This window comes from Dermacentor silvarum, chromosome 3, assembly GCF_013339745.2.
Source record: "Dermacentor silvarum isolate Dsil-2018 chromosome 3, BIME_Dsil_1.4, whole genome shotgun sequence".
In the NCBI taxonomy this organism is placed as follows: Eukaryota; Metazoa; Arthropoda; class Arachnida; order Ixodida; family Ixodidae; genus Dermacentor; species Dermacentor silvarum.
This window is the reverse complement of record NC_051156.1, coordinates 123,184,263-123,256,351: the sequence shown is the minus strand read 5'-3', so window position 1 is coordinate 123,256,351 and position 72,089 is coordinate 123,184,263. Positions and strand designations below refer to the sequence as shown.

Genomic DNA, 72,089 nt, shown 5'->3' with positions numbered 1-72,089 from the left:
GTTCAACGATGATTTGTACTGATTTACAGTGCTGGTCTGTAGTGACTCACTGTTATACTGATTCGCGCGCTGGCTTGTACTGTATTTTCTTTTGCTACTGATTACAGTGAAATTGCAGTCTAGATTACATATTTGTATGTATGCTTTTTTATTTATTATTATTTTATGTATTCATATTGTCAACCCTTTGGTTGGTGTTTTTAAAATAGCATACTCATGAGCAACAATAATTGGCAGGAACTAGAAAACAGTTGGCTAAATCGCAAACATGCAAAGAAGGAAGAGAAGGCACGCACAGTGCATAGTACTAGTAATTAAGCGTAGTAGTTCGCATAATATAGACATAAGCAACTTTCTAAGTTCGAGAATTAATACAACAGTAAGCACGAATACAACAACGTGCAACGCACCATTAGGGGAGAAACATGATATACAAGGATAGGAAAAACATAAAAAAGATATGCTTACAAGTTCATCAGTGTGTCAACTGAACTGTTCTTTGGACTAGTTCTATAAAGTCATCTATGGTATGCTGTTCTACTACAAGACGGTCGAGACCATTCCATTCTCGTATATGCTTCTAGGAAAAAAAGCACCGCATATCCACGAAGTGAATGATGATGAGTGGGCGAAGCACCGGGGGATCATTTGGGTAACCGCGAATCCTCCGTAGGTTTCCCGCTCAAACATGCAAATGAGTGACAACACATGTGTACAGTATATACAATGTTGTTTTATTGGTAGTATATGATATTGAGGTGCGGACTTCGTTTCCCTTCATTAAGACTGCTTTGTGATCAGTGCAGCAGCACGGCGACGCCGGCAAGCGGACCCAGAGGCGGCGAGAGCGCGGGAAGCAGCGGCAAAACGCCGGAAGCGTTCTCTACCTGAGGTTGGTGGCGCCGATGCTCGGTTCAAGCGCGAGCTTCGCGAGCCCTCAGCTCCGGGTCCACTTGCCGGCGTTGCCGTACTGCTGCAGCTTTTCGAGCCCTCAGCTCCGGGTCCGCATGCCGGCGTTGCCGTGCTGCTGCAGCTTCGCGAGCCCTGAGCTCCGCGTCCGCTTGCCGGCGTTGCCGTTTTGCTGCAGCTTCCCGCGCTCTAGACTCCGGGTCTGCTTGTTGTCTGTGTCGCCGTGCTGCATCAGCTTTCCAAACCATCGACTCCGCTTGCAGTTGAGCCGCCACTCTCGCCTTTTCATCCATAGCGGGCGCGCCGTTATCAGAAGCGACCGTTATCATCCGTGGCTGAAGAGAGAAAGAGAGCGTGCGTCGGGAACGAACGCCCTTGTATATATAGGGGCTTTACGCCCTTGTGCACCGCAGCGCCCCTAGCGGACTCCATGCAAACCAGAGCTACGGACGACGAGGGGGGACAAGGCTCGGCCCTAAGGTGCTTCGCCCCTAAATAGAATAGTAAAATGTGTTGTTGCACGAATATTCTTGAAGCGTGAGATCATGAATGTGACCAGTTCGTCTTGTTTTCTTAGTTTCAACGTATCCTGTCTGGTACATTTTAAAGCAGTCGTGTAGTAACATATGTAAAAACTTTAGGCGATGAAGTTTAGCTCGACTTTGGAGTGTAGGTAATCCTGCACGACATAACAATTCTGTCGGGGAATCCAGGTGTCGATAATGGTTAAAGATAAATCTAACTGCTTTCCGCTGCAGGTTTTCAAGCGTGTTCATACCATTACTTGTGAATGGTAACCAGATTATATTAGCATATTCTAGAAGCGGTCGGACAAGTGTGATGTATTCTAAAAGTTTAGTGCCATGGTTAGCGTGTCGTAGCATCCGTTTGAGTAAAAACAATTTCTTTAAAGTTTTCCCGGCTATGATTTTCACGTGATCTGTCCAGCTGAGATCGGGCGAGATTGTAACACCAAGATATTTGTGCTGGCTTACGTAACGGAGCGTGATGTTGTTAAAACCGTGAGAAAAGGCTAAGCTTCTTTTCTTTTTTTGTTAGTGACATCGCGACCATTTTATCCGTATTATTCACCATCTGCCATTAAGAACACAACCTTGCTACTTTGTTCAGTGCATTGTTGAGTTCAATTTCATCACTGCAATCTCTAACCTATTTGTGCAATACGCAGTCGTCTGCAAATAGCCAGATATTTACATTAATATCGCTGATCAGATAATTTATAAACAACAAAAATAATATCGGTGCTAAGACAGATCACTGAGGCACGCCGTATCTTACGTTTAGTTTACCAAAACGTGATCACTGTATTTTACAAACTGCTGACGGCCGGAAAGATAGTTACAAGTACAACGAGTCACTGCCCCATCCCCAAGTTTGTGAACCAGCTGAAAAACTACTTTTCATGGGAAACCCGGTCGAACGCCTTTGAAAAGTCCATAAAAATTATGCCTGTTTGAGAGTGTTCATTAATACCTTGGACAAGGTCATGCGTTGTCTCAACAAGGTGTGTTAGGGTAGATAGGCCCCTCAGAAATCCATGTTGGTTGAAGTGCAACAAACCATTGTCTTCGACAAACTTAGTAATGAATTTTAGGATACTATGTTCGAGAAGTTTACAGCAGGTGCAAGTCAAGGAAATGAAGTTTGATGGGATCATCGTAACAACAAATTTGTGTACTGAGATTATTTTCGTAACTTTCCATTCGGAAGGGATTTGTGAATTGCGGATAGATTTTGTAATATCAGGCGAAGATATTTACTAACTGGATCTGCATACCGTTTGAGAAAAGCGTCCGGTATCCCATCTGGGCCATAGCTCTTTCTTTTCATCGAGGTTTAACAGTAGATACAGTATGCCACTGTCTGTTATTTGCTTTCATGCAGATTCACACACATATGCATATAAAATATGTGTATGCATATATAGATACGTTATCTTGAAGTGAATGTTCGGTATCTACTTGATGTTGCTGTTGTATAATGCTTGTGTTGAAACCTGTTATACTTACATAAAACCTGTTGGCTCAGTATACTGTGGGAAAGGGAGTGCGATATACTGTCAGGCGTCACAAAAATCCTCGGGGCCATTGCATCTGGCAGCCCATTGCAGAGAGTGCAGGTGCTATCCTGTGTTTATGAAACAGGTAGTTTTCAAAAGTACTAATCAGCTCAGGCAAGATTTAGCACAGGCTCCTCATATTGAAAACAGAAATGCTTGCGTCATCCATTCTTCTGTCTTGCTACAGGATAAGGAATTCCCTTATCTTGATAGTTACCGCAGGTGCATATTAAGCTTTAGCTTTCAGGTTTCCTTACGTATAACTATCAGTGTATCGTTGCGATTTTCGCTCCTGCTTTTCTCTGCATGTGCGATCACTTCTATGTGCATATATGTGAAACTTTGTGTGTAAATGCCAAAGTTTTACTCGCTCGTCATGATTCATTGAATCAGAGTGTTAAATTATGCCTCAAAGCATACAATGATAGACACCCGTTCATTAACGAAGTGGCCTCTCCACAAGAACTTCCTTGAACTTCTTACGTTTGTACACAGATTGCTTTTGTTGGGTGAGACGAAGATATGTATGGGCCAAAATAAGTGTGTATGTTGCTAGAAAAATCGGTCCTGTGTTAAGCCCTATTTTTATAAAGTGTAGATAGCGAGACTCGTCATCCTTACTTGACCTTGTGCTTACGTCAGCGGCAGATATATCCCCAATGACGCACTTATACCTGGCAAAGGCGACCCTGATGTATTGCATTTCACACTCACAGTTTCGCAACTACTGACACCGTAAACGATTTAAACAAATAAAGTATTATAAAAAAGCGAACTTTTCTACAATAGTCAACAAACTTGCTGCATTTCTTGACACGTTTTTATTCGGGTATCATGAGCGTTCAGTCGAAACGAATTGGTGCCTCATTAAAGAAAAAAAAAACATTTGTTACCTAATGAATCGTTGTATCCCTGTCCGACGTATATATCCAAACCACAATGCAACTTGATATACCCGGCAACTAAGTAGGCTAATAACAAAAAAAATACACTTGAGCAATTCTGATGTGTAAATGCGAGAGCATTACTTATCGCTGAGTGTGTCGTTGAGTTGAATGTTGCGGCGAAATGTTGCTTAGTTTAGGTCTGCTGCGTGATGTTTCCGAGTGTAATGTTGCTGCTTATGGGGTCACAACAACGCAAGACGGCAAGCCGGCCATATTTCGATCCCTCAGCTGAGTTTTATTTGCGAAGTTCTCATAAAAATAGTATTTCAAACACATTGCGTTGAACGTTTTGTCTCGATGACACCACTCTTCAGCACAATGACACCATTTTGCCGAGCGATGACAGTACTTTTCCGAGCAGCCACCATGACGTTGACACTACATTTCTTCATCGGGTTAGTAAGCGAACTCTACCTCATGTTCTGGAGGAGATGTCGTAGTCATTGTCTGACGACTACTTGAAGCGCGTCCCATCTTATTCGTCGACCAAGGGCTCCGGCTCCGGCGACTGCGGGTCCCCAACAACGCGAAAGGCAGAGTGAGATGTTGCAGCTCGCCGTGCTCGCTCCCCGACCACTGGCTCGTTCTGCCATCTAGTGGATCACCTGCCAGACCCAACCACGTGCACAGACTCAAAGATGTCCATTACTGTCACCTATTGCAATGGCGAAGCAATCCAGCGGTGGCGCAGTGGTTAGTGCGGTCGCTGAGGTGCAGTAGCAGTGGCGGTAGGCCAGAGGATCAAATCCTCATCGCGGCCACTTTTCTTTTTAGTTAGGTAGATGAAGATGACGTAATTTGTGTGTCATTTTTGTGCCACGGCTTTCTTATGACGGTGGGGTCGCACAATGAGCCAAGTAATCCTCTCGCATTAAAAGAAATGTCTATTTCGTGTCAATAAACAGTAACTAAAACCTGCACATTGATTCTCATACAAAACCGCTGCCGCAACATACGCATCTGCACTAATATCAGCAAAGTTTTCTATCTGCAATGTTACTCTTCCCAAGCTACTAAAAGTTAATGGTAAATTCTGGAGTAATATTAATGGAAATAAAACTACAAAGCTGGCCTAATGACACCACCTGGAGACACTATTCCTGACCAAGCTTGCTATGAAGTGCTGGTGAAGTGCTTCTCAGACTTTTCACCGCCCTGACATATGTTACTCCACTTCCTGAAATAAGACCAAAAACTACTCTCAGATAGATCCCATAGTATTTACTTCCTCCGGCATTAAAACAATTATAAATAAATTTGAATTAAGATCGTCATGTGGTGTAGAAGGAATTAATACTAAGGTCTTCCGCAGTAATAATAAATATTGCTCTATCTTTACTAATTATATTTTTTTCTCAGTCACTTAACCGCAGCACCGTGCCTCTAGATTAGAAAATGGGCAAATTTATTCCAATTCATAAATCTTGCGAGACCCATAACCCTTATAATTATAGGCTCATCTCCTTCACATCAGTTCCTTGCGAAATAATGGAGCATATTGTTTGCACCGAGGTTATCACTTACCTCGAATCTAACAATTTATTTACTCCCAGCCAACACAGCTTTCGTAAAATGTCCTACTGTGGCACCCAGCTTCTTTGTTTTACTAAATATTTGCATTTAAACTAGACACATGGTTTCTAATGGATGGCATATTTCTTGATTTTGCTAAAACGGTCGACAAAGTACACCCTACGTTAATGCTATCTAGACTCAGGGCCCTAAATATTGACGAATATGTTTAATTGGATAAAGGTCTTCCTAGCTTCCCGAGTGAAATTAGTAAATCCCAATGAAGGTCATTCAACCTTAACACCCATTAAGTCCGGCGTACTGCATTGGTCAGTACTTGGACCCCTCTATTTCCGATTTACATTAATGACCTGCCTGATAACACCTCATCCAAGCTTTTAACAGCGAACCTGTTCTAAGTCGACCCTTCACCGTCGTATGTCCGGCGGTGTCACGCAAGGGCAGGTTCGGGAACCCACCACCACAGGGCGCGCCAGTCCCGCCACTCCCGCCGGGATCAATCACAGCCTGCGCCGGCCGAGGAGCAGCCCAATCAGAGCGCGCGCCAGGGGAGGGGAGGAGGCGAGGGGTATAAGAACAGGTGTTTCGCCGGCGTGCGCCCTTTCGCACGATGGACTCCGCTCAGCGCGAGCGGCAGCGCCGACGTCGCGCAAGTCCCGAGCTTCAAGAGCGAGAAGCCCAAGCCACGCGCCTGTAGAGGGGCGCCAATAATGACAGAAAATCACCGATAATGACAGGGGAACACAGAAAATCACTTAAGAACACAAATAATCACAGAAAAACGCAGTAAAACACAGGAAATCACCGATAAACACCAACTGAGGCACAGGAAAACACAGTAAAACACAGAAAATCACTTAAAAACGACTACCAACGTCGATGACCATGAGCAACCGTCGTGCATATGGAAGCTGCACTACGCTGCACACGCTAGCACAACGCGAAAGACGAAGCACGTAACTGACACACTAATACAACGCGCAAGACAAAGCACGTAACTGAATCGTCACCGAGTCAAATCAGCGCGTACAGCGCGTCGTAATTGCAGCCTCCGCGATCAACTTCAGAAACATTTTCAGAGCTAATTGCAGAGGCCACGCTCCGCTGTGCTGAGTACGGTGAACGCCACCTAGGTGGCGTTGGTAGTGCTTCTTGATGCCAGCGTCCCTTCGAATGCTGGCATCGAGGCGTCGCAGTGCTGAGACCACCGAAGCGTTCACTGTCGGTGCGCGTTAGTGTCATAATGCAGTACTTCTCTTTTCTGCTCGTAGGCGGCGGCACCGCCCCGAGCAAGAGCGCGGGTACACGGAGGAGTGTTAGATATATAAGGCGCGTCTGTGTAGCTCTCTGCAAATGCGTTTGTGGCGCAAACAAGAACATTAAAACTCAGAGAAACACAGGACGACCAGAGCTCGGCTGTTTCAAGCAGATTTCACTTCGTGGAACTGGGTTAGATTTTTTCTCTTTGCAGATGACTGCGTAATATATCGTAAAATTACTAATGACTCCGACGTGTTCTTCCTTCTGGATGACTTCAACACAATGCTTAACTGGACTTGTCAATGGCAAATGGAACTTGACGTTAAAATGTAAATACATGCCAATCTCCAGAGGGATTAAGTTTGCCAGGCCTACTTACTTCATAACCTTCCTTACACAACATAAGAAGCTGCAAGTACCTTGGCATCCATATCCATAACCTGTCCTGGAAACAAGACATCAATTTACAATGTCAAAATCTAATCGCACGCTAAGGTACTTCAGCAGAAACTTGCCACTTGCATTATACTTTTGCCTAACACAACATATGTTCGTAAGTTGTGGCGTGGAGCAGAGACAAAGGTGGCCTAGAACACGGGGCTTATAATCGGAAGGTCAGAAGTTCGCATCCTCGTCCGGTCCATTACATTTTCAGACTTGTAGTGGCTGCTCAAACTGGCAAAAGAAAAAAGTCAGGAGCTAGTGGGGCCATACTAGTCAGGTAATACCAAATTAGGAAGGCCCACTTAGCTTCAAAAAGACACTCCCTAATCATAACAGTAATTGGCCTCGCTGGGCCCGTATGACACTCGCATGACACTCTCAATTAACCCATTGCCCTCAGTCCCCAGTGGCTACGGAGCACCTGACTAAGGCAGCGGTCAGACATGCTACGTGGCAGGGGAAGCTAACAATCTCTGGATCCGAAAGGCCGCCACTGGAAACTGAACCTGGCAATGTTTAACACGCGAAACCGCTCGAGTGAGGCTAGCTTAGTAGGCACACAATCTAGCTCGAGGCTTTATTAACCAAGCTGGAAATACGTACAACGATCAAACAGACGATTCAGCACTGAAGTAAGGTGTGAGACTGGGCTAGTTGGTATCTATTGATACGACCAGTGTAAGAACAGACACGAAACACAAAATGAGGCGACGAGGACAAGCGCAGACTTCCAACTGGCGTTTATTACAAAGAAACATGAATATTTAACCTCACGCACGTGATCACAACCACACATACTTGTGCAAGTAATCAAGGCTGCCACACGTCCGCAAGAAAAACTATTCATTTACACGTGGGGAGCCGCCTTGGGCCTTGTATTTTCTTGCGGACGTGTGTCAGTTTTGATTACTTGCACAAGTATGTGTGGTTGTGATCACGTGCGCAAGGTTATATATTCATGTTTCTTTGTAATAAACGCCAGTTGGAAATCGGCGCTTTCCTCGTCGCCTCTTTTTGTGTTTCGTATCTGTTATTGCACAAGTCGTATCAATCAAGATTCCCTACTGGTCCGCGATATACCGGAGCACCAGCGAAGACCCCGACAACAGTATGCCCCACCACACAAACTACTTTATGTGAAGGAGGCACAGATATATAGAAGAATACAGACGCATACCTACCCACATTTAGAAAGATACCATAAACTAAACCCAACCTTGTATAATAACTCTAGCCCGTGATGCGGGCCTGGCCTTCATTACCTCACGTAACATCGGAGTGTGCCGAAAGACCTCATGCTATTTACTAATGCACCTTTGGTACTCACCTTTCCGAGTGAGCTCCCAGGGAGCCCTGGGTGGCCATCCTCGCTCTTGCTGACCTCGAGGCCCAGAAGGGCCTCCTGGATCAAGTTGGGCGGGTCGCGGTGGCCACTGGAGTCTTGGAATAGGGACCCATCCTGAACCACTCTGTTCCTTTTTTTTTCATCAATACATGTTTATTCCTCCTCCTTAGCAGGGCTCTAGGAATTATCAGGCATCCAAAAGCCTTAGATGGCTCATGGGTCGAAGAATCAGATGTCCAGTGTTATGGCACCAAAATGCATGGTACCCCCGTGTGTTGTTGCCACCAACAAACCTCGTGGGTTCGAGTGCCTTAATTAACTCTACCTTAACTTAGAGATAATTAAGGCACTCGAACCAACAAACTTTGGTGGGATTCGAACCTACGATCACTGGTGTTAATTAAGGCAAAATTAATTAAGATAGAGTTAGGGCACTCGAACCCACGACCTTTGGTGGGAGAAAACAATAGGAAGTAACAACGCATTCGAATGAAAATGTCAAGTAATTTAATGAATGTCTCGTGAGCGCGCAGGGTTTCGCTTTATCCTCTTTAGCCTATGACTGTCAACTTTTTGGCTTAGTGAGGATCGAACTGATGAGGCTTGTACAATGCTAACGGCTTCGTCCTCAGCTACAGAGGTCTTCCAGATAAGAGAGAATACGGGGTAGTATTTCTAATCCATAAGAACATAGCAGGCAACATTCATGAATTCTACAGCATTAGTGAGAGCAGTCATAATTGTGTTGTGACACCACGTGACACGTATCGTGTGCGCGGTGCTCACACAAAAATGTGAACTGATCCCGAAGACAGTCTAAAGAATCGGGAAGCGCACAGTGCACTGGTTCTCCAAGAGGCATCACATGACGTCGTCAGGTGACATCATCACTTGACGTAGACATCATCGCGTGACGTCACGTTTGACATGATGATGTCATCAGATTAAGTCATCAGGCGATATCGTCACGTAACGATGCTGTTATTCTCGTATATGCGTGTTACAATCCGAAGCTATCATGTCTGCAGCTTCTTTGTAAGTCGGACTTTACGAATTCTCCTTTGAAATTCACGCAGAAACTCCTCTGGGAGTTGTCTAAGTATGCGTAAGCATTGTGCCACTTGTTCATTTCCACGCAGCCTGGTGTCAATATCATGTGATATGACATTTGATCCGGCCAGTACAAACGACAGCGCTGCGGCGACACGAACTGGTGCGGACGGCGGCGCAAGGTGCATTAATAACGCAAGCAAAGTACTGCAGGTGAAGGCGACAGTTACGCTGGCGACGTTTCGATCATCATAAGCCGTCATCGCTCTTTAGCGTCTTGTCCATCCGTCACTATGAACCACTATGAACTGGGATCAAAGTATTCCGGCGGCGGCACGGACCGATAAAACGTACTTTGGCACGTCCGCGCGGAGCGCATCTTCAAAGCAATCCGTGAAGCAGACAGAGAGTGCCAACTGCTGATAGCTCCTCGAGCTGTGTTTTCACTGCTCCGCATTGAACAGAGACGAGTGGGCCCATATCTTGAAAGCGATCGTATTACAGGAAGGACGCACGGACTGACGGAGTTTTCTGGTTGGGTAAGCATAGAAAGGCTCACGAATTTAAAATTCAATTCGTTCAATAAGATTAAGACATTCGCGCTTGGCGGAGGGCCTATAGATGAATGAGCATGTATACTGCACTTCCGCGCACATACGTACTTACGTATGTCGCTTGGGGTGGGGGCGCTTGCCTAGCGTCGTCTAACGTCAATCGTGCTAGTGTAATGTCAGCAGCAGCGTTGCTGTACATCCACTTTCATAGGGTGGAACAGATGCGGACTTTCTTTTCTTTCTCTCTCACCTTATCATCTTTACTATATTCATTTCACTTCTCACTTCCGAATTTCTGGGCGGCAAGGGTTAGCCTTGTGTTCTAGCCACTGTACCTTGTGTAGTTATCCAACCTTGGGTATTTCATATTAGGTTATAGTATAGCTATGTAGAGCTGGTGTCTTCAATTCCTTTGGGTATCGTAGCGTCCCCTTGTTGGGTTCGGTGGTGGGTGGTTGGCGTAGCTGCCGAAATTATATTTACATTTATGGATTTTCATCGTTTCCCTGACTTCCTGATCGGCCTCTTTCCAACATAGGGCACACTGGAAGTCACCGGTGATGTTGCTGGAGATCTCATTGAACATAACACTCTATGGGGCGACTCTCGTTCAGGGCGCTTAATTGAAAAATTTTCTCTTCGTCACAGGTGCGAGCTTGCTAAACAAAAAAAAACAGCCCACATTCTATAGCGTCGGAAGCAAAATTCATACTCACCTATAGATTTAAGTGTTGTATCAAGTACACTCATGCCATATCTCGAGTGGAGAGCCAAGAAAAACCCTTACAGGAGTGACCACTTCCCAATCGTTTTAAGATAAACAAAAGGGGATGAAAGCTCTCCCCATGTTCTCCAGTGGAAAGTTGACTCTGCCGACTGGAAACAATACAGAGAGCTCACGTACCTAACCTGGGATATGACATCCATAAACTTAACATCGACAACGCAGTGGCATATTTTACAGCATTTATTGTGTATGTAGCGTCCATATGCATCCCAGAAACACAAGGATGGCATTCCAAGCGACATTCCCTGGCGGAGTGATTATTTCAGGGAAGCGCAAAGAAAGCAAAATAAGGTTTGGGGTCGCCATCGTGTGACTCTCCAACCACAGAAAATCTAATAAACTTTAAGTAAACAAAGACTGAGGGTAGAAGGACACAACGCTGTGCCAAAAGTCAAAGCTGGCAAAAATACATACACAGATGAAAGAAAAGCCTGGAATAGAGTTAACAAATTAAACGAGGGGCAAACCCATCTTCTAACATTAGCATATACCCAGGGAAATACTCTTGATGACCAGGCTGATTTTATAGGTACCCACTTCAAGTACATGTCCAGTACACAGATACATTTCTACAATACCAGCAGCAAGCAGAGCCATTGCCTCTAGTTCGGAAAATAACAAAGAATGAATCATACAACCGTCCATTTAACATGGCGGAGTTTCAGGCCTCACTGAGTTTTAACAAGTTGGTACCAGGAAGAGACAGAATACCTTACGATATGATCAACCAATTACACCCTCTGAAACCATTTCATCGCATTTAACTTCATATTCTGTGGTGGCTACGTCCTGGCTGCCTCGAAAGAGGCAATAATAGTTCCTATTCTCAAAGGTGGCAAGGACCAGACTTCAGTCAGCAGTTATAGGCCTATAGCTCTAACAAGTTGCCTATGCAACCTATCTGAGAAAATGACTAACTGGCACCTGATTAATTTTCTTGAAAGCAACAAAACACTAGATCCTGTTCAGTGCAGTTTCAGGGAAGGTAGATCCACAACAGATCACCTTGTCTGCATCGGGACAAATATCTGTGATGCCTTTGTGCATAAACAGTTTTTCTTGTCGGTCCTTTAGACATGGAGAAAGCATATGACACCACATGGAGTTTTGGAATGATTCTTGACCTGAATGGGTATCCGAGGCAACTTGGTGAACATAATTCAAAGTTGTTTCAAACCATTCCGTGTTCAAGTTGGTTGAGTTGGAGCTGCATTGATCTGTGCCACACCATCTTGCACAGCCTTGCACTCATTGTAGTTAAGCATTTTCATTTACAGATTTTGTCTGCACAGATGCGGGTGACATGTATTGATCTGCTCACAAGCTTTTAGTACCACCAGGCAGTGCATTCATTTCGTGGCACAGTACTTCAGCTACCGGTATTACTCGTAGACGTCAGCATTTTGCATGCATTTGCATTCTGTTCCCATGAGCATGTAACACAGCTTATTTTGCCCGTGATTATAAATCAGTGTCGGTAACTTTTTCGGGACAAAGTCATCGTCACGGCCCAAAACATAATTTTTTATAGCGAGACATTGCTAAGTGATAGTAACATGTTTGGAACTTTTAATTACTTCAAGTCGTCTTAATTTCTGACCAGAATCCAAGTCCTCTTCTTCCAACATTACACACTGTTACAATATTTTTTTAAACTATAGCTTTAATTTAAATCCTGTGGTGGCAAGCCAAAAGTCGCAGTGTGAAAAGTAAAAAAAATCGATTTTGCAATATGTTGCCTAGAAGGATGGGTATAATGCCAAGGTCGTTAATAAGCTCTTCAGTGTGTCTTCAGATGTAGCGACAAATAGGGGCCCATATATGGAGGGCCTTGGGATGAAATGGAAGCAAAGCATTGAACTTAGTCAAAGTCCCTTGAGGAATTTTGCTGGGTCAATTTACTGGTTATATAGGTCAACAAAATGCCACTAAGACTCAAAAAAAAGGAAAAGTTGTATCTGGGCGACTAAAACTTTGCTGAATTTTGCTACTTTTTCGCTAAGTTACCAACAGTGTTATAGATGGATCAGTTGCGAGTATGCAAAGGAAAACTCACAGGCAGTGAAGGCAGTACATTAGCATGCAGCATAATGTCTGTCTGTCCACTGGAAACAGCGGATCACAATACCTATTATATGTGCAGTGCAGTTACTATGTGATAACTTCCAACACGTGTCATATCCCTTCCTTTTCTCCCTAACACCCCCAATCGAGGTGCACCGTGAAATTTCTAATCACAAGTTGCACAAGTGGCTCATCTAGACAATATTTATGCAAGCTACAGTAAAGATATAATCAAAATTATTTGCCCACTGGTCTACATTATTTAGCCTTTAAGCCAACGGTTTTCATAACACACTTTACATCTAGCTATGCTTTAACTTCTCAGTAAACTTGTGAAAAAACTTACTGAATGTTGCCTTTCAAACAACCTTGAAAAGTTTTTCTTACCGAAGAGACAGTTCTGTTCTTGTCGTAGACATTCAACCAACACCGTTGCGATTGCTCTTGCTGACAGAATTAAGATCAATATTGATACTTGAAAGGTAGTGGGCCAGTTTTTATTGATTTCATTAAAGCTTTAAACTCAACCCCAATACTCTGCAGAAGGTCACTTTTTATAGTATTATCGGTGTACCCATTACAACAAATACAGAGATTACCATAGGAAACAAATTATCTACCCTATCGGGAGTAATTTTCCACACTAATAAACACGATATAGTATTGAAATTTTGCAAGGTTGACTTCTCGAACCCCTTTTGTTGTCGATTTATATTAATTATCTGCCCAACTCTAACTTCTTTGAATGAATGATTTATCATATGCAGATGAAATCACTTCTCATTATGACACTAGAGAACTGACAAATAACTTTTGTTTTAAGAATGATAAAAATTGTTCATAGTGCAAAACAAGCACGGCAATGGCAGATTCCACTAAAATGAATGTTTTTTTTTCTTCAAGCAATAAGAATAAAACTAGCATTTTTCCAATGCATGTATGCCCATGGATCAGTGAATCTTGCCGTTTGTTAGTAATTCAACATTTACATCATTTTTCTTTTTAAAAGGCTACCTATCCATATTAAGATAAGTTTGGTCTTCCTTCAATTCATTCACCATGATTATGCTTTACACCTCTTTACCTAGCCACATTATTACAACATATCACTGCAAGATAGATATTGTTACGGGGAGTATTTAATTACCAGTAAACGGCTAGCGCTTGTCTAGTCAAGACTGCACAGAGCGCACAGAGCGCACAGGTTCCAGCAGGTTTCAGTCTGACAGAAGAGCCTCTGACCCAGCCCCACTACAACGTCTTTGTCTTTGCCATGGCTCGTGACATTATCCCCGGCCGATGAAGCACTGTCCCGGTGCTTGTTGTGGTCAAAATGGGTTATCACAGTTGTAGTGTTTGAGGCGGGAAACATGTACAATGTCACTTCGTGGGGCGGCAGTCGATGAGGTGGATGCCATGGGAGATATCTCATAGGTGACAGGAGTCACCTGGCGCAGCACGCGGTAGGGCCTGACGTACCTCGACATTAACTTTTCACAAAGGCCGACACGACGAGATGGGAGCCAGAGGAGGACGAGAGAGCCCGGTGGAAAATCAGTATCCCGGTGTCGACGATCGTAAGTGGCCTTCTGTGCGGTCTGCGATGACGAGAGTCGAGCGCGGGCGACTGTGCGCGTGACGAGTGCACGCGTGATGGCATCTTGCGCAAAGGAAGTCGTGGACGGGGAGGCTGGATCAGAAGGGAGCAAGGTGTCAAAGGGTAGTAAGGGATGACGTCCAAAGAGAAGATAGAAGGGTGAGTAGCCGGCAGTTTCATGACGCGATGAGTTGTATGCAAATGTGACGAACGGAAGCGCAACGTCCCAATCGTGGTGGTCATCAGAAACGTACATGGAAAGCATGTCGGTCAGTGTACGGTTTAGGCGTTCGGTGAGTCCATTGGTTTGAGGGTGATATGAGGTCGTGAAGTTGTGGTGAGTAGCACATGATCGAAGTAGATCGTCAACCACACGAGAGAGGAAGCAGCGACCGCGATCTGTGAGCAGGTGACGTGGAGCACCATGTTGGAGGATGACGTCATACAGTAGGAAGTCGGCTACGTCTGTGGCGCAGCTGGTTGGCAACGCTCGAGTAATTGCATATCGAGTGGTATACTCCGTAGCGACTGCAATCCATTTGTTGCCTTTCGTGGAAATTGGAAAGGGTCCGAGCAAGTCCAGGCCCACTCGATAAAACGGCTCGGTTGGAACGTCAATTGGCTGAAGTAGACCAGCAGGTTGGGTCGCAGGTTTCTTGCGACGCTGACACAGGTCACAAGATGTTACGTAGCGGCGAACGGACCGATAAAGGCCCTTCCAGAAAAACTGTCGTCGTATGCGATCATAAGTTCTCGAGACGCCTAAGTGCCCGGAAGTGGGGGCGTCATGAAACTGGACGAGGACGTCCCTGCGCAGATGATGCGGGACAACGAGCAGGAGTTCTGCGCCGTCGGGGTGCATGTTGCGGCGGTAAAGAACGTTATCCTGAAGCAAGAACATGTTGAGTGAAGGGTCGATGGTGCCGGATTGCAGACGGTCAATAATAGAGAGCAACGATGGATCTCTACGTTGTTCGTCGGCCACATGGATGAAGTCTGTTATCGCCAAGACACAGGTGTCGGAGTCTGTTTCAGTGGAGTCGGGTGGTTCAACGGGATGGCGGGAGAGGCAGTCGGCGTCGTTGTGTAACTTGCCAGATTTGTACACTACCGAGAACGTGTACTCCTGTAACCGTAATGCCCAACGGCCGAGCCTTCCTGTGGGGTCTTTAAGTGTCGAGAGCCAGCAGAGCGCATGGTGGTCTGTTATGACCACGAACGGCCATCCGTATAGGTACGGACGGAATTTCGCGACAGCCCAGACGAGAGCTAGGCACTCCCGCTCAGTAATGGTGTAATTCTTCTCCGACGGTGACAGAAGACGACTAGCATACGCGATCACACGGTTGACTTCGTTCTGTGTTTGGGCGAGGATAGCACCAATGCCATGGCCGCTTGCGTCAGTGCGAAGTTCTGTTCTAGCAGCCGGGTCAAAATGAGCCAGCACAGGTGGTGAAGTGAGGGCAGAAATCAACGACGCAAAGGAAGTCGCTTGTTCTGCGCCCCAAGAAAAGGCCGCATCCTTTTTGAGTAGGTCCATGAGGGGTCGAGCAATGTCCGCGAAGTTGAGAACAAAGCGGCGAAAGTAAGAGCAGAGCCCAAGAAAGCTGCGTCTGCGTACATTAACAATGACCTCTACCAGGCCATACACAAAATAATCCGTCTTACATTTATGTCTTTTTATGCCATAGCATTTTGTTTGACGCATTTAATCTGCGATTCATTGCTGGAAGGGAAACTCTGAATAGTTTAGTGAACTAAATATTACTTTTATTGTACAATACTATAACCTGTTATTATAAGCCATAGCAACTAAGGGCAACAGTTTGGCTAGATAATTTGAAGCTGCAGAGGTTGCTCTCTGCACATATGAAATGTGTCATCTGTCACTTTTCAGAAGCTCTATCTGGAAATAAAATATAGATAATGTGTTTCAATGCAACACTTATCCCTAAACATTCTTTTTCATTCTACTTCCGAGATGCTTGTTTTCTGACTATTGCAAATTTTATTTGGACAGCAACTGCTTGAGTGCTGCTAATATCACATATTTAATGTAACTATTACCGAGATTGCAGTATTATGCTTTTGAACTTGTCTTCGTATGTTACTCCACAGTACTGCGTAATATTGTCACGGGGCCACGAGAGGGAGAAAGAAGACGATCACCAACAAGACGAAAGACATGACATAGTGGGGCTAACCTACGTTCCGCCATACTGGTTGTACCGGCGATATCTTCTGCAGAGTAAACACGGTCCCATTTAACCTTATATCTTCGCCCGTTTCAATATCTATGAAACCCCTATAAAACAGCTATTGTTACTGCTTTCATTTAATTTCATTGCTCACCTTTTGAGGATTCTTTCGCAGTATAGGATGCAGTGCAGCAAGTATGTGTGGGCAAGCTGCTTTTGTGACTCCATATGATGTCTAGTCAGATGAACGTTACCTTAACTATGGAAAAGCAAACATGAACATTGCTATGTATAGGGTACATCTCAAGACCAGAGGGTTTCTGTTTGGATCTCATTCACCACAGAGCTTTTTCAGTGTTTATCATTAATTTATTGGGAGCATGTGTGTGCCCATATATCAAATTGTGGTGTGTGGTTATTTACCCTCTTAAGCAACATATAAGGAAACACCAAAATTGCAATCAAAAGGCCGTAGTTGCTAAACATACTTGCCCCGCATAAAAAAATACTCACTGTGACTAAGTGTTTGAGAAGAGAGCTACCAGCTAAATAATAAGATGTCACATTCAAATTCATGCACTACGACTAATTGTTGCTTGAAAACAATTTTTGCAATTCCTCTCATGTTGCTCACGACTGCATCTGCATGAGCGCGTACAAATGTATATAATTTTACTTGAAGTGTCAAGCAGTACGCAAAGGTGGAGCTGCCTTTTTTCTTTTTTCAGATGCGACATGTTTTTTACACCTCAAGTGTATCCCAACTTACTGTCCATGAAGCTTTGTTTTGCATGTATGGGTTTCGATAGAAGCTTCCCAGTGTCGTGCATTGAGCACACTTTCTTTTCCTTCTATCCGAAATAAACATATGTTTACACTACCACCTAGTTACTCCGTGGGTCCGAGTTTTGTTTTCTTCGCTGACATGCCTAGTCTATACATGGGGCCAGGTTTCAGTCGTGGAATTCCAATGTGCATAAGATCATGTCTGCAAAGCAGTATATCCTTTTCAAACATTCCTTTTTCTCTTTTTACAGCATACCACTTTGTTTGACATGATCCTGTCTGGTTTCTGCCGAAGCTCCTGGCCCACACTGCAAAAAGCACATTTACTTTCTTTGCGGGACCGCTGATAATAAAGAATAAATGCAGTGGCTGTGGCATCCTATTGCAGAGTGCAAGCTCGCAGCTGCAATGCCCAGCCCTGGTGGCTGCATTTGAATGAGGCAAAATGCAAAAGCATTCATGTACGTGCATTTAGGCGTATGTTAAAGAACCCCAGGTGGTCAAAATGAGTCCAGAGCCTTCAAATAAAGCATCTTTCATAGCCCTGAGTCTTACTTTGGGGCGTCAAAACCCATGTATCAATGGGTTTGATTATTAGTTATAAACACAAGGAGCGAATGAAAAGAAAGGGGAAATTAATTTTTTTCTTGCAATGCAGAATTCTGTAATTTCATTATCAATAAGGAAAAAGGGAAATGTAATTCGAAGAAAGGACAACTTGCCGCCAAAGGTAGCCAAACATACAGCCTCCGTGTGACACAGGCGACGTCCACCCAATTGAGCTAGCTGTCTTCCCTCCACCCACTTTCTTGGGCATTTGTCCTAGAAGTGTTTGCCAGCACCATTATTGACCATGGTGGCATATTTCAAACTTCATTTACAATGGCAGGCTTTAGATGGAATGTGATCTTAGAAATAACACTTGTGTGCAGTATTTCTGTGTTGCATGTATTTTTGTGATTCCGCTGTTATTTGCATTATTTTTATCTGAGAATGGCATTGTATTAAACTGCACATTTCGCTGGTCTACCGAGCCACACACACAAGTGCCAAGTGTGCTTACGCAGGTTGGTTTATGCTATTATGTTGAATGCTGCAAGTAAAGGTTAAATAAAATTTTTTGGAGGTGTGTTATCACGCCCTCGTTAGCTTGGAGAAGTCTCAAATGACTGAAATTGCAAGGTGCCACAAATGTGCTACTCAATAGAAGTGGCAGCGCACACCTGAAACACAAAAAGCAGAGAGCTATACATTTTAGTTTTAGTGGTGGTCCAGTCAGCTCAGGATTTGGAGCAGTTCTGTAGCAGATTAGGAGCAGCCACACCAACCTTTTGGAGCAGTTTTCGAGCAGTGAAATTGGCCTTCTTGGAATACTTGGTGCAGCAGTACAGCAATAATGTGTAGCCATTTGGTGCAGCTTCTTATTACTGTGCAATCAGTGAATGCCGCAGAAGTAAACTAAGCTTCTCGTCTTCTCACGGTTGGTATACCACCATGTGGTATGATGCACACTTGCATTTGGTTAGGCAAGAAATTTTTGTTACATGTGATTACAATAAAATATAATTGTTACATAAATTACATAAAGTGTTGTAGGCTAACGAGAACAAAGCTACGATGCTTGGTGTAAGAAAGACAAAAATTAAGAGTATGCTAGAATAATTTGAGCCGGCAGGCATGCAACAAAGAGTGATGGCAAATGTTATATGTGCATTCCAAATATCAGATGTGCTTCGATATGCTTTACTGCACAACACAAAATGTGTAATGTGTAAAATAATGATGCTCAAAGCTTGACAAGAGACCAATGTGTGTCTATGAATGGCGTCCAGAACGAGATGCCGCCATACAATGTGTCACAAAGATGGAAACTGGAAACGGTAGCATCCCATACATTCAGTTTCGTTACTGGGCAGTTTGTCAGCTTTCCGAGTGTCATTCTAACTCTGCAAACAGATACGAGTCGATTCGGCAACAAATCATTACTTTAGTCACTGACACCTTACCGATGAAGCAGTGCTGATTCGGCCCAACGACCAGGGCAGTGTGCCTGTGATGAAAATTCGCTGTTGACCAATGTGATACAGCCCACAAGCCGCTGCGGCAATCTTGCCACTGATATACTCGTATGAGCGACTAATTGGCGACCGATTCAGAGATCATGTGCATGTGTTTTTGATGGCCATTAAGTGTCGTTCAGGACCGCGGGCAACCAGCCAGCAACTAACAGTGTGCGCAGAAGTTTGTTTCTGTGCTTAAGATCACGTGTTGACAGAAAGTTCTGAACTGTGTGCGCGAATGTGTAAATCTGTGAGCATGAACCAGCTATCCGATACGATCTGCGTGCCTTCCAAACGCTAATAGGGCCTACCTTTCCCACATACTATCAAGCTTTCTTTAATCGCCGCTTTTGTTGCAGTTCTACCAATCAGTTCCTCGTTTCAGCACCCAGAATTCCAGAATTTCTTTAGTGATTATTATTATTATTTTCTACCAAAACAGACCAAGCGCTGTGGAAAGGCTTTGTGCAACACACCGACTTTGGCCAAGTCTTTCACCAAATATTCTAAAAATGTGGCAGAAATTTGATTCGTATACGTATATCAGTATTCATACACCCCTACTGAAAATGTTCCTTTGCCCTGAAAGCAGGCAAAAATACCATACTTTGGCACAAATGGCACTTGAGTGGGTGCAGCCAGGTGCAGGCAAGTAGAACTGCAGCAAAAATGGCACAAATGGTGTAGTTGTAAGACCACTGCAGCTATTACCTTAGTGCAGCAGGTGCTGCATGTGAGGCAGCTACTCTAGAATTACAAGCCCAGCCATGAAGATATCTAATTTTCTACACAAATGAAAAATATTTATTGCACTATCAGTGAAATACAGTGTCATATGAACTAAACCTGATATGACAGGTTGCTTGTGGCTGCACTGAGTGACCAATGTGCAAACACCTTTGCTCTGAACAAAGTGACAGTAATGTTCAAAAGTAAACTGTCCATGGAACACAAGATGATGGGCTACTCACTGCAGTTAGCAAAGACATTAACAGCTTAAATATATTTATCGTTTGCAAATACCTTAATGGCAAATTTTAACTGCTACGAAAAATTTTAAGCTGCAGCCAGAGAGAGAATGGTTTTCTTTGTCGTCGTTATTCGTGCTGCCTGTTACCATGTGTCACAAGTTGTATCATGCTATACTGCAGGTTTCACAACTGTAACAACTGTGACAAGAACTGTGACAAGAACTGTGACAAGAACTGCGACAACTTTTGAAGAAGAAAAACTCTGATGCTTAACCATTCTTTTTATTACCAATAGCCCAGACGATTTGTGGTGTTCTGAAAGTAGTATAACACGGAAAGCATGCCCATTTTGTAAAACTTGCTATGAAACTAAACTCATCTTGTGCACTGTGTATTGCATACTATTTAAGAAAACTGTACACAAAGACCACCACAAGCTGGGCACAAGACGAATGACTATTATTGGTATCCTTCAAACAGTCAATTAGAGAACGTAAATTGCAGCACGTGAAGCATTGGGGTAATGAATCTCAACGCAAGGCCTCCAGAGTGAGCTTGGCCTGCTCCATCTCGTGGCACAATGAGTAGAACTGAGCGAGGTTCATCTCAACGTGTACGTCCTGTCCATTTGCTAGTGCCAAACGAAGCTGCACAAAGCTGCCTCGCGGCTCATGAGACGAGCTGGCCACTGTGACTCCGAAACGCCACTCCACGTCTCGTAGCTGCCAGGGCCGCACCTGCCAAAACAAAAGCATTTGTCACTACAGCAACACTTTCGCTGCCTAAACACCAGTGTTTGCTGTAAGCATGTAAGTACAAAGGTTTCCAAATAGATGACTTCTATAGCGCTGAATGTTGACTGGCAAAGAAGTGCCTGTGAACGCACTTCTATTTGCTTTAATCAAACAATACATCATGACATAAAACCTGTACACATATGGATACATTAATGTTTTCCTCTGCACATAAAAAAAACTGTATCCAGCTTACCGCAGATCTGTTCTTGCACAAATTTAGCTGCAAAATAGCATTTCATGGTCTGGATCATTCAATAGAACACCTGACAGTGCTACTTGCCTGGCTATTGGGGAAACAATGCCAAGTTGCTCTGATCAAGGCCTCTCAGCGTAAGCAGTGTCCCAAATATGGTGGCTATGATGTATTATAGTCGCTTCTATCATTTTCTGTATGATAAAGCATGGCTTCCAAGATTTATTTCTGCTACTCATTGGCAGTGTTGCCATTTTACAAATTCATCACTAGATTTAGCGAGTTTCTTGTCTGTTTAGTGACCAATTTTTCATGTTAGCGACCGGCGACCATTTCTAACAACGTGAAAACAATTGGCAACATCTTAACAACTTTGAAGTTAGGAATATTGCTTAAAAGATAGTCTTCTAGAATGCACTTTATTATATAAAAGCTACATGTGAGTGGCCGAAATTGGCTCTATGACACGTAGGTTGAGCGACCATGACAACGAAACGGTTACCTTCACATGATTCACAGTGTGCTCACAAAATGCACAATTTGTTTTTTTTAGGGGACCGATATAAATGGGTCTAACGCTCAAGGTTCTGCACTTTCACTAAATATGTTTGTTTGGTGGACATTTGCAAACTTTGTTGCGAGATTCAAAACACATTTGTTGCTTATCGCATGGGTTTTGGACAAATCAGTGCTGCAACAAGCCTTCAGGTAAACCAAGGAGCGGAAGCATAGTATTTGACCTGCATAAAGGTCACGTAATTGTCATTGCTTTGTTAATACGCGACCTAGTGCATCTTGCAGAATTTTGCCATCCTTTCAGGACTGCCGAGAAATAGAAACTTTTCAGGGATAATGTGGATCAAGTGGCTTTGCATTCTAGGAAAATCAGATTGCTTGTAGTATTCATTTGAATCGTGTTGCTTTTGGAACCACACAAAATAATGAATTTCAGCTGCCATTGTCCACTATTATGTAAGTATAGTAATAAAATAAAAGCCCACTACACACTACTCGTAAATGAACTGCTTATTCTTCACTCGCACGGACCCTAGACAAACAACCGACATTTCGGTAATGTATTTACACCATGCTAGCATGTATTATAGAGTTTCAAAATGCATACATTAACTGAAGTTTACTCGGAAGTATTAGCAACAATTTTAGTGACCTTGCAGTAAAATTTAGCAGAAATTTAGCAACTTTTATTGTCTCACTTTAGCGACACGCTTCAGACAATCATGGCAACACTGCTCATTGGGTGGTATGATGTCGACAATCCCAGGGTTGCGGGTGAAGGGAAATTTGCTCTGTCTACGTGTTCAGTGAACTTTCATGTTGTAGGGTGAGCACTGATGCACCTGTATAAACAGTGTGGTGCTAAGTGTGGTTTAGCCCAAAACTAAGCGTCTGTGCAACCAGAACCATCCACACTGGCAAATGTGCAATAGTAAATGTTGCTTCTAGTTTGTCTTTCTGTTTGCCTTTCGTTCGAGTGCAATGGCATGCCACTGCAGCAGAGAAGAAACCTCTGCAGCTCTTCTCAGGCTAATATCTTAAAACCACCACTTACCTCCTTCAAGCACAGAAACCTGTTTCTATAATAAAGCCCAGAATAATTGAAATATCATGGTAAGAGAGAAAACATTACTGAATGAAAAGCAAAAATATTAAATTATGGGGTTTTGCGTGCCAAAACCACTATCTGATTACAAGGCACGCCATAGTGGGGGACTCCGGAAATTTGGACCACCTGGGGTTCTTTAACATGCACCTAAATATAAGTACACGGGTGTTTTCGCATTTCGCCCCCATCGAAATGCGGCCGCCGTGGCCGGGATACGATCTCGCGACCTCGTGCTCAGCAGCCCAACACCATAGCCACTGAGCAACCACGGCGGGTACTGAATGAAAAGAACAAGATTTCTTTACAGAGACTATAGACATCTTGGCAGTGAACACTTATACCCATCTTACTGTAATATGCGATTCACTAAACTCCCAATAACACTGCCCCGACCAGGTTATATGTTCCTCAAATATATTTCCCTGCCTTTCCTCTCTTCTATTTCTCTCTCTCTCTCTCAAATATATCAAGCAACAAATACTCTGCATGCTCATCTTGGTCACAGCTCTTTCCTACATCAACTCCTGCACCACCTTCACATTCAAATGCAAGTGCCACCAGTATAGTCAGCAAAAAATCTGTGTGCCATGAGCGTCAGGACAGGGCCATAAAATTTACTGATGCCTGAAAATAGGAGCAACAAGGCTTGGTGAAGACTTCTGAAAGGTAACAGAGATGACACTGGGCGAAAGAACAAAAATAACAAGACAGTTATTAGTTTTAACCACCACGCAGGAAAGCATTAAAGGGATCCTGTAACATTTTTCAAGCTAGTCATAGAACGATATCAATTATGTCACGAATCTCCTGCCGCACAAATTTTTCAAATGCTTCAAGCACAAACGTTAGATGTAGCTATCGGACCAATTAGCTGCTTTCTGCCTGCTTTCATTTTCACTAGCACGCTGGAAGCTACACAGTACACACAGACGGCAAGGGGCGCAAGAGAGTATTGCCCCGCTGGCCCCGCCCAAAAGTTGAATGCAAGACAGCTCATGGTAGCAACGCGTGGCAGCTGCAGTATCTACGCTACGCTTTTCATCTCGGAGGCCACACACAGCAGGGCAAAGATGAAGTGTTTTTTCTGTCTTTTTGAGATCACAGACATACAGGGAAACCTCGATTATTCGTCCCATGGTCATGCGACGACCCGCATTTTACGACGAATTGGTTTGGTCAAGGCAAAACCCCCATAGAAATAATGTATTAATAACCTCGATCATACGACGCAATTTTACACCGACCCGCTTCATAGGGCGCCTCTCTGGTACCGTCCGGGAAAACAAAAGTTCTAAGCAGATGCATTCTGGCACGTAAGCACACTGCAGCCGGCTGATAACGGGTGTGCAATACCGTATTTACCCGAATGTAACACGACCGCGATTGTAACGAGAAGGGCGACTTTCCAGTCACGTGAAGTAAAGAAAATAAAAGCAATAATGCAATGCAAGATGAACGGAAAACTAAATGGTACTTTAGTTAAGGAATCGCAATTCGGAAATGTTCTCTTCACCCATCATGGTCGTCTGAAGAGGAGACAGAGCTTTCCTTAGGCGGTCTTCTCGGGCACTCACTCTCGTATATAGTTTCACTTTCGCGAAGTTTCGCGTAACTCGGCACTGAAAGCGTCCCCAACAAGTGTTTCTGGTGCTGTCCTAAGCTTGCTAGCAGCACCAAGATACTTCCAGGGGTTAAGTGTTGCGACAAGCCGAGTCTCGCGAAAGCGAAACTTTCTCCAAAAGTGATCGCCTGAGAATTGCCATCGAGCTTGTTTAAGGTTTAAGTACTACTTCTTAAAAGACCGCACGATCATTTCATTCGGTGTCAGTACCAAGCCAATTCATGTTGCACAGAGCTTTCCCGACTGGCCTTGCACTTAAAGTGGGCGTGCCGCTGGTCCCGCCATCTGCAAATCGTCGACGTCGAGACACCAAGCCGCGGCGGACTTTCCCAGCTTCTCGGACATCAAAATTGCTCATCTCTCGAAGCGACCGTCATACCGAATGCACTGCGTTGCCATAACATCATGAATGAAAGGAGTTGAACTGCAAAATGCCATAGAGCACTGCAGCATCGTAACCAGCCACAAGCACAGCAAAAAGTGTCGATTCCAACCAAAAATACAGTGAACTGAATACAGAAATACAGTATTGGGTACGTAGTGGAAAGAGCAGAGGGCTGGGCGCACAGGCAGCGTGAAGCCAAGAGCGAAGACTCCCACTAGGGGCGCTGTGTGCTCTTCCCGAAGAGACTGTGCCGGTTGGAGCCCGCGCATGCCCGCATAGCTGCAAGTTCTTTACCGCATCGTTTTTGGTGCTACAATCCAGCGTGCTTTTTGTGCTTTTGCAAGTGAAGCTACTGAAAGTGCCGAGTGTGACCGTTTCTCTGCTCGATGCTGCCCTGCTGTCGCTTTTTAGATAATGGAAGAGAAGAATAAAAAAAAGCGATATGCATTGCTATGCGCCCGGATGCAAGAGCGGGTATCCTGGTTTTTGGGAAGTAAATGGGAGCATGTTGTGTCTTTTTGGAGTGCCTATAGACAATGACCGGTGGAAACATTGGGAGAGGAATCTTCACTGCAAAGATAAGCCACTCTCCGAGACTTCAACTGTGTGTGAGAGGCACATTGAAGCGCATTTTATTTTGCATGACTATGTTCACTTCATCAACGGCGAGGAAGTAAGGATTCCTCGAGGCAGACCAGCGCTGACTGACGACGCGGTGCCCACACTTCTGTCCAATTTGCCATCCTACCTCTCAAAGGAAATGCGTCAGAGAAGACCAGAGAGAAAGTGCGTTGCAGTGTGCCCAGCTGCACGCACGAAGAAGGTGCGTTTGTCTCATCACGACGTTCATGATTCATCATCCCAAGATGACTGTGCAGATGGCAACGACAGCCTGGATGTGACAGTGCCCCAGCATGATATTCAAACAATGGTAGACAGTGTGGATATTAGAAAATAAATTTTTGGTGCATTTTTGTTGCAGGATGATCCGAGACATCATTCAAATGATGACATCCAGATTTCGAAACCAAGCCCTGAGGCCAGAATCTGCTTTTGTGGAAAAGCTTCTTTCGTTTTTGACATACCTGACCAAATGGCAGCTGCATGCAGGTGGTCGGCTTCCTGTCCGCATCTGTTGCTGTTGGCCTGAGAGTCACAGTTGCAAGTGTTCTATCGTTGCTGACAAAGAATGTTAGCTACAAGTACTTAATGACCTCAAAGCTGAGTCAGGACCCAGTTAAAGATCTCTTTGGTATAGCACGGCAGTCAAGCGGTTGCAATAACCATCCAACACCCCAACAGTTTCTCATTACTGTGTCTTGTTTAAGTTTTTAAGGGCTTGCCAGATCTGTTGCTAATGGGAATGCTGAGCCTGGTGTTCTTACAGCCCTCCTTTAGCCAGACATGATGGAAGGTCCAAAGCCTGGCAAAACTGACATAATCCAAAGCTTTCTTGATGATAACATTCCCACTGCAGGGCATCAAAAGCAGGGCCCTGTGTCAGACCATGTCTCGTGTTCAAGTAAAAAGTGACGACTGGCTCATTTTTGATATTTGTGGTTATGTTGCCAAAAAGTTTGTTGAAATTGGAGCGTGACGAATGCCAAAAATTGCTTCTCGCAAAGAAGGAAGATGTTCATTGTCTTGCTGTTGCTCAGTACACCAGGCTGCGAGACAATGGTGGCCTACTGTACCCAACCGGATGGCTTTTCAGGTTTATTCGAAGAATAGCAAACCTTTTCACAGCCACATTCAATACACAGGAGCTGCATCATGAGAGTGTTATGGATGTTATTTCTCTTGTTAAAAGAAACCACCAAAAGCGGACAGGGTGCGCCAGCCATGCAGAATCTTTGACGGTGAAGGTTGTAGCTTTTTATGTTACCATACGGCTGCACTTTTTTATGACGTCCGTAAACCGTTCCAAAGGTAAGAGTCGGGAGACCTCAAGATATGTGAAGTTGAGCCGCTCTAACGAAATTGGTATTGTGTACTCTCTACCACGGAACTCTTCTGTTGCAGTACGTTTCTTGAAAATGCCTCCCCCCTACCCACTGATACTGCGATTGAAGTAAACTGTCTGCAGGAGGCTCATGCTTCTGAAATGCACAAGTTCATCGCTTGCTCAAATCATAATGATAGAAGAATGAAACAGTATGCATGCTTTCAGCACAAATATATTTTCTATGTTTTGAACGGGACTTGTGACTGGTGCAGTTGGGTAAAAAAAAAGTGAAATTTTGATGCTAAATGTGCACTCTGCTGCTGCAGCACGATGTGTGTGCATCACGATAATAGACATTGCAGGTACGTACCGGGCCAAGCCATCCCATGCTAGAGATCTTACGGTTGCTTTCATAAAACCATATTAACATATTTGGCATGAGGAAAATGAACACAGCATTCTGAAACTCTGTGCCGCCACACTCGCTTGCTGTATTCTGCCGCAGACTCCCTCAGCCAGTCCTTGGGAAGTGAGTGCGTGCGCCATCTGGTGAGCTTCTACACAATATGCCTCGTGCCTAGGCTGCCGCTTCTTCCACTACCCAATATTTTCTAGTGCACTGTACCAAAAACAAGTCCTGACTTCGGTCGACTTGTCTATAGATTGGATCGAGACGTAAAGTTACAGGTTGCCAATGTAACACTGAAAACCGCGGGATTTAGAATGGTCAATTTTGTCGTTATTCGAGTGAAACGCGAGGGTCGAGTTCAAACAATGAAATCATGAAATAAACTCTTGTTACAATTGAATACAGTAATTTTTAAATAATTTAATCTACCTTCCTTGGAAGCAGTGCAGGTTCATGCCGCGGGCTTATTCAGGTGGTCTGTACCCGTTTTTTTGCAAGACTGGGCGTCACTGCCTATATTCTTAGTTTTTCGATTATACGACGCCCAGATTGTAAGACGGTTTTGCGTGCTCCCCTCAAATTCGTATAATTGGGTTCCACTGTAAATATATTTTTTCATTTTTTTAAACTCAAATGAGCAATAACTGTATTGCAAAGAATGTTCTCCCATTGAAATCAGTCAATAGGTGTTGTAGGTCCAGCTGCCTGTGATGGCCGCTGCACGATGACATTGCTTAAGCGAGAGCAAACAATATTTTACTGCTTTTGACAGGAGATTCTAAATTTCCTGCTGCATGCAGTGCACTAATATTCGGCTCACATGTTCACAGGAACTTTGTGATGAACTTTGAAGGTGCATACCGAAGATCAGCAACAATTTTTACTATGTTCAGAAAGTGTTTCAGGGTGCCTTAAAGAAGTACCGACAGAAAACATTTGTATCCTGTATTTATTTTTATTTTTGCATGATTAGATGCCCACCCCATGACCGACTGACGAGCCTTGACGCTGACCCCTTAAGCCGGTGGACAGAGCGCAGAGAACGGCCAGGGCTCCTGGACTCAGGACGCCACCCAACTAGGGCGAAGACTCTTTCGTGCTCATTTCTTTATTAGAGTTTATTCCTCCTCCATCTATTAAAAAAAAACACACTATTAGAATCCCCTTTGATATGTCGTCACTCCGTCAACGATTCCGCATGATACGTTGCAACTTTGACATATTATTATATGAAAATATCCAGTGTACCGCCTATAAGTGAACAAAAAATCTAAAAGAAAAACGGCAACAGCGCTGGATACCATAGCTGCGCACTTCCAACCACCACCAACGTGCACTTTTGACACGCCATGGCCTTTGGTACTGTGGTCCTGGCAGAAATTTCAGACACCTTACAGTGTGCCGTTCAATATTTGGACTTTGCCTGCACGATGATGTGCCAATGTGGCCACGGAATTGAGCAAAAGGAGCGATATATTGGTTTGAATAATTCCCTGGCACCTCCTTGAAACCAAAACTAGCGAAGCCTAGTCGATCCAGTAGTCGCTGACCATGCCCAAACCGCAGGGCAAGCCAAGCCAAGCAGCTACACATTGAAGGGCTGCACATGTTTGCATCAGCTGCATTAGCTGGTTGTTGTGCGAGTTTCGAGCATCTAATGTTTGTCCATTGACGTGTTAAATAGTGACAATATATCAAGCAACAAATACTCTGCATGCTCATCTTGGGCACAGCTCTTTCCTTCATCAACTCCTGCACCACCTTCACATTCAAATGCAAGTGCCACCACTATAGTCAGCAAAAAAATGTGTGTGCCATGGGCGTCAGGACAGGGCCATAAAATTTACTGATGCCTGGAAATAGGAGCAACAAGGCTTGGTGAAGACTTCTGAAAGGTAACAGAGATGACACTGGGTGAAAGAACAAAAATAACAAGACAGTTATTTGCTTTAACCACCACGCAGCATTAAAGGGATCCTGTAACATTTTTCAAGCTAGTCGTAGAACGACATCAATTAAATTATGTCACGAATCTCCTGCTGCACAAGTTTTTCAAATGCTTCAAGCACAAACGTCAGATGTAGTTATTGGACAAATTAGCTGCTTTCTGCCTCCTTTCATTTCCACTAGCACGCAGTGTTGCCAGGTCCGACGAGGCAGCGTAGCCAAAAGCTAGAGAAGTTGTAGCCCAAATGTAGCCATACAGAAAAAAAGTGCAAAATATTTCGTAGCCAAATATAGCCATTTTTATTTGCAATTTTATTTGTGTATACATTTTCACATTCGACTACGGCAATCCTTTTTTGCACAACCCGTCATAACAAAATGTCCGTGCCGCCGTGATGGTCGGCCCTTTACATCAACAACAGCGACATCATGCTTGCACAGAACACTTTTTGGTTGGCCCCGGAAGCTCTTAAGTTCCAGAGAATCGCTGCAGAGGGCGAATCAGTGCCTTTATTTTATGACAGATAGTACTAAGTTATTATTTTTAGTTATTTACAGTAATATTAACTACGAACTCTGCTATTTAGCTGTCGTGAACACAAACAAATGTTCAGCGTCATCGATCTCACGTTATCTCTGCCTACGGCGTAGAAGTTCAGCTCTCCAGCGATCTGTGACAGCGACGTGCACACGGCTTCTTTTTTGATGCGCTAAAACAAGTCTTTCGCGCTATGATATCTCGCGTTATTTGTCTCATTGTCCTATCTTGTTTTCTCGTTTTTTTTTTCATTTAGCTTGGCTCGGATTAGCTGGGGCACACACTACCTATATAGTGTCAATTTAAATAACCTGGCCGCCATCTTAGGTCTCTAACACGCCAAGAACATGCGTTAAGAAAAGGAACAGGCAACAGATGCCACTCACTGTCTGAATCAGTGTAAGCGGAGCTTTAAAAGATTACTGCACAAACCGGCACACTAGTGTAAGAAGCGCGCAGTCGTTTTCGGCGACGAGCACGTCCCGAACTAACTCGCTCAAAATGGTAAAAGCCGCGACAGTGCACAAAGAGAAATGGTAAACAACAAATTGATAACAGTGGTAATGCTGTGAAAACCGGTTACTGTCAAAAAGCAAACCATGTTGATGGCTAATAAAGTTTTAGAATAGGGGCCTCTAAATTTGGGGCCCCAAAGAGCTTTGCAGGTGCTATCGTTGGGGCATGCAAGAATGAAGAGTTTTGGAATAGGCGTTTTGCGTTTGCGGATAGCATGTTGCGTTTGCAGCGTCACTACGGCGTCAAGGAAAAAAAAGCTGTTATAAATATTAAAATAAAATATATCATTTTATGATAAGAAAAGTAATTTAGACTGCGTTTTTTCGTGTTTAATTACAATTTAGAACTTATTCGATTAGCAGCATGCAACTTGTTGCGCTTAGTTTTGAGTAAACAACCTTACGCACCATCACCCAGCCAAGTCAATCTGTGATAGGCCTACGAGCCATGAAATCGACAATTGAATTCATAATCAGTGGCGTATAATTAATCAATCTTGATTACACATGTTGAGAGAAAGCGATAACCACAATCACTTCTACGAACTTCACGCGTTACCACGAATCGAGCCCAATATTGTGCTAGGTTGGAGCCGTCGCTTCGATGGGCGCCGCCATGTTTGGTGACGAAAGCTTTTGGGGTAGCTTTTGGGGCTCCCGCTAAATTGATGAAATAGCGTGCCCGACGCAAAACCCAAACACAGTTACCGTCTTGCGGATGCGCAGTGGCTTCGACGCTATTTCTTTGGGGTCCCAATACGTTTGAGGACCGTATTCTAAAACTCTAATAATTGCTGGGGTTTTACGTGCCAAAACCACGATATGATTGGGAGGCATGACGCAGTGGGGGACTCCGGATTAATTTTGGCCACCTCGGTTTCTTTAACGTACACCTAAGTACACGGGTGTCCCTGCATTTCGCCTTGATCGAAATGCGGCCGCCATGGCCGGGAATCAAACCCGCGTCATCAAGCCAGCAGAATGACACCTCACAAGCTAAGCTAACATGGTGGGTGAAGTTTACGTGACGTGGTGCACTGATGTCATCGTGGTGAACATGTTTCGATATTGGCAGAAAGTAACGTCATTGCATCCATGACATTACGGGCAAACCATCTAGAAGTAAAAGCACCAGAACCCTCCTTTGGCTCGGGGTCTTGCTCCCATTCTTTATACGTTGTCGCATACTTGGCCCACTTCCCCACATTTGGATTATCCACTCTGAGGCGGATCCGATCTTACGTCCAACCTATTGAAATGAATCTCAAATCTAAGCACGAAGAAAAATTCATCTAGCAAGAAAGTGAAAATGGCAGTAAAGCTTCGCCCCAGAAACGTGGAGTAGGTCGAAAGCTGTGCCCGTCGCGATACGTCATCCGGAAGACATGGCCATGAACACACTGTAGCGTATCATCCACCCGTGCTTCCCTTCTTTCATGTTGGCTCCATGATCGCCCGACGACCCCGACCCTATGTTATTGCTCTCCCTTCCTGAGCATAGCCATGTTAGTACAGTGTACTGTGAAAAATCCACTACGCCCAGGTTCATCCCGATTCCCGGAGATCGGGTGCCTAACGGCCAAGCAGGGTGTAAGTTTAGTGCATCACGGATCAAAGCCACCGGCTCAGACAACAGCGCAGAGAGGGAAGGAAAGGCGGGGGTCATTTCGCGCACGCACGCACGCTCAGCCACGCGGCCGGCTCAGCCAGCTACAACACAGCCTTCGAGATTTGCTTCTACCCGATCAGAGCCACCTCTGGAGCGTGGATTAGGGCGCCACTTATAGCCCAAACACAGCCAAGTGGCAGATTTTCAGTAGCCCAAATATAGCCACATAGCCAACTCGTCCAAGTCGACGCCAAAAATTTTTTCCCGTAGCCCAATTTGGCTATCTATGGCCAAACCTAGCAGCACTGCTAGCACGCTGGAAGCTGCGAGTTTCACGCATGTAATGTTTATCCATTTACGTGTTAAATAGTGACAGGGCCTCGGCAACTTCTTCAAGCAATCTCAAGTGGGGCCAACTCCACCCGTGACCTCTATCGCAGCTCAGTCAAGGTCTGTTATGTTGTCAGGAAATGAAGATTCAGTGCATGCACTGACTGTACTTTTGTCTATTTGAAGATACAGCCTGAAAATAGTGGAAATATGTACTGAACAGGTCACAGGCAAGCATACGTGCGCGAAGCAACGCATTTACAAACTTGGGCCATATTCCCAGACAATCACTTTTGAAGATATTACATTCAGTTGCGTAGCACTGGACATGTCGACGGGCAAAAGTGATCCTGGCACTGTGATAAGATCACGTGTGATAAGATAGCGTGCTTTGCACTGTGCCAACAGTGCCATCACTTGTAGACGTCAACGTGTCTGGCGCTAGTCACGTGAAAGTGAATGTATTCCCAAAAGTGATAATCCAAGAATACACCTTTTTCGGCCACTAGTGGAATAAGTCACTCCATTCTCTGCCAAATCCGATACTTCAGACTACCGATTATTCCGACTGCTGGGCAGTCACCGTCAATTCCTCATTTGCTGTCATCGACTATAATGACTATAAATCCTTAAGAGGCTGAGCCATGCATAGTGTCGGTTTAATATTTAACAGCACGTTCACCTGATTTTAAGAGGATGTTCACGTAATATGTTTCCTGGGCATTAAGTTTTTCTCACGGTTCCGTGGAAAACGTGTAAGAGGGGTTCTACTGTGTACCCAATATTAAAAAAATCGAATAGCCAACAACTGATTTTCAGGACGCCCCATTTTCCGGACATGCTCGATAATTCGTAGACGTTCAGGGCACCGCCAGGTACCCCATAGTCAATGTATAAGAACGTCTGAAATTTCGGATGCAACAAACTAGCTGTCTGAATTTCTGGACTTTTAACCATGACCGCAGGTTTGAAATGTCATTAATCGAAGCCACTGCCGCTCTCACACGTAGATCCGCTGGCAGTCGTAGCCACCACCACAGTAATGCTAGGCCTAGCTACTTGCTACCAAGCTTCTTGCTGTTCGTTGCCATGTTTTTCATTAAAACAATTCGCCGCTGTTAGCAATGGCGTTTACTCCACTTTTATAATCCTCGCCAATGGCTTTGAAGCTCGGAAAGCATGACGCGTTGCAGAACCCTTTCCGTACCACGCCCATTGGGCATGGTTAGCTCTCTATCGATGGTATGAAACGCCGCTTTTGAGACCTTCCGCGCCGCTCACGGACACACTGTGCCATCGAACATGAAAGAGGTGAAACTATATTTTTGTTTTCTTAGCACTTCGCTTTTTTCCTGTCAAGCGGTGATTTTTAAATGCGCTCCGAAGTTTCGCGATCGTCAAAGCAGAATGCAAAAAACGTCTGGCTCCGAAAATGAAGCGCATGCTTCGGGAGGTCTCAGATATCGCAATTCCACTGCCTCTGGGGCTGATCTTATCGATACATCGAATAGCAGCAAGTCAGAGGATGCTCACTTTTTATCGGACTTAGAGTCTGAAAGCGACGACGACGCAAACCAGCCCGGAACATCAGCGGCCGCAGCACGGCATGCCCAACTGTAGTGCTTGCAGTACACTTTTGTAGCGAAACAACTGCTCAATGAAAATTTTTATTTTTTCGGAGATAGTGCTTAATAGACGGCAATACATTTTGCATATCTCAATTTTCATAAGATTTTTTTCTTGGTAGATACAAGTGTGTCTTTACAAACTTTGTTCATTTTATTGCACGATCTTGATTTTAACAATTTATATCTTTTTATGACATACATCTCGTTATTAAAACATTTATGCGTGAAAAGTGCATTCATGTTGCTTTCTGTTTATGTATTACATTAAATATTGAGTACAGTAGTTCCTTTAGAAAAAACATACTGTGGAAACATACAAAAAACACCTATTTTCCCCATGGTAGAAAAATGATACAATGCAAGTTTCCGAAAGTCAGTTTCGCCTCAACACAGCAGTGTTACGCGGTGAGGTATATGCAAAGTACTGTGGTGAAGCATACCACGAGTGGGAAGGGGCAATTGTCACGGATCCTGGTATGTATTCCTTAATTATACATGCGTGCACCCGCCGTCTCCTATCACAGTATGAGCACCTATAGGAGGGTTTCACAGGGCGGCGCCCCCAAGATGGCGCTAGCGTCGAAACGACTGCTCCGCCATCATTCAGGTCACCTGGCAACTGGACGAACGTATGCGTGGGGAAAGCGAGATACAATAGTACAGGAGTTGTGGTAGGGCTTCAGTAAAAATGATAAACTGTGCCGTGTTTGGTTGCAACAACCACACCAAAAACAAGCTTGCAGATCAGAACGCCTCCGATGTCGGCTTTTTCTGCATCCCGTGTTTGGTTGCAACAACCACACCAAAAAGAAGCCCGCAGATCAGAATGCCTCCGACGTCGGCTTTTTCTGCATCCCAAAAGTCATCGTCAATCAATGCAAGCATACGAAAGAGGTCACAGAGCCATGAAGAGTGGCGTGGCTCCGGCATATCAATCGGACAGACTTGGGCAACTCTGCAACCCAATACCACGTGAGCGGTAAACGTTTCATTTCCGGTATGTTTTCGAGCAATACCAAAGCAGTTGGCTTTTGCTTTAAGCTGCCGGGCAACGCTATAGTTTTTGCAGCGTGTTAAACACCTTTGTTTACGCAGCTGGAGACGGGCGCGCACTACGTCGCAGGCTGCTGTTCAAGAAACAGTGGGTTAAACGCATTAGCAGTAAAGTAATAACTACAACTTGAACAGTTCGATAACTCACTATCGCTTATGTGGCAAATACTTTATTTTTGTTAAATTTGCAGAACATATGCAAGATTTGACGGAGCGGTTTTGCTCTAGGTAGGTGCTGTGTAAAGCTGCGTCGTGTTACTGACTGTTTATGCATCGGTAGACAAGCGCGGGCCACGTCGCTGGTTGGATGAGAAAGTAGTCCGCTAAGCATATTAGCAGTGACATCGCTACTGGTTGCATTTCGCAGGACACCCTTCGTATGCAATGGCCGAAACTGATCTGGACGACGACGCGGCGGCCATCTCCGAGGTCCCTCACTCGTGGCTGTTGCACCTATCCACTTGTGACATTTGTGGGCCTCCATCGATTTGTAGGCCTTTAGTTCATCCCTGGTCGCGAAACTTGTGCCGTGAACGAGGTAGTCTTTTATGTCTGTGAACTCCACACGCGGAAGAAGGTTCACGTTGCACAAGGCTTCGTTGCCGTCGTAGTCATATGGGTCGATGCCGCCACAAAGATGAATCTTATGATGTGGGGCAGACATTTGTTCGGTGCCCGATGATGTGGCATAATGCGCACTGTACCGCATTCGGCCTGTAGAAAGCCACTGATGTGACTACCCGTCTCACTAGCGCGACGCGCGAGAGCTTTGAGCCTCGTACTGTGATCAGGACACATTCACTCTTACAGAGGCATCGTGTTCTGAGAAGTTCTGCATCCCTGACAGTGATGCAAGTGGTAATTTTGTCCGGGATTTTATTGGCAATCCTCGCACTACTCCAGGTGCGTTTCCTGGCTCACTGGCTTTGTAAGCTGTGGCTCGGTGCCGTTGTGAATGACTGTCTGCAAAGCAAGGATTTTCACGAGCATGGATTCTCCCTTTGTGGAGGTGCTTATGAATTTCTGGGTGTGCCTGATGTGGATGTCAAGGTCTTTCGTTTCTGATGGAGTGAGTGCTGCAGCCGTGACTATATCGTTTGTGAGGTGAAATGCTGACGCGGTAGCTAGGTTGATGTGGTTTCCGAGACGGAGGACAATGTTCTGTGATTCTTGCATGCATTTGACCGAAGTGGCCAATGTGAATGGGGTTCCGGATTATTCGGTGTCGCCCACAAGCTCGTCTGTGTCCATGGTGTGCACTAACTGACCGGGCCTACTGAGCCGGGGCGTCGGTTGACCTAGTGGCCCTTTCGAAAGCAGTGATCAGAGATGTGGCCTGGCCAGATTATGGTGCAGATTGTCGAGGTACTCACTCAGGTGATGCTTTGGCTGGCTCGATGTCCGCTCCACAATTTTAGGTGGGGGCTCTTAGTTTTGTCCGATTAACTTCAATGAAATTGCACAGAGCCATAGAGCCATAGTCGCCGGGGTCTCGAGGCCAGCCGTGCTGCACGCGGTGCTTCGGGGGCCTTCGGCTGGGGCCAGCGGTTTGGGCCACAGTGCATGACGTAGAGCGGCAGTTAGGCACGTCTGACCTAGACAAGCACGCGTGGTGTTCTTCACTTTGACGAGGACACTGACACCGAGGTGCATATCGACACAAGCAACATCGGTCTAGGAGCAGTACTTGTTCAACACCAGGAAGGTGTAGGGTGAGTGATCGCTTACGCCAGTCGCACTTTTTCATGTGCCAAAATCAAATACTCCACCTCCGAGATAGTGTCGAACAGTTGTGCGGGCCATCATGAAATTTCGGCCTTATCTCTACGGTCGCCATCTCAATGTAGTGACAGACCACCATTCCTAGTGTTGGTTGGCCAACTTAATAGACCCATCCAGACGACTTCCACAATGGAGTCTGCGTCTGCAGGAGTTTGACGTTACCACCGTCTACAAATCGGGACACAAACATGAAGATGCGGACATGTCGCATGCTCCTGTCAAACCTTGCAATAATGACATGGATGAAGACGGCAGATTCCTTGAGGCCCTCAGCACATCTGACCTGATCTTACGGCAGCGCGAGGACTCCGAAATATGCCCTCTCATCGATCACCTAGAAGGCAAGAATGTTACAATACCTCGACACCTTTCTTGCAGTCTCTCGACCTTCTGCCTTCGAAAGGGTATCCTGTACAAGACAAACTCGAGTGCCAGCGGCAAACAGTATCTGCTGGTCGTACCTGTCGACCTCCGTGGTGACATTCTCCTTGCCTGCCATGATGAGCCCACATCTGGACACTTGGGTTTTTCATTTACTCTTACCACAATACCCAGACTTGCTGCCACGGTCAAGCGTTAAGTGCAAAGCTGCCATGAGTGTCAACGCAGAATATCTCCGTCGATAAAGCCAGGGGTGTTACTCCAACCCATTGCACCACCTAGCGTGCCATTCGATCAAATTGGCACGGATCTGCTAGGACCCTTTCCCTTGTCAGCCAGCGGAAACAAGTGGATTATAGTCGCCACAGACTAACACGCTACACCAAGACGAAAGCTGTACATCGTGCCACGGCCTACGATCACATAGTCCTCAGATATGGTGCCCCATTATACGTGATTACTGACAGAGGAACTGCCTTTACAGCCCAATTGATAGAGGACATGTTCAAGCTGAGCTGCATGCTGCATGACCAACAGACTGACAGAACGGTTAAATAAAACCGTTGCTGACATGCTGTTTATGTATGTAGACAGCGCAGCATAAAACTTAGGATCAGGTCCTGCAATACATTGCATTTGCGTACAACACCGAAATCCAGGAAACCACACGATTCATGCCATTCCGTCTTGTCGACAGGCGTGAGGTCCAGACCACGCTAGATGCAATGCTTCCACAGGACATCGACGCTTCCTTAACTTCCGATGCCGAGCAAATTACTCAACGCACAGAGGAAGCTCGCCAGCTCGCACGCACACAAATCATGAAGCAACAGGGCACAGACGCACAGCGCTACAACCAAGTCTGGGTGTGGACTCCGATCCGTCACCAGGGATTGTCTGGGAAGCTGCTTAGTCGACACTGGACCTTACAAAGTGCTACACCGCATTGGTGAAATTAACTACGAGGTCATTCCGGACAGTACCGTACCGCCTCGGAGTCGGCAGCACCACTCGGAGATAGTCCATGTTCGCCTCAAACCGTATTTTGTGCGTTAAGTCGGCACAGTCCTGATCTCACGTGACTTTCACTTTGCAAAATGCCCAATACTGTGCAGCGCTTAATGTGTGCACACTGCTCCGTTATTCTGTGATTTCTAGTTTAGCAAGCATTGGGTCAATGATTTCTTTTGGCAAGGGAATAATGCCACAAGGTGTCACGAGCCTGCGTTAAGAAACGAGTTACGATGACTGGGACGTGCGTGCTCTGCAAGATGCGGGCACTGAAAAGAAGGAAGTGAAAACTGACGACTTGGGTTTTAGAGGATTGACGCCAACTTCTCCAGCTGTCTGTCTTGCCAATGCCGTGCCTAACGCCGTGCTCAAGTGTCATTTCATGACAATATAACACAGGAAATAAACAGCAAATTGTTATGCTTTAGGCCTGAATAAAAATAACAGACAGAAATATCCACTAAAGTGCTTGCCAAAACAGGTACCTGCGGTGCAGCAGCATAAGATGCCAGCCAGCGATCAGCCAGGGTGGCCGCACGTGCACTGTCCAGACCGAGGCCCTCCAGGCTCTGGCGTAGCTGAGGAGCGTCTAAGCCACGTCGCGAGGCCTCGGACAGCAGGAGGGACAGGGTCTCGCTGCCAGGCCTACTGCTTGCCTGCAGTGTTCAATGCATGCGTGGTTATAATACTGACACGTGTACATGTTTATCTTTTACCGGCGACCGCTTTTTACCGGCTAACAAATGTTAAACATTATCGTTAGGCACAGGACACGCCTGCATGTATCGGAAGTTTCTGGAACGTTATCGATGCTTCTATCGGTTGTCTCTTGTCACCGACGCTTATGTAATCTGATTGTATGAGCGACGCGAATTGTCTAGTACTTTCTGGAAGACATGGGCACCAGGGATTAATCTGGAACCTTCGATGATTCATGTATAAAAGCCGACGCGTTTCGCCGCTGATCAGATTTCAACAATTGCCGACTGTGTTTGCCGCTATCGTTGTCCTTCGAGTGCAACTTGGTTTTGTGGGCACAATAAAAAGTCCGTTTCGTCATTCACAGTTTTGCGACTGTTTTCTTCACTGTCACTACTACATGACAATACTATGCCACTGTTGTTGCATGAAACATCTGCATCACTTCTAGTCTATAATGAGCGATAGAAATATTGGGAACCCTAGGGGCTCGATTTTCCATTTGTTACAACCACACGATGTCAATAGACAATAAAGCCAGGGAGGACAGGGAAGACTAACTTTTCTTTTGAACTGAAGTGTAGAAATAATAAGTATGCTAACGGACACAAATACAACTTGCCGCAGGTGAACGCCAGACCAACATCTTACACAATATGCTTATGATGCTCTACCATGGAGCTACCGCAGCAGTGACCCTCCCGTCTGCTTTATAAAATCTTTCACCACTGCTACGCAGTTCGATAAGTCGAATTACAATGCAGCCTTGACCAGAGGTACTTTCTGTCCACATAAGACGCCTCACTAGCCTCCATCTCCCAACCTGCGGCCCATAAGAACTGCTTGAGGAAGGCCGCATAACTGCAGCCCCAGCCAACCTTTGCGTAACTACAAAGTTCTATTGCTGCCACTGGTAATGGAAGGGAACGGACTTAGAAAACAGTATAACTAAAGGAAGTGGGGAAATGGAAAAGTAGCACAGCAGCAAAATGCACAGAGACCTGCATTTTTCCTTTAATAAAGTTATAAAAAATGATTTAGCATGTAGTACCACTGTGGTGTTCTGGTCGAGATTTCACAGCAAGATCACATTTTATGGCTGTGATAACATCTGCTGTCGTTACGGCGCCAGGGGACGTTACAGTTTTAGGAGAATAAATACAATGCACATGACCCGACTTGGTCCACCCAACTGCGAGCGTTTTTGTCAGTCCGTCGGCCAACATGTCCTGGGACTGGGCAGTTATCACGATGACATGGAAATTTCAATAAAACACTTAGTAAAGTTACTTGCTCGATTTCAAGAAAGAAATGTGGATTTGCCTTAATTTCTGGCCCTTGCAGTGAGTGATGCTTAATAAATCATAGTGGCTATGTCACCTCTGATGCCTGCAGTATGACAAAGCATAGCTTTTGAGAATGGGTTCCTTTATTAATTTGGGGTTGCAACGTGGACACCAAGAGGCCTAAGACAAAAGAAAATTCACCCTTTTTTCTACAAACAAGGCAAGTATCTGTGTCAAATGCTACATTGAAGAACCTCGACCAAAAAATGAATGCCACCTTTCTGCAAAATGTGAGAAAGAACACGGCAGCAGCAAATGTGGAATATTCTTTTTAAAAATTATTTTAAGGGAGGAACGCAGGTATGCAGTTAGCATGCACAGACACTGCACAATAGGTAGTGCTCAAATTGAGTGTAAAAGAATGAGCACTGATTGAGGTAGGCCTCTTCAGTAAAACCATATTTTCTAAGCATAAGAACATACTATGCTAAAGTGGCATAAATCACTATGTCTCAGTGAGTATGGCATTCTGCTGTTGCATGCGAGGTACCAGGTTCAGTTCCTAACCATGGCAGTTGCATTCCGATTGGGATAAAACAACAGTGCACTTGTTTTAGAAGCACAATAAATGGAAAGTAAATGAGCAACCCGAAATCAGTTAACAAAGGTCAAAATTTCATGCATTTAGCAGAAAAGGGTTGATTATTAGCGGAGGTGCTGAAACACCAGCGCCAGTATGCCCAAGTGACATCGAGAAGTTTAAAGCATTTTCTTCTGTGAGCCATTTTGGTTCTGCAAATGTTCCTGAAGTTGGCTAAGCGTAGTTTTCAGTTTTTCAACAATGCAATGTGGTCTATTTCTACTGATAAATGACTCAACAGAAGAGCAGAGAGGCCATCAAAATATGTGGTGTGACGGCCAGCTAGCACAGAAATTTTAGGGCAGTGACAACACTTGCTTCTTGTTTTTGCGTCTTCTAAAACCAAGCCATTTCACACAATAAACGTAGGCGTTTTGCCAGTGTAGGAGCAAAATTTACTATTTGTTATAGATCAAGAACACAGGATCAGAGGCTGGATGAGAAGTGTTTATTGAATCGCTCACATATTCTTTCCCATTATTATTGAAGGTGTCATTATTTAGACGGTCAGGAAAACCATCTCAGCTGCATATCACACTTGAGTATATTCCCAGTACCACTCCTGATGCTGCTGCGTTGACTGCCAGTGCTATGCTCTCGCTAAGCTTGGGCAGTACTCATATTTCGTCCACATACAACGGAATCACGGAATCTCTTCTAGAACACTGCGTGCACACGAATTGCTTGCTTGGCAGAATGTCACGTTACCAGAAAGAAACACTAAATATTTCATGGGTGACCTCCATTTGCCGATATTACCAGGCAACCATTTAAATCTCTCCTCGAACAGTTTTTATTTATCAAAGATCTTCCCTTTTCACTTTTGACTTTTGACATAATGGAGCTGTAGTGACTGGTGCTTATACGACAAGTCATTGCACACTTTGAAGGTCTTCTTGCACTCACATGATCATAGCTGCATACAATTTGTTTGCACAGCAAGTTGCGCAATGATGCGAGTAATATTGCTCCTCCTCCATTTTTTCTGGTGCCCTTTTCCCCCAACCCTCATGCAAGGTAGCAAACCAGAGACTGGCCTTTCCTCTTTCCCTATCTCTTTGGCTCTTGGGCAAAAACTTCACACAGAAGTGAACGAGATCCAGAAGTGCTTTGAGCAGTGTAACAAACTTAGGCAGGCAAGCGTGCCTGATGGGGGGGTGTGCAAATAGTTTCCGAGACTGGATTGAATACAAACCGAATACATAGTGCCAGATGCGAATTTAATTACATTTGTGTTCAAGCAACGTTGACTCTTGCTGTGTGGATTCCAATCTGACGTGTTGGTTTCTAACCGGTAGCGTTCCAATTAAACATGCAGTGTCATTGATGACCTTTGCGCTTCACATCTGCGTTAAGCCACTGTGGCCTCTGAAAGGCAGTTTCGGTGTTTCATTTCATGTTCGAAACATTCGAAAGCTTCTGTCATTATACTGCACATTTATAGAGCAACTTATTAAAAGCACGAGGAGAGTATTAGGAACAACTAAGCAGTTTGTTCACAAACTCAGTGTTCTTCGCAGCATACGCAATCATGCATTATCATGCAAAGTAGATAAAGGTAATCCTGTGGGCCAATTAAAGTTTGTGTATACCTTTGCAACCAAACCAGAAATGTATGTCGTCAACGGCGATGGCCGGGCAAAAGAAAAAACAAAAAAACTAATTCCAATGGTTGCAGTGGATGGTGCCACTATTGTATCAAATATGTTGCAATGAAATGCGTTTGGTTTAATCCATTCAGAGGACACAGATGGCTGCATCTATAAAGTACCCAACAATACCCACGGTTGAATGCCATGTGTAAACATCACATTGCTAGTGATCGTGTTTAGCCTGAAAAGGCTGGCTGTCTGGGCAATGCAGCGTGCCCTAGTATAATATGTGTCCACTCTGGATTGGATGAAAGTAATCGCATTTCTGCTTCAATTTCATTCCTGATCATGTACAGTCGACGACACGGAAGTATTGAAACACTATCAGAAGAGAGATTTAGAATTTTCGAATAGCGACTATTTAATATGAGGACCAAATCAAATAGGACACTATTAAATGTGTTATTTGAACGTTCGGAATATTCGCACACCCCTACGTGATCGTATCCTCATTTTTTATATTACGGAGCTGGGTGCAACCCATTGCTGTAAATTTAGTGTCCAACAGACTTTCCTTTAAAAGCAAGTGCACTTTTGAGCATTAACACAATTTCCAGGAAACTTGTAGCCACTGAAGCATTTTTTGTTCTTTTATAGCATTCTAGCTTCTCTTTTAGCTGAATTTACACATTACCTATGGAGCCTGTCGTGTAAAGAATGCCTTGCGAAACCTGGTTCATAATACCATGGAACAGGGCCAGAACACCCATGTTCTGGCAGTCTCTTAAATCTACGCAAACCTAATTGAGTTTTCCAGGGTTAGGAGATCCCGAGCTCACTTGTCAAGCCAACATTGAAGGTAAGCGTAGGAGATATCTTGAACCATAGAAGAAAGCCATGAAAACTGTGCTCTGGTTGATGGTGGGCAACGATTCACTTCTGTGGAGAACTGAACCGATACCTTCTAATTAAAACACAACCCATGCAACCCACCTTCCTAGGCACAACTAGTAGGGGTGTAGCCCAATGACTGTGCTCTACATTATAGGACATCAACTCCCTCCCGGTCCAGTAATTCCTTTTTAACTTGTGGCAACGCATAGTGAACTACACTAGCATTACATACCAATCCAATCTGATTTATAACAACCAATTGTGTCCAAGTGTTGGCATCCTCAAGCCCAACTCAAGTTGATTTAATACGAGCAGCAAGATATGGCAGAGTGCGTCGTGTGTACATCAACTTGCATGCAACCTCGAACCTTTAGAGAAGTTGGGTTTACATGACTAAGTGCACAACCATTGCAGAATGCTTGGTATTTGGAACACTACTTCAAAATTCACTTTACAGTGTTAGACTGCTAAGCCCTTCTTACTGGTATGCCAGTTTACTACAAAAGATGCATGTCCTATGTCTTATTGCTAACAGCTCTGCCTGTGAATGCCTTCAGTCCATACAATGTGTGTTTTGTCCAATTCATTTTAGTAACGTGACCCTGCTTGGAATTTTTGAAACGCAAGTTTCTGAAAACATTTGCAAGGCTTAGCAAAATGCTCATTGACAGACTTGAAATGTTTGCCTTGTTCTTCGTGTGAAAGTTCCTCTTTCTGCAAATTCAGTGGTTTGTAGGCAGCAGCTTCCATTGTCGTCACTACTGTGATCTTATTCATTGGTTTCCACTTAAGTGGTTTGTTGTTCTGCTAGTTGAGGTGCCATTGAGATGGGAATATTTCCTTAATTTAATTCTTGGCAGTCTTTATTGTGGTGGTGATGTTGAGGAGACAACTCTATGTCACCTCATCGTATGGTTGAGACAGCAGATGGCATCAGACATCGTTGCTGTGAAGGGCCAATACTAATCAATTTTGAGAGCTCTCCCTGAAGAAACTGCTGAACTTGCATGTTGCTGCCAGCTTGCTGAGCTTGAGAACATTCCCAATCATTTTTCTTCATCCTGGATCCCCAAGATTGCAAGTTGTATCGTTATGTAACCATGGATATCTTCAGCACATAGTGCTTGCGTACCACTCTGGTTGTATTATTGGCATATATGCAGTGGTGCGAAGACTCAAGAACACATGCACCTTCTTTGAGTTATCACTGCTGATAGCACTTGCAAAAACCTTAAATCTTCTGATGCAGACTTTCATACTGCCATTGTTCTGGCAAAGCTTGGCAAGCCTTCCAAGTGCTGTTGCAACCATGCTGTGGTTCACCAAAGTTGCTATGCTGTCTGGTGATGTCGCCGTGATGGGTCGTTCATACTTAATAACAGTTGAAATCTTTTCATTCCTCACTGTCGTCACTAAAGATTTTGTAGATCAAGAACACAGGATCAAAGGGCAGAAAAGAAGTGCTTGTATAAGTGCTTGCAGTTATATAGCCTCGAGCAGACTGGCCCATGGGAACTGGGCTACAAAAGCAGAAAGAGGGCTGCCATGCTGCTTTCGTTTACATTATGTGGTGATAGTGGTGTCCCAGGAAACGTCACTGCAGACATAAATGGATTACAAGGTGGCTGCAGGATAGAGAGAGAGAGGCACAATGCATTAATAAATGAGAGCAGCAGTCCAGGATGCCGCCGGGCACCCTTTTCGTCGCTTCAGCGATGAAGGTGGCTGGGCACCGCTATGCCTGCACTGACCTAGCAGGAGTCAAACAAAGCAGTCATAAGGAGTAGGTTGGTAGATGTTAAGGCGGGAGCACAGAAAGGAGGGCAGGACCACTATTAAGCCATTGGTTACTTACAACCAGTGTCTATAAGTGCCGACCTGCCCGTTTTCCCTGAAGGTGAGTGTTGTGGAGCATGTAAATCACTGAAGGCGGCTGTTCGCATGCTATGCCACTGACACTGTTGCAGGATTGTGCTAGTTCTTTTGTCATGCAGACAAAAATATGTATCAGTGAGCCAAGCTTCAACCGTTTTTAAAAAATGGCAGTCGTTGCAGTCTATGTCTGCTCAAAGAGTCACGGGCCTCCGACAGCAACTGCTGCTCCTGTTGAACTAAGTGTGTGCTGGGCTTTGCTGGCGAGGCAGACATCTGCATTACAAGTTTAAAGTTAGAAGGGAAAGCAATGTTTATTTAATTTATATTTTTGCGACATTTGTGAACAAGATTGCACTAGACACATAGGGTTGTGACTCGTCCAGCTTGCCAGTGATGGGCGAGCTTAACTTGGCAATGGGCCAACCAAACGTAACCGACCCTTCTTCTCGGTTTACTTGTGCTCACAAAAATGACAGACTACACTTGCAACAGTTGCCTGGGCTGCGATTATAACTGATTCGAGAGGTCATGAGACTCAATGCCTTGCACATAATCGGATCTCTAAGCTACAACGAATGTCTTCTCGAAAAGTAAGACCTCAGGCACTTAACCATTTCAGACGCTACGTACACTACTGTGTACACCAAGATAATGCATCAAAGCAAAAGCACTGATGAAAGTAATGATATTTAAAATGTGTCGCACATAGTAGTATCTTCAAAGACTTATGATTGGAATTGTGCTGCAATTATGGATAACATGTACAAAATGTTTAGGTAAAATGAGTGGGAAGGTAGACAGTTGGGCATTTTTGCTCGGTGTCAATATGTTGTTGCATGTAGCGGGTTCATATCTATCATTGTATTTCGCAATGTCATGCATCAGGCATAATTTTCAAGTGACTGAATAAGTGCGTTTCAAGCTACCAGGTAGGTAAACACAATCTCAACAGGTGTGAGAAGACGAGTATGGAAATGGTTCAGGAGAAAAGTCGGAAGTTCCGCACCTAAAAGGGGTCTATGAAGATAGGCAGGCTAGGAGGGACAGGGGGAAGATATCAGCACGCAGCTACAATGGTGCGTAGTTTAGCAAGTGTGGGGTGTGTAATATAGAGAACTTCCCTATGAAAGTTGGCACAGGTGTTCGCAAGAAACACTACGGCAGAACTGAGAGCGATGCCAGTATCGGTGTGGCAGAAATAGCGAGTGCTGATGAAATGCTGATAGTAAGTGAATATGAGCCATGTGGCAACGTGATTGCACATTAGGGTTCATGTTGTCGGGGAATGGTGTGATCCAGAGAAGTGTCACCCAGGATGATGAAAGTGTCGTGACGTTGCAAGAGAGAAGTAGAGAACGGAAAGCCGAACTGGCCAGTAGGTAGTATCCAAGTGGTGGTGGTGGTGATGATGAATGACGAATTTGGTGTCTTGTGGCGCAAGGGCCAAGTATGGCCAAAGAGCGTCAGGCTAGTGTTACTGACCGAGTAGTGGTGCTTAGGAGTTCTTGGTTGCGATACTGAGTCGGGAATACTTCTGTAGTGTTGTGGATACCCAATCAGGCTGCCCAAAGAAATTTTCATTGCTTTGAGTGCAAGGGTGTTGAGAGTGTGAGATTAGGGATCCTGTCGGCAAAGGAATAATAATAAGTGAGCTGGTAGCAACAGCTAAGTAGACCTGCTGTAGTAGCTTAGTGGCTGTGGCATTGTGCTGCTTAGCATGAGGTCACAGTTTCAGTCCGTCTTGGCGGCCACATTCCCATTTTGGCAAAACACAAAAAATACTTGTGTACTTACATTAAGCGCACATGAAAGAATTACGCATGGTCAAAATTAATGAGGAGTCCCCTGCTACAGTGAGCCTCATCATCAGACTATGGTTCTGGCACCTGAAACTCCTGAATGAATTTTTTAAAGCAAAGTGGGAGAACCATGTGCCAAAGCCAAAGTTCAGGTTCATTAGGCCCCTAACATGGCTTGTGATGCTGTTCATGAGGAGTAGAACTAGTTCATCACGTCGGAGAATGTGCCAGACCATCGAAGAGGCTTCGCCATCAAATTAGAAGCAGAGGTCAAGAGCTTTCAGGGAGTTGACTATAGGGCTGGGGCGACAATCCAGCAATAGCATTATGGGAGGGGTTTGCAACCAAGGATGGGGGGCAATTATGAGAGCACATATAGACAGACAGACAGACAGAAACTTTATTTACATCATTAAGATGATGATGGGGACGTAGACAAAAAGCCTTTCACAGGCTTGACGAGGGTCTACGCCCCCTACAAAAAACTTGGCTTATACGAGCATAGATAATAACTGTAAAGTGGCCAATAATGCAGCAACAACAAAACTAAAAAAAGAAAAAAAAGGCATCTTACAACTTGCTCTCAAAGGTTGATTTACACGCGAAAGCAAACAAAAACAAAAATCACTCTTCTATAGGGCATTGCATGAATTTAGTAGAGAGGGTAGTCGATAAATCATTTGTCGACCATAATTCGTCCGTGTTTTTGGTATAAACCAATCACCAGCGGCTCGGGAATCGTATGTGTACGTTTTATGTTTTAAATTGGATAGCTTAACAAGAAAGGCATTTTGCCTAATGCTAAATTTATATCTTTTAAGCAGCACATTATTGTACAATTCTGTTATGGGTATTATGTTAAGTGCTTCAAAAATAGGTTTGGAGGGGGAATCGAACGCAGCACTGGCAATGTTGCGTACAGCCCGTTTTTGGATTGTGTGTAGTTTGTTAGTGTTGGAAAAAGAAGTCGTGCCCCATACCAGATAACAATAGTTAAGGACAGAGTAAAACAATGTAAACCGCCGATGGATACAGTTGGGCTATATAGCCCAACTGTTTGGGTGGCTGCTGAAGTAGAAGCAAGGGCTACCTTGTACATCTGATAAACCAAGGTAGGACTAGATGGTGATGTCACCAGCAATGATATCATGCAGAATGGAGGTGAGCAGTAACAAAAATGCGCTGAATAATGCACATGGCGAGGTTGAAGAGAGGAGAGAGCTGAGCGTCTTGATATGCTGCATTGATATGCAGATATACGCATGATGGTAGGGCATAAGCAAATCATAGGAAGAAGAGTCCGCGTAGGAAGGAGTGAACATAGTTGTGCATGCGAGCACCACAGCCCAGGTGAGCAAGTTCCTTAACACGGCATTGTGTGTCATGTTATTGAAGGCTTTCGTCAAATTAAAAGCTGGCGTACTAATATGGTGAGAAATTGTGTAGCACACAGTTCAGAAAGAATATACTATTGGCATTGTAAAAAGGTATCCAGTGCAGAGAGATCTTCACACGTGCATGGATGCATCCTCCGAGAATTGCTCAATCCGGTGAAGTATTTAAACATTAAATGAAATTGTAAGCTATTAAGCGCTGAAACAACACAGTGGGTTATGAAGGATGCTGCAGAGGAAGGATCGGATTAATTAATACTACCTGGGGTTCCCTAAGTTGCACCTAAATATAAGTACACAAGCATTTTTTGTATTTGAAAGTTCTAAGTGTCCCATGAACTTACTGACACAGGATGCGAGAGAGGTAGGTCAAAGAGATGGAGGCGCAGGTGACTTCCCTGGTTTGGGTATGAAAATGATATCAGCATGCTTCTATGCAGGAGGAAGGTCTCCAGTAGTCCAATCAAACAGAGCAGAAAAACCGTAATACAAATCAGCAAGAATGAGGTGATGATTGCATGCCTTAACTAGATGTGGAGAGGTATTCCTCTGGAGTGCTGAAACAAGTTAATTGAAGTGGTCTGAAAGACTGTAACTGATTGAGGGAGGTAATGTGTAATTGGCACAAGTTGGTTTATCGTATGGTGCATTGTAGGTTATGCAAATATCTTGATAGGGAGCATCAGCTGTGTTGTAGGAGTTCAGTATCTTACAGCAAGACTGCCTGTGGCTAGCTGTGCATGCAGTGGCCCGATTAGAAAGAGAGTGAAAGAGAGGCCATGCAGTGTTGATGGGTGGCTATGCGATCGCAAGTCTGGAACCAACTCTCGCACCTAAGTGTGGTCGAATATACAGCTACTTCTTTAAGTACTTAAATTTGAACATGTAGATGGCAGTAACTTCTGTTGCAGTACATTGTTTCAGAAGGCCTCGACTAGCACCATTCCAAAGATGGAGGAGATGTACATCGGGTGGGGCATCACCCCACTTCTGCAGTGCGGAGGCAGCAGCTAGGGACAGCCTGACCAACTTGCCTTGCCCAGAACCACTTTGTAATACACGTGGTGTGTGTATGCCCTGGTCTGTGATGCAGTGATAAGTGTGTGCTCATTTGTCATGGTGTAGAAAGCAATGCTTGGAACCAGAATGCTTCATTTCTTGCAAGACTGACGTGGCATATGAGGTGCCCTTATTCTGCGGCTGCTTGTGTGGGGCAAAACAGGGAAGTGCACCAACAATCGCTACTGTGACCATACAAATTTTAGCCAGTTACCAAGACCGAAATTCGCAAGATATTTGAGAGGAACTTAACAGGAAGGGATTGTCATGCATACGGACATCAATCATTCCTTGCAAAAAAGAGGTTTCACATCTTAGAGATGATAGCAGATATTTGTACTCACGGGTGGTTTTAGTTTAGTTTTCCAGCCCTGTTACTATGTGTTTAGCCTGCTCGCTGGTATGAATATTGTGGCTGCCGTAACAAACATCCCTTGTTAGCCAGCACTGCGTCCCATGTAATCTAGCAGATGTCTTGTTCTATTTTTGCACTGTTTATTCACCATGCTAAGTTGCCAACCAGCTCATATGTGCCACCTGCTGGAAATTTTGACAATCCTGGGGGTCACCACATTTTGCAGTAAGATACTATGAATGAAACACATTTTGGATCATGTTTTCTTGAATAGGGTTACTCCGGTGGGTGAGAGAGTACGAGTCGTCAAAAGGAATGATCAAGACAACTACTGAGAAGAATGCTTTTTGGGGGTGTTATTTTAATAGCGCGAGGCTTTGTGTGGGGCGTTGAAGTCATCTATGATAAGGTGGGAAAAGAAGGGAGTAGGGTGCAAGCCAAAGTAATCACCTAGGGTGGTGCTAGGGGTGCGAGTGGGGCACAAGAGGGAAAAGGGGAGGCAGAAATAAGGGAAATGGCAAGTTAGGAGGGAGTGTACACTACCTTGACTGCCGTAATATCCTTAGATACATATGTGAGATGAGTAGGGTAATAGCCAAAAAGGTTTTCTCCAGAGATATAAATTGAACGGGTTCTTCAAGAAAAGTGCTGTCTGGTGGCAAAGTGTGTAATGCAATGTACGGCGGGAGGAGCCCTCACTTGCACCCAAACCTCCAGTAGTTCCACTACCACATTATTAAATGCGATTTCCTAGTCGAGACCACAAATTAAATGTCAACTGATTGGTCCTTAGATACAGTGTGGTTGTGGAGTAAGCACTGAGGGCGACGGGTTGGGAGATGTCTCTGTGGTACTAGCTGGAGCAATGTCCATGGCAGGAGACGGTTGGGATGGGGCAAGGGGGAAGGAGAGTTGATGACTGCTGTGCGAGGACAGTTGGTACAGAGGAGGGAAGCATGGTAGTCGCATTTTGCTTTATGGGGGGTCCAGGGGCCATTAGCTGGGTGATGGGGTGGGGGCAGGGAGGGCTGAAGAACCACTGCCTGGTTGATTTGCCTGAGGGGGAATTCTGCGGCAGCCTGTGGGGTAGAGGCAACCTGGCTTGTTGGTCCACTGGGTGAATGCCGGGGGGTTTCAGAGGGGCTATGGGGCACACTCCAGCTCCTAGTGAGGCTGATACTTAAGGCTCAGCAGTGTCGCAGTCGAGACAGAGGATTTAGCGATGGATACCGCCAGTTTAAGCGGTAAGTTCAGGATGGTGAAAGGATCCACTGCCAGAAGCTTTGCATTTAAGAATGGGTGTGGCAGGTGAGAAGTGTGATGATTCCCTTGGGAAAAATACGATTGAGGCTACAGCGCAGGTCTGCATTGTCTAATTGGGACAGAAGCCTAGCGAGGAGTGAAGTTTACTGGGTGGAATGTCGATGAGGTGCAAGCCTTGTGATGGCCGGTATATTAGTTTTCCAGAGTGTGCAGATGATGTGCTGGTAGAGTGAGTATGCTGGCTCATTGCCGTACTGACAAGTGGTCCTACATTGAGTGTCGTTATTGTAGGTGGGAGCCACTGTAGAGGCCTGGCCTGTGCTGTACTCATACTTATTCCTACATATAGTTAGGCCAATAGAGCCAGCGATGAGGTGGGGCCTAGGAAGGCTGCGGTAGGAAAGTCGACAGTCAAGAGCCTTGAGTGAACAGTGGTGCCTGGCTCTCCAAGCACATGGCACTTGGGGAGGCCCAGGCAAGGGGTGGCAGGCGACGTCTCGATGTTTTCGGAGTGCATCGACGGCACGTATATCCTCTTTGGCTGCTGTGGGGTCATCAGCTAGAAACTGACAGTGACAGTCAATAGAGAGAAAGTAATGGACAAATACAGCACCAGGAAGGCCAATTCCTGCTCTTTTGAGGAAGTGTTTTTATGAAGCTCAGTGGGCCTTTCTAATTCAGTCGTCCCTGCACTAGCAAAGCAGTTTTTTTAAAAGACGATAGTTTTTCTTGGGCTCCCTAAACGCGAAAAGCATTGTCTATCACTCGATTCAACCGCTCAGACAAAACCAACCAAGCTACTAGCACTGGTGGCCCGGGGTCATACACGTCAACATTATACAGCGCAAAGAAAACCTCAGGCCTATTTTAGGCAAAATATATGTACGTAACCATGATCCGCAGCGTTCATTTAATTAAGAATACACATTGGACTAGTATTTACGTTAGTAAATGAAAAATCAACGCGTCAGAAATGGTGTTGAAGAGACATTACGCGTTAAAAACCAAGCCGACTGGCCGACTGAAGCCGCTGCTCTGTAGCTGGCTTTAAACCAACAGTAATAAAAGGTCGCAACAGATGGCGCGAGAGCAAGGTGAACGTGGGAAATTTGAATTGAATTCAGCAAAACCTCTATTGCATCCATCATCGGAGGAGTGAGAGGGGATGGGAAGAGTGTGAGGGGTGGGAGGGGGAGAAGAGAGGCTGTTACATATCAGGGGCGGCAGAAGACTATCGTCTTTCGTCATTTGCAGCGAAGCAAGCAGATATGCGGCCAATTTTTTAGAGAGATTCAGGTAACATTCCATGCCTGAAAAACGTAGCGACTTGGATGAGCATTCAAACTGAAGATATTGAGTAGAGGAACCCGATGTTCTACCTCTACTCTGAGCCGCTTCCTTAATTTTCTGTTTAACCCCTTATACGGCAATTTTTTATCCACCACAATTTTCCCAATTTTTCCATGACTTATTCATTGTGAAGAGCCTTTAGTATTATAATATCAGGACTTCATTTGTTATTTTCTGTTATCTTTTACTGTCAATTATATTTTTTCATGTTTACGAGTTGCAGATAAGGAAGGCCACAAACACTGCATATGAAGCATGATATTGCATGGTACAGAAGTCACGCATGCTTTTGTTATTCTTCATACAATGTGTCATTGCTGGTGCAGCGTGGAAAAGAAATCGCAGAAGCACCAACGACAAGGTGTTTTTGTCAAGCCACATCCATGTGAGAGAGGTTACCAAAGATTCTATAGTTCTCCCCCAATTTGTAGTTACTAAGTTGAAGCTCACAACACAACCACCTGGAACTTTCCAGGTTTAATTGTTTACTTGAGGTGAATAATAGTCTGAAAACACTACAATTCCATCATTGAAAAGGCCATCATCGCTGCAGCTTCCTCACTTCAGTGCCACCTCCAAGGTAGCCGGACGCGTGCTTTGTTACCGCCAAAGTGCACCCTCAGAATATTAGTTTTCTGGGAAGCTGGTGCCATTTAATAGTACAGCATTGACACCAAAATGATCAAATGACTGCCACTTGTCCTTGGTACGCAGTAGAAAAAAATAAATCCGTTAATAAGTGAGACCCTTCTTTTGCATATTTTGGAGGAAACACCTACGTCAGCGACACTCATTCTTGGCATGGAAAATGTAGCCAGGTAGCCCCAAGTGGTCAAAACAAAACACTGTCAAACAGAAATAATAATAACGAAGAGGTCGAACTTTTATATCTACATTGGGGTGACTACAGTATCAATTAATTTGTTTGATATATATTTTGTACGGTTAAACTGATGTAAAATGGTTTTGTTGAGTAATACTTGAGCTCACTTGTGTTTGCCGTTAAAGCAACCAATATTTCTGGTACCCAATTTGTTAAGTGCAATGAAAAGCTTACTGGTCAGAGTGTCCGATCATACAGTGGCAATGTGCATAACGACGTAAAACATTCTTTATTAGAAACTTTCGATCTGCAGTGAGGATGTAGTCATATGCTGGACACACGATGGAAACAGTGATAGGTGAGCGTGATTGACTACACACCAGCATTGGTGAAAAGCACACAAGTGCAACCGTAGTGGTGAGAAATTAATATTTTGTTTATCAAGTCAACATTCCAGCACTTCAAGTTTTCTGGAGTGTCGAATTATTTCTACAATATTAGCTACATGCTTTTTGTGGTTTTCTGTACAATTGCTCTGGTCATATACATGGCAAGGCTTTTTAACGCAATAGCTTTAAGGGCCCCATGTCGCAGAAGATCCAGTGTTGGCAGGCTGTCCATCAAAGAAAATTTTCGTATATATTAAGGTAAATGTATATGACACGCCTTGATATGTGACATGCGGTATATGTGGGTTATATTGCCACACCATTCTATCACTAAAGTTGCTCATAGCTTGTCTTACATTCTTGACAAAGTTATTCCTTGGAATTTCGAGAATGACAGCCCACAAAGAAATGCCATGAAACAAAACACTGAAAGCGCATGCCATTTATGTTAAATCTTCTCAGACTGAAATATTAAAAGTGCAAAACAATAACAAGATCAGCCCCCTCAAAGGCAGCGTTTCTACGAGAAAGCTCACCTTTGTGCATAGCGTTCGCCGCCAGCGTTTCCCGGTAAATATTACGGTTACATAAGCTGCAGTTGCCAGGAAGCGTGAGAAGCAGTCAGGGACTTTTTAATACTATCGTGTTCCACTCTTAAAGGCGAAGCTTAAGCATCCTCCATTTCGTTTTGGCCAAGCCAAGCTCAGTGCTAGGATATGCTAGTAGTGCCATTATTAGGATCTATTTGATTCAACCAAGTTTCTTTGCACCTTCTGCACCTAGGCCTTCAATTGTCGGAGGTACAGTGGCACACCGTGCACCCTCGTTCTCGACTGCATGGGGTGCAGTGTGCCCTTGAACATTGAAGCAAGTGGTGGAGCCTGCCGCACCACAACTGGCATAGCCTGCACCTTTTTTGAATTGAACAAACCTATTGCAGTGTTGGTTGATGGCATTTTGTATCTCACAGGGAAACCAGAGCTCGGGGCATTCACACCTAAACTCGTACGTGTACAAAAGTTCTCATGTGCACCACCATGCAATGAAAGGACACTATTGCTCTGCTGCTCCTCTTGTTGCTACGAAGGCACTGCCGCACCTTGGCGTGAAGTTTTTTACTTGATAATCTGCACTGAGTAAAGCACAAATGCATATGTAATATAAAGACTGCTCTCTTAAACAATAAGAATGCAGCACTTGATAACAGCAGATTTGCCTACAGTAGTCTCACTGACTACGTCTCGAGTACAAAGGTTTCGTGCCACTTATAGATTTTTTCGAATTTCTGTGTCACTGTACAATTATAATTACAACTTAAATAACAAACAGTATGCTCGTTTCTGTCATTATAAATCATGGTCTTTTCATTTATACAAATATCCCATGACACATTCTAGGTAGATGTTGGTCCCTTTAAGGCGGAATGCATAAACAATTATGAAACTCAGAAGTAAATTACATCACATGCCTCTTTTCATATAAAGCATTTAATTGACAAAATTAAACACTGCCCCACTTGACATAGCTTGAAACAAGAGCGTTGGTCCTGCGATAATTAGTTATTTTTTGTTTTTTTTTGGGGGGGGGGGATGTGTTCCTGTGCATAAGTCGGGTATTGTGAACATTGCGCTGAGGGCAAAAAAATAGCAGGAAAGAAGAGAGACAAGGCAGACAGGACAAACACGACAGCGAATCTATCATGGCTCTTGTCTTTCCCTGCAATTTTTTCCCCTCAGCGCAACATTCACAGTACATTACCAACTGGCCCGAGAGTCAACCGTGAAAAGCCACGTAGTGATTGTTAACATTGCCTTTTGTATGAATGGATCTTTTGGCTTTGATGCTCATATGAATTTCATGCTTCCCAGCTAAAGCAATGTTTTATTTGCACAAATGCAAACTTGATTCATTGTGTGCCAAGATTTCCCTGCAAGGATACAGGCACCCCTTAAAGTGGCTGCACGACAAGCTTTTTGTTCCTGTTTCCCGTATTTCTTAGGTATACGAACTGTAGGAATAAACTGAACTGAATTTAATATGCAGGGGTGCGGCATTTGATTAATATGCAGTGGAACTACTGGCATTATTTTCATGCTTTGTCATGTAGCGTTTGGTGTGTACCAGCTTTTTATTAACAAAGTGAAGAATAATGTTTGAACAAGGTGAGGAACAATTAAAAATACGAATATAACCATACTATCCAACAAACAGTTTGAAACAATTCTGCACATTTCTTCATTTATGAACATGTGTTCAGAGGGTGACATTCTGCCACTTCAACAGCAACGTTATACTAAAATGTCTGATTTTGTGAGACTTTTCATTGCAGGCTTTAACATCATGTGATCACCTATTCCTTTGTTTTAGACTTTGTAACCAAGCAATTATGCTCCTTTAAGAAAAAATAAGAAAACTGGATATGCCTTGCAGTTTTCCTTGGCATTGTAAGCAGTTGCAATGCTTGCAGGCATATCCTAAGACCCCTTGTACAATACATTGCACATTGCCTTCTGCATTTTTTATAAGTTAACTTGCAAGTGATTACGCAAAGTATTCATTATGGGTATAAAGTACAGTGCGCATGTGCAACTGTAAAGTAGTGGTTTACTCATATTCTCATAATCTGCTTTTGAGGAATTTGACACTCGATCTAGACCTCTGTGTGTCCCAGACGGCCAAAAGCAAACTGAGGTGTGTTTCGAAATCATTCAGATTGTGTGAAAATACCGGACGCACCAGCAACATGGCAATCTACTACACCTAGTTCCATCATCATCTTTGCGTTTAAGCAATGAAATGCAGTTTTTACCATAGCAAACATGAGGAGATGTTCACGTAAATGGAGATGCAGTTGTTGGTAATTTTAAAAATTGTTTTTCAAGTTCATAACATAACAGTATACAGTAAAAACCACCTTGATGAGCAATTATATCACATAGTTGTGTTCTGGTCGCAGGAGGATATAAGGAATTCGATAATTTCTTTCAAATATAATAAAAATTCCCACTGGCTCTCATGCATGAGAAGAGAATTTGATGTTCCGGATAAGAAAGAATCTAGACTACGCAAGCAGGTTTGAGAGTGAAAAAAAAGTGGATGACATGAGTGAACACTTTTTTCCATGAATTCAGTCATAGCAACAGGTTGCAGTGCTTAGATCTCATGTAGCCTCATTTTCAAACACTTAGCAAATCCACACGGGTGAAGTTTTTGCATCAAGGAAATTACTAATACATAGACTTCATGCAGCCCCATTTTGAAAACGAGTGAGTTTATACGCGAGTTGTGACATCAATAAAGGTTATGAAGCTTCCAGAATATTTACAAATGAAAACTCGCGCATAATGAAGCGGCATTTCACTGTCGTTTACATAGTATCTAAAATTTTGCCCCGGTACGGCTGCTTCGTAAAACAAGCGAGTGACAGCCGCAATTAATTTTATCATAACTATTTTTATATTATGTTATTTCTTGCAGTGAAGGTTGCAATAGGTGCTGACAAAATTAAATGTTGCACACAGCACGGAACGGTGCATAGACAGTGGCACTATCTACAGTACACAACAACAGCACACTGCGCCCAATCTTTCTGAAGTGGTATTGTGGTATACTAGTATTGTGGTATACCTAAGGGTATACCACAATACTAGTATACCCCGACGAATTTTGGGTTGCTATGAAGCATATTCATGGTTTAGCAACACAAGACTAGAAATTAAACATTGAAGTTCACGTAGGGAAGTGAAAATTATCATTTGATGAATGAATTGGATTGATCGTAATACATGCCACAAAGACACGGGTTAGCTTAAACGTAAGGCATCGTCCACACCTCACAAGGCATACTATCGAATATACTGTGCACATGCGACAACCAAGAGGCAGAATCAACGATACACTGCATCCGCTATTAAAAAAAAAAATGAATATTGGAGAAAACTCACGTCGCCACTCGACGACGCAGCGGACACCGTAGACGTGCGGCAGGTGGTGTCGACGAGCTGCGAGAACTGCTCAGCACTTAGCGCATTCACAGCCTGTATGTCCGCAAGCACGACACTGCTGGGCTTGCCGCCCGAAAGCTTTACGTCTTCAGCTTTCATGGCTACACAGAGACAGCAGCTGAAAAAGCGAACCTGCGCCCGCGTAGCTGCAACCGGCTGCAGCACACAGCCACACACCCCCTCAGTTGTTAGTTACCCACTCCAAGCAGATAAGGCCTACTACATTTGGCTTTTTCAGAGCCAGACGCACCGATATATTTCGCACTAGACGGCGCACCATTCCATAACCAATCAAAGGATGACATTATTGAAACATTAGCGATATGCGTTCATAAACACCAAGCTACTGGGCTGATGAACTTAAAATCAACATTTCCAAACAGTGTTGACGCCTTCTTTATATGCTTGACACGAAAGCGATCAATAAAATAAAAAATATATATATAGTGATGTACGCTTTCACAAAGTGTTTTGGGGGTTATCATTCTCTATTGGGTTAAATGAAGATACAAACGCAATAAACACTTGAACAAATACGGTAAAGCGTAAGAGAGCCGTATATAATTTGCTATAATAGGCTATTTTCGAAAGCGAACGTCAATGACGTGACTCTGGCTTCCGAAATCGTGTCCGGCGCCTTCAAACAGCAGAAGCATAGCCCCTGTGACCCGCACTTTTAACCTAGAGGGCACCACTCTATGACGCATGAATTTTTGGACACGACTTGTATTCGTTTTTACTAAATAGTTTCGGTTTCGGTTGCGAAGACGTGAATGCGACACGATGATAATCAAGTTTTATTTACTAGGAATGGCTCATTACGCTTGGACTAAAGGGTAGAGAGGTAGGTAAGTAAAGTGGGCGGGCCATCGAGAATTGCCCTGTCGTACGCCATACGGAGGACGCCCGACTCCGCAGCGATCGGCGTAGAGCGTTCGCAAAACGCCTCTGCCGACGGATGGATCCACTCATCGTAGCTAGCCAGTTGGCCCCAACGTTACTAGATTAGCTTCAGTTTGCAAGCTCCGCCCGAGCCGCGCGCGCGAATGTGTCCCTTTTCCGTCTCCTCTCGCCGGGTGGCGCTGCCACCCCTCTCGGCCCTAAAACCGCAGTTCGCTTGCCTCTGCTGCACGGTGTAAGATATATACTCTTTAGGTGGGGAAACTTCTAGGCTTGCTTGCTAGACGCGATCGACCACATAAAGTAGCAAGGGCGCGCGTCTATCGGGGCGGTGACGGCAGCGGATACCTATCGGCGGAACGACGCAACTTCAGTTAGAACCCAGGCGAGGGCGTGCGCCAACAAGGAACGCGCGCATGCCCTCTCCCCGGTGACCTACTTTCGTGCGTCACTCAATCATTTCGGATTTCCCGCGAACCACCGGCTGCTCTAACAACGGGAGATTAAACCAATAAAAAGCTTTCTGTGTTGAAGTTGCGTCGTACTGCCGATAGGTATCCGCTGCCGTCACCGGGCCGATCGGCGCGCGCCTTTGCTACTTTATCTGGTCGATCGAGTCTGGCGAGTGTCCTCACCTAAAGAGTATATATCTTACACCGTGCTCTGCTGTCAGCTGCCGCCTGCTCCGAGCGCGTTCCAGTGCGTTTCGTTTGCAACACGTGAATTTGTATTTCCTCCGCGATAAGATTGAAGTACAGACCTCAGGGATGGTGAATAAGTTACTTTAACTAGTCCATACCCTCGCATTGCTCTTCGCATTACCGCAGATGTACAGACCTCAGGGATGGTGAATAAGTTACCTTAACTAGTCCATACCCTCGCATTGCTCTTCGCATTACCGCAGATGTGCACATCTGCGGTAATGCGAAGAGCAACGCGAGGGTATGGACTGACGTGCTATTCAGCTATAATTGCGCGTTAGACGTTCAGTTAAACTGCTCAACACAAAAAATAGCCAATCTCGTTTGTTATTTCGGTGTCTCTTAGTGAAGTTCTTTATTTGACGACATAGTTTAAGGCCAGCGATGTCGTTTCCCATCTTCGCGTAAGTTACGAGACTCCGCGTTCATTTCGCGTATTCGTTGCTTGCTCGGGAGTCTGGACCAACGTGTATGGACGAATGAATGAAAGAGAGCTTGTGTTTTGATTCAACAAAGTAATTTATTACTCTGTAAAATTACAAAAAAAAATTATGCGCCCACTTGGCCATGGATAACGCATTTATCTACAGCAAACGGGCCTTTTTATTTGCCACGGCGGCTTTCTCCCTATTCTCAAGGCGGTGATCCACATCCCTAGCGTAGAAGTGCATCCTGGTAACTATAATAAAATTCAGCACCTGACATGTAAAGGCAGCCTCATGCTCTACGCATCCAAGACGATCGATGTTCTCCATCTCCAGCTCATCAAGCACGTTCCAAAAGATGTCTGATGTAACTTGATCCCCGCTCAAAGAATGTGAAACTGCGCGCGCGGTTCACAATTTTCACAAAGTGCAGCATTTTTCTCGAAGGATGTTTCAAACATCCTTCCTTGAAGCTCCTATAAAACACTCACAGAAACAGTAAGTGTCCTAGACACTACAACAGCCTTATCAACCCTAGGCACAGCATTTTCCATTTTGAGCTTGTACACAACAACACTGGCGTCAACAACTTCAAGAGACCAGCCTTGAATTTTCTGGTTTGTTTTTGCCAAATCCACGAGCTCGCTGTAGAGCGACGCAATAGCTCCACACACAGGGGAGTTACTTCCGTCATCGCACAGGCTTGTAACATCGCCATCACCTTGCCTTTTGCGCACCTTAACGGGAGGTGCCCTCCGCACAGCTGGTTGCTTACGTTTCCGCGCCGGTTTCGACAGGTATGAAGGGCAGTTCGGGAACAAACGGGGAACAGCGTCGTCCTTGAGCGCCCAATTGTCGCGCGGAATGATAACAACGTCCCCGTTTATGTTGTGCACGAACTCCTTCACTAAGTCACTGTCCTCGAAATGGAGATCGCACACAACGCAAGAGCTCGTGAGGTGCTTGTCCAGTCGTGGAATCGCACGCTGCCACACTTGAAGACGTGAAGAATCTCTAGGCGCCCGGAAGAAATGCCGCTTCTCGGCAGATCTTTGGGAATCGTAACCGCTTTTGCAGCCGGTTACGAAACAACGCGGCATGTCGGTTGGTCACGATACAACGCCACTTATAACGTCAGACGACTCGAACGTGAAGAACAAAGCACATGAACAAAGCGCACCACCACAGCACCAAGAACAACGGTTCGCGCAACGTGCTTCGACGAGCGGCGAAGCCGGGCCGAGCTAGAGTTACTGTATATGCTCCCTACAGTAACTCTAGGCCGAGCTAGAGTCACTGGAAAAACAGAGTACCGCAAAGGTACGCGGCATGCTGGCAACATTGGGTGGCGGCGGCCATATTCCTTCCAGACTGCTGACGCGCTGTAGCGGTGCCAGTGTTTATAGAGGTGCTGTGCCAGTTGACAAGCATTCGTAATCATGCTGTAGCCGGTTTGCAATAAAACTTACTATTTTACAGCCTCCCTGTATAAGGGACACCATACCATTTGTCCCCGAATTGCTTCATGCTGTCAGCAAAATTAGCATTTTCAGAACAGCATGCAGTCACAAAGTAAGATGTGGAGGCAAGCAACATATTTATTTCACAATAGTCACAACAACAATTTATTTCGTCAAGCATGACAACAGCATACCGGTCTTCCGATTCAACTCTTGGTTTCTCAAAATCATCAGGAATGAAATGGTCCTATAGTTTGTCCATGGAGAAAACAAAGAAAAATAGGAATGTTAATAACCCTACCCTGTGACAGTGCTTAAAATATCTAAACTGTAAATAGTCGCAAAAAACAGCCAGGAAAGCTATAGAAGACATTTTGAAGCAACATTTTCTGTATAGACCTGGTGCTTGTTCAAAACACGTTATTCATGGCAACCGCCTCCTTTTACTCTGTAGCACAACACGCTCACTTGAAATACGTGTTTGTTGTTTCCATCGAGCCGCGCGAATCAAGCACTGCAGCTTGCTTGACATGTATGTACGTTTTCTTCAAACGCGGCGCGCAAACCGAATGAAACAGTGGAGAGCTTGCTAGGAAGTTCGTACTGCGATGTTTTTAACAGCACTAAGTAGAGGAGCTTACTTGAAACATAGGTACTGGGCGATTTTCAATAGCGCAAAACAAAGCGAGCCGCGCAAACCGAACAGTTTACTGGAATCAATAGCACAAAGCAGAGCGGGTCGCGCGAACCAGAGACCCTACTTGAAAGATAGGTACTGGGCGATTTTCAATAGCGTGAAGCAAAGCGAGCCACGCGAACAGAGCAGCTCGCTCAAAACCACGTGTGCTAGCTACATAGTGTTCAATAGCCGCACCCAGAGCGATGAGCGTGAACCGGACAGGTAAAGTTTAGCGGTCACACGCAAGTACAGTCACTTGAAAGCAATAACTGTCCAGCAAACTAGTTATTCAAGAAACTTACCTCGCACAAGCGGGTGTTCTTCGAGGGCGCGAAGCTTTTTGCGGCCAATTCTGTGGAGCCACGCAGACCGTCGTTCACCGTCGTCCTTCCCGCACGGAATACAGAAAAATGCTATCCCGGACTCCGTTCGCTTGCTACACCCGAAGGCGCAGCAACCAGGCATGATGATGGGTTATTTCTGACGCCTGTGTTCGCAAGCGCAACGCAAGCGTTGAACGAAACGGCGAAGTGCTCTCCGTGCGCGGTGCGTACGCTACGGGTTCGACGTGCCAACTGAAAGGGCTTGGAAGAAATATGGCGGCAAAAGGTCACGTGACACGAGCGCCCCAATCACCGGTGGCCGCGGCAGGCGGCGGCGCGCGGAAAACAAATGCGATACTCTAAAAATTTTCCAGTGACTCTAGGCCGAGCGTGTGACTAGCGCCACCACGCGGCGGGAGACGGAAAGGGGACACGCGCCGCCGCGCAGCTTTCAAACTGAAGCTAATCTAGTAACGTTGAGTTGGCCCTAGTGGCTAGCTGCGCCAAAGGGCTTCATACTTCGGGCAGTCCCACAACACGTGTTGAGCTGTTGGTGCAGCCGTGGTGTTGCACGCAGGGCAAACCGTCTATGCAGAAGACAATTGTGCCACAGCGTCTTCTGATAATCGTTTTCTTCTTTATGACGCACGCCACCACGCCAGTACGCCCGGCGTTAGTTCGTACGCCAGTGCGAGCCTTGCGCATGAGCACTTCAAGCTCTAGGCAGGCCTAAACATCACGGTACATTGACGATCGCTGCGGCTGCCGCACTGTAGCACGGCCAGAAGACAGGCGCAGCCAGTATATTATGCACGAACAGTCTCGTCATACCTAAACCGATTTCTACACGATGTCAGGAAATTTAGCGGCGTCATGGTGTGACCGTGTGATTATATCATGATAATGACGATGATACAAGGGCAGCATTTCGAGACAAATTTCATCATCAAATTAAACGCTCGATAACAATCTCGTTATTCGCAATGCACACAGACGGTCGCGCCGCGTAGTGGCCAGTGAGAGAAATATTTCGAAGAGTATCCGCACAGTCAATAGCACAGTGCACGATGGCACAGTGTTACCGTATACATAGTTTGCACGTGCGTCACTTCCGCACCGGTCCGCGAGCTTGTCCGCCATATTTAGGCACCTGCGGGCCTGCGGAAGCGTGCTGGGGTAGGCTGCGCGCGCTGACGCGTTGTTGATCCGAAGTTCCTTCTCGCGTCGTGATCATGCCAATCTGCGCGATTTTCGGTTGCCGCACAAGAAGTACCACTGCCGCGAAGCCAAGCTACGCAGAACCGGGCGTAGGTCCACACCAAACGTAATAACATGGCAGTGCGAACGCACAAGAATGCTGTCGGAGAAACGTCGGTGCCTGTGGCTTTCCCGGATAAATCGGAAGGACCTGAACAACGTGCGTGTCGTCACTTTGTTTCGGGCGAGTATATAACACGCCAAAACACTGCACATCACGCATGATCGTAAAAGGGCGGCAGCGAAAGCCCCGTACTGGTTGGTAACCGCCCGCTCCCACACGCATAGTCGCCTTTACCGCTTTGAAAAACGCCCGTGTACTTGTGCTGTAGTGCACGTTAAAGAACTCTGGGCGGTCAAAATTATCCCGGAACCCTCCACTGCCGCGTGTTTCACAATTAGATCGTGATTTTAGCACGGAAAACCCCAATTTTTTTTTAACGGCCTACAAACTGCTTTGCATCGTCATTTCTTGGTATGTGTGCTTCGCTTAGCGATATGCTAAGCAATATTTGAATGTCTGCATGCTTTCAATATAGTGGGCTACTTCTATTTAACGCAACAAAATTCACATGCACGGACATGCACCTAACTCTAAACCAAAACTCGCAGAAAGAAACGAACACACGTTTTGAAGCTTGGGGAAAAAGTGCATATAGGTGAACCATTGTGGCAAGAAAGCTTTCCCTGAATGAAGCAGCACAGAAAATATTGAGATAGTTTTCTCTGCCGCACGCCAAGAAACATATGCTTTCATTGACTCACCTCGCCGAGGACGATGGTAAGACCCGACGACAGGCGCTTCGCTGCAACCTTCCTCACCCAACCGCTCGCGAAGTAATTGTGCGCCTTCAGCGATTTGTAAGCCTTTATTTCGTTCAGCGTGGCGTAGCTCGTGGACGGGACAAGCTAATTAATAATATCCACGTACGTCGTGGCCGGGTGTGGTATCCACGCCAACGTGCAGCTAGTATGGGTCCACGCCGTCGTATATTCCGACCTTTTCTTTGTAGCGAGCCCGCGTCGGCCCTACAAGCTCGTCCATGTAGAAAGGGCAAAATTCAGGGCTCCTCACTTTTGCCATCGCAAAGCTTTCACGACAGCAAACACGCGGCAGAAACGAACGCCGAACACAAACGCAGCGGGCCAGCGGCTAGTAGCGAGGTGCCTAGCGATGGCGGACGGTCGGGGTAGGCGGCGGATATGACGTCACGTGCAAACTATGTATCCGCGGGCGCGTTGTGTTTTCTTAACAGCTTCTGCATACGCTATGGAAGAAAAAAAAGTGTTGCGGTCCCTCAGTGCACCAACCGAGCGGTGAAGGATGAGATAAGCCTTGATTTGTTTCCGCTGGACGCGCATCTTAAAACGAAGTCTGCGGTGAAGCTGCGGATCGGCTAGCCTAGCTCTGACTCCGCCAATGAAAGTTTGTAGCGCACACCTCATCGCCGAAGACTCCTTCTGGAGCAACATCGGTTAGCAGAATGCTAATCGTTGACATTGTTCACGAAAGCATAAAGATTACGCTTTTACGATGTGGTAGTTGTAGCTTACATGAACGTGCCCGTGTCGTTCAATGCGGCACGAAAAGACAAGCTAACAAGTTCGCGCCTATGCCTGACTACGTTCGAACGCTACTGCTACAGCTGAATATTTGTAAATAAGGCTGCCCAAACGCTCCCGCAACAGTTGATTATTTGTAGAGCCATTTAAGCAGTTGGTGACTGGTTTTCGCGCGTAACTGACGGAGCGTAACTCTAGGCTCGGATTTCGTGCCGATCCCTAGCTCTGTGGTATATTTGCTTGCACTGATCTTTTTTTTTTTGATTGATTGATTGGAAAGCAAGATTGGTGAAAAAAAAGCAGATCGACGTGCAGACACGGACACAAGTGGACAACACAAACGCCGTTTGCGTTGACTTCTCTTGTGTCCGTGTCTGCACGCCTTACCTATTTTGCATTATGAATCTTTACCAACTAGCTCAGCTCTCTGTCGTTCCATGATCGGTGTACGTTCTCTTACTTAAACCGAAAACGCTGCACTCCCACCATAGCGTTCGTTCTAGATACGCTTCGTGTCGCATGCATCCTTCAGAAAGGTTAAGGGCGTCATTCGCCGTAAAATAACAAGCACGCACGCACTTCTCGTTATGCACGCTTTTGGTTATGCAGCGGCATTCCGCAGCCGATGAGAATAAAATCTGAAAAATAAGAATACACTCGGCGTGCGACGAGAATGATGAGAAAAAGCCCGGCGTGCTACCACACGGACGCGCAGTCGCCTATTCGCAATGCACACAGACGGTCGCGCCGCGTAGTGGCCAGCGAGAGAAATATTTCAAAGAGTATCCGCAGAGTCAATGGCACAGTGTTACCGTGTTGCTCTCTATGCGCAGGTGCGTTTCTGTTTTATTAACAGCTTCTGCATACGCCATGTAAGAAAAAAAAAACTGTTGCGTGCCTCAGTGCACCAACCGAGCGGTGAAGGATGAGATAAGCCTTCATTTGTTTCCGCTGGACGCGTATCTTAAAAAGAAGTCGGCGGTGAAGCTCCGTATCGGCAAGCCTGTGACTCCGCCAAAGAAAGTTTGTTGCGAACACTTCGTCGCCGAAGACTTCTTCTCGAGCAACATCGGTTAGCAGAATGCTAATCATAGACGTTGTTCACGAAGGCATAAACATTACACTTTTACGATGTGGTAGTTGTAGCTTACGTGAACGGCACGTTCAATGCGGCACGAAAAGACAAGCTAACAGGTTCGCGCCTATCCGTAGCCAGAAATTTTTTTCGGGGGGGGGGGGGGGGGGGGGGCGAGCGTCTGCTCAGTTCAGTTTATTGTCCTTCAAGACCCCCGGAGGGGGTATTAAGCTTTTCTCTACGTGACGTGATCGATAATAAATATCGGTAGTTTAAGCGGACTCTATACATGTATATCATAGACATGGGACCCCCCCCCCCCCCTCCCACCCCCCCTCGCGTGTGCTTGTGAAGAATTTAAGTAAAAAGTAAAGCAAGCTCAGTAAAATACAGTAAGCACGACAGATACAGTGGGCGTTTGGAGCAACGGTCTCTCATCGCGCCACTGAATGGACCAGTCTTCGAAAACGCATCATTGAGACGACCCGCCCGATCGGAGAAGCCATCATTAATTGTTAATCTTTGTTAAGCGTAGATGGCGTCGTCCTCGTCGGGGCGAAGTGCGTTTCACAAGTCAAGGCCGGCTATACACGTGAAAATGCATGCATGACCAGGCTATACCTACTCCCATAACAATAGCTTGTTCGCTGCGTCTTTGCGCTAGAAAATTTAAGTACGCGCAAAAACGGGGAAGGCTTTTTTTTTTTTTCGAAGCTTTCGTCACCCTGCTCCCTCATACGAGAGGGTTGCATTTCCTGCGGCAAGTGCATGGGCCGCTGTGTCTTCCGCTGTGTGCGAGTGTGCAGCCGTCATTTGCCTTTACGTCAACAGATTCAGAATTGTACAGAATATTTCTCCGCACAGCATAGATATGGCATGTGTACGCATTTTAAGTAGTGCGTGCCACTCATTTCTGCTTCACTTACACCGGTGCAAACAGGAAGCGGCATTGTACCTCACAGAATCTCGACTGATTGGTGTAATAGTGATTAGAGCACTGCACGGGCTCGGGCTTACCCGAAAGCCAGGGCACGGCCCGGCCCGTGGGCCGGGCCGGGCCGGATAGAGCAGTTTTTTCACGGGCTTGGGCCGGGCTCGGGCACGGCGTGTGCTTTTTGACGCGGGTCCGGGCCGGGCTCGGGCTTTCTGGTGGTGTGCATGTAACGTGCAGCGAGTTATTCTCGGGCGTCTCAACTCTGAAAAACATTATTTTTCGGTCTCGGGCCGGGTTCGGGCCGGTTTCGAGTCGGGCTCAGGCCGGGCTCGGGCCTAAGATAAAGGGGTGGCGGGCCGGGCCGGGCGGGTAGCGTAGATTATTTCCGGGCCCGGGCCGGGCCCGGGTCTCGCCATAAAAGTTTTGATCGGGCTCGGGCGGGCCGCCCAACGTAAAAACGGGCCCGGGCCGGGCCCAGGCTGAAAAAAATCGGCCCGTGCAGTGCTCTACTAGTGATGCAGGAATGAACTCCGGTCTTGTTCAGTGCATAGTGCACATAATCAATTTCTCAGGACGCGTGAACTCCGACGAGAACTGTCAGCGCCTGCAACAAGTTTACTTACGCTGTACTGCGCACAGCAGTAATCCATGCTTGTCGGCTGTCTGTTTCGTTCATTCTGTTGCGAGTCGGTGGAATTTCACTGCTTGCATCAACCCCTTCGTGTGTACATTGCTGGTTTGGGATTCCACAACACAACAGCAACTACCAGCCTTGCGCAATTGCTGGTTTGGGATTCAACAACACAACAGTAACAACCAGCCTTCCGTAGGGGCGCAATCGCATACAAGAGACGTTTCGCGCGCAGTCTGGCTATATGTATACGTTCACACTTGGGAAGCGGCAAGCGGGCGGAAAGGCCAAAGCGGCCGGAAAATCTTTTCCGTGCATGTCCAAGTTGTTCACATTTGTTTTGCTACCGCCGCTGCCGCTTTCGTCCACATCCATCTAGTCTGCGTACGTTTGTCGGCGTGGTGGCGCTCATTATCGCATTATTTTGAGCGGTATGTTCATTCATTGACCCACCCGTCATCAAAAGTGATCATCTTGTGCAACTTCGCGTGTCATTTGCGACCTTCGGTAAATTCCTCGTTGGCGTTCCGTGATTCTCCTCACACGGGCGCGGTAGCGCTGAGTCACAGGTTGGTACCTAGGCGTTATTATATTTCTTTAATAGCTTTTATTTACAAGTTGTAATAACATTTCATCATTTCGTATTATTGTCGGCGCCTCCAGGACACCAAATCGGCAACGGGAACACCAAAGCTAAAACCCGGGCTGGCCCTTGTGTTGGGGTTCGCCAAAGCCTGCGCGTCCTACGTGAGACCTACGCTCCCAATCTATCGTCGCGACGAGAAAAGCACCCCGCGACTTCTGCAACATACCGTGCACGTGCACGAATTATGGAGCGCCAACGAGGAATCTGCCCAACTATTGTCTGCCATGGAAGTGGAAGAAGAAATGGCTTTTATACTTCTACCTACTTGTTTTCTAGAAATGAACAATGAATAAACGGAAGACGCGGACACCTTGGAAACGATGGTGGTGGGTTCGCCTGGGTTTGCAAAAGCGTGAGAAGTTGGGTCACGCCAAGGCTTCGTTGCCGCACCTCCGGTCGCGCGACATTGAATACTATCGCGAGTATTGCTGACAGTACGTTTTAGTACCACTCTTGTCGTAGAGCAAGAGGTGGTTCTTGATCGCGTCGATCAGCATTGCAGTCTTCACTTTTGGTGCCATGTTCAATTCTATGACCGGCTGTTTACATGCTAGTGTAGCTTCCGGTCGAGCAGAACGACTTTCCGCCGCGTTTCCGCTTCGCCATAGCGGAAAAATCGTACCGAGACCGATTTGGCTAGCCGCTTGTTTTTCTGCCTGTTTTGCCGCCTAGGCGGGTGGATTTTTGCAAGATTTTGCCGCTTCCGACAGCTCCGAGACCAAGTGTGAACGTAGCCTAAGATCCTGCGCGAGCGCGGCCTAACCGGAACCTGAAGGGAAGCGGCGGAAATGTATACGGAAATTTCGACCACCTGCGGTCTTTAACGTGCACCTAAATTTAAGTAAACGGGCCTCGAGCATTATCGCCTTCATCTAAAATGCGGCTGCCGCATTTGTTGCTTCAGAATGCGGCCACCACATTCTCGCCCAAAACCTCAGAGAGCGTCAAAGCCTTGACAAAAACCGTGACAGTTTTTTTTTCCATATGCAGAAATGATTCGCTGTAAATTACCAACCCAAACGGAAGCGCCCAGGAATGAAATTGTGATATAGTAGCACCGGTTCCTTGAATTATGTCAGCGCGAAGCGACGTGAACAAAGGGTGGGTAAGTGGGGCGGGGGGGGGGCGGAAAAAATTTCGGGGGGGGGGGGGTTGAACCCCCCCCCCCCCCTGGCTACGCCCCTGGCGCCTATGCCTTACGACGTCCGAACGCTACCGCTACAGCTGAATATTTGTAAATAAGGCTGCCCAAACGCTCCCGCAACAGTTGATTATTTCTAGAGCCATTTAGGCAGCTGGTGTGTGGTTTTCGAGCGCAACTAGGTTAGGAGCTTCGCGCCGATCACTACCTCTGTGGCATATTTGCTTGCGCTGACCTTTTTTGATTGATTTAAAAACAAGATCGGTGTACTTTCTCTGGCTTAAACCGAAAATATGGATTCCAGCCATAGCGTTAGTTTTAGATACGCTTCGCGTCGCATATACATCCTTCAGTAAGGTTGAGGGCGTCATTCGCCGTAAAATAACAAGCACGCACGCACTTCTCGTTATGCACGCTTCTAGTTATGCAGCGGCATTCCGCAGCCGATGAGAATAAACTCTGAAAAATAAGAATACACTCAGCGTGCGACGAGAAGGATGAGAAAAAGCCCGGCGTGCTACCACACGGACGCGCAGTCGCCTATTCTGATTAGAGTGTACTAGAATATGGTCGAGTGGGACGAGCGGCTGGGGCGGCGCATGCTTTGCAGTGAGGCGCCCGACGTGGAAAAATACTGTGGCGGCGCTGCGATCGAACTGGATTGGGCCACATCAAGGTCGCGCCGTTGGAAACTGCTGGTGATACTGCTCGGCAGGGTCATTCGCACTACTTCGCGCGCTGGTATTTGCGTTAAGACCTCTCAAATGGTGTTCATAATCGAATATGACATGTATATATGTTTCTTTCTTTCTCTTCATTTTAGTTTTTAATGCCGCTCGGTGATGCGCGTGCATTGCGGCCGCAGTGTCGGCTTTCATTCTACTATGTTATTGTACGGTTCCCTTTGGAGAACAAATATTTTTCTCGTTCTTCAAGCAGCATGTATCTCCCGTGTGTATTGTTCCGCATATAGTTTTCCATCAGTAGGTCTTGCGAAACGCAAACGGAGAAACATATGTAACCTTCCTGCTTGCCGCTTCAAACAAGTAAAGCATATCTGCCCCATCCGGTACCTTTTACTCAGATTTCTTTCTTCTTTTGGGTTTTTTTACGTGCCAAAACCAGTTCTGATTATAAGGTACGCCGTAGTGGAGGGCTCCGGATTAATTTTGACCACCTGGGGTTCATTAACGTCCACTACAACGCAAGCACACGGGCTTCTTCCATTTGGCCTCCAACGAAATGCGGCCGCCGCGGCCGGGATTCGATTCCGCGACCTCGTCCTCAGCAGCGCAACGCCTTAGCTAACTGAGCCCCCGCGGCTGGTACTCAGATTTACGGGAAGCATTGTTATTGAAAAAAAAAAACTGCAGCGCAACATTCTATTCAAGTTTCCGCCTTACTCGCGTAACAGAATGCGGAGTAATTGGTACGGGGTCCTTTATCGCGGTTGGTGTCATTCTGGAAATTCATTTCAAGTGGATGCGTTTTGCAACCTCACCGGCTACAATTCGTAAATTGCAATATGTGTCGTAAAGTAATTAACTAAGAAGCTCATTAATCAATTTTATTAATAAGTTGAATAGAGTTTCGATTTCTCGTGCTACTAATGTCCGTCTCTTCGAATAACCCAGCTCATCAATGAGAATTGTGCTAACTGCCACAGGAGATTTTTAAAAATTCCCTAAACCTTAATTTCGAACACCCGGTATAGTGGATACGGCGTTGCGCTGCTAAACTAGAGCTCGCGGGTTCAATCCGTCGCGGAATTCGATGGGAACAAATGGAAAACACTCGTGTACTTCTATTTAGGTGCACGTTAAAAAGCCCCAGGTGGGCAAATCTAAACCGGGTGCCTCATACTCATATCGTGGTTTTGCCACATAAAACCCACAAATTTGTTTGAACTAAAAAATAAAAAGACAGGTGGCTGCGTTCTTCGTCTTTTTTCTAGTAGTGTAAACAAAATAAATTATTCTCGAGTCTGATTTCCCAGAAAAACATGTTACGCTTATCCTATATTTCATACATAAATGTAATGCCATTCCCAAATGTCTGTCCGCTCAACTAAGCAGCTTGTATATTATAAACGGCTGCTTTCAGTTATTCAACGCACTATCATAACGACAATAATGAAGCAATTAGAGAAACGGCATACCTCACATACACGTACAGATATGTGTAGATCTGCTGCGTTCGTTCAAGAAGATAGGTGTGGTACCACATGGGGCACCCAGTTTTAATGGGTTGCAAAGATGGTGAGACTGTAACAAAAAAAAGTTTTCCTTGCCTGAATCAAGTTAGCAGATTTACAGGCTGCCCCAAAACGGGGCATTTATATTGAATGACAGCTTATTACACTTATTAGCAGGTCTTATTAGCAGCTTATTAGCCGGTCTTATTAACACCCCTGCGTTAATTCTCTCAGGAACTGCGCCTCTGCGCAACAGCCACAACTCTCCGGCAGCACAATCATTCGGAATAACAGTCCGCACTTGCATCGGTAACTCACCTTTGAGACTGCAATAGTGCTGTTATGCGTTACATTCGTACGGAAACGACTGTTCGGCGTCGTACAG

At 45.3% G+C, this 72,089-nt stretch overlaps 1 protein-coding gene across 1 annotated transcript; it reads right to left on the bottom strand.

Moving 5' to 3' along the window:
* Window positions 1-21,018: 21,018 nt before the first annotated feature.
* Window positions 21,019-57,967, bottom strand: LOC119445757 (COMM domain-containing protein 7-like). Its single transcript, XM_037710039.2, has 3 exons — window positions 57,716-57,967; window positions 38,839-39,009; window positions 21,019-21,322 (listed from the first exon to the last, which is right to left on the bottom strand). Exons 1-3 carry the CDS (start codon window positions 57,872-57,874, stop codon window positions 21,116-21,118), a joined length of 537 nt encoding a protein of 178 aa, XP_037565967.1. The 5' UTR covers window positions 57,875-57,967; the 3' UTR covers window positions 21,019-21,115.
* Between the last annotated feature and the right edge of the window lie 14,122 nt (window positions 57,968-72,089).

Coding starts and splice junctions, on each gene's coding strand:
- LOC119445757 (XM_037710039.2), bottom strand. CDS start 57,874: ATGAAAGCTGAAGACGTAAAGCTTTCGGGCGGCAAGCCCAGCAGTGTC. Junction 39,010..57,715: donor CTGCGTCGTCGAGTGGCGAC/GTGAGTTTTCTC, acceptor TGAACACTGCAG/GCAAGCAGTAGGCCTGGCAG. Junction 21,323..38,838: donor CTTATGCTGCTGCACCGCAG/GTACCTGTTTTG, acceptor TTGTTTTGGCAG/GTGCGGCCCTGGCAGCTACG.